We start from the raw sequence: 72,089 nt of genomic DNA on the forward strand, positions 1-72,089 counted from the left end.
AAACTTGACAGGAAAAACTAAAAAGGAATAAAAACCAAGGAAACATGAAAGAACTAATGTGTACACCAGAAATATCAGTAGTGCTGTGAAACACATGCTGGTTCCCAGATGAAGGTAGCGCAGTGCCATCTAAGTCAGTGACTTCCAGTAGGGATCTGGAAGATCCCGCTGCCCTTGTACTGCCACCCTCCGATCTGTTCAGTGGGCTGCCCACAGCCATTCACATCTGATCAGTGGTCTGAAATTGTTCACAGTCATGTAACCAGAAGGCAAATTTCACTGCTTGGACTGACCAGGTATTTCACTGTGTCTCCTTCTGCCTTCCCTTCCCCTCTGTGGGACGTAATTCAGTAGGAAAATCCAATCTTCCTTCCACAGACTCCCTTAAGAGAAGAAAATAAAAATATTTCTAACCTCTGGCTGAGACAGACTTGGAGAGAAGAAGAAATGGGAGATGAAACAAATACTTTGTACACACATGCATGACAAATGACCACAGAAGTTATTTGAGACTCAACCTGATTTTGAGATAGCTTATTGGTAACGTGGGTGGATGAAGGACAACTGTATTATTTCTTTATAATTCATATTGAACCTGCAGAAAGTACACTCTCACATTATGCTTTTCTGAATAAAGCCCATCATTAAGACTGTAGCTAAAAAATAGTATAAGAATGAGAAGGACTCCTCACAAATCAATCCTGAAACTAGTTGCTCCCACACTTGAAATGGCAGATGCTGGTAATGACTAATGCATATCTATATTCTAAGGACACTTATAAACTAGGACAACTGGCCTGTCCTGACATTTAGAAACAGATGCTTAAACAACCCACAATAGAGAGATTTCCAGTGCTCTGTGAATCATTGACTTCCTCAGTAAGGTCTAGACCATAAAGACCATTTAGGATCATTTTCTTCCATTGCCATAAAAGAATGTTATTATGATCCTGAATGGTCTTTCTCATATAGACATTAAGATTAGAGTACTGTGTTCCTAATAAAAGTGTTGTTAGAGATTCAGTACTCCATTCTTAATACTTCACCTACGTCAGGCCACTGTCTCTTGTATGAAGCAGCACAGATAAGGTCCTCTTCCATCTTTTTTCCTTCTGCTATTTGCACTTATTAACCCTCAGACTGTGATACGCCGAATAGCTCACTTTGTAATCATGGAGGGGATGATGTTTCATTGCAGCTATACTCTTAAAAAGCCTAGTATAACCAAAAAATATGACCCACGCTCATCTGCAGTTGTGCCTTATATTGAACAAAATGTTGATACAGTTTTCTGAGGAAGATCTCTTTATATAATGGTCTGTTCCAAAAGCTGGTTTATAGTCACTTCTGTATGTCTACTTTACAAAACAGGAAAATACTGTTCATTTTTAGTTTTGCCTGCCTTAATTTCCTATCCAATGAAGATAATGGGAAAAAAAACATTAATAAAAGAAGCTGGATTTGAAGATACCGTAGCAGATCAGGGCATGGCACAGAGAGCAGCCTTATCCTCATTTCATGAGATACATTATATTGTGAGAGAAAAGTGCCCAAGAGCAAGATAAATTCCATTAAAAACAGTTCATCTCACCAACTGGACAGAGATTTGTTCCCTGATTTACAGGTCTCCAACACTGCAAACTTTTCTGCTTTCAAACTCCCAGAACTTCCAAAACTACTTGAGTTACAGCCTGCCTAAGACCCTTTTGGGTTTCAGTGTCGATGTCAAGGGCTAGGTTAGAGGAAGGAGAAAAACTTCAAGGGCACAGACTGAAAGGAAAATCAAATCCAGAAAAGCCAGAGGGACGTGACAGCAAAGCAGAAGCCACCAATAACACTGAGACTTGGTATAGTTACTGAGGTAAATACCTGCGAATAAGGTTAGCTAGGAATAAACAGACATCACACGTTGTTTCATGTCTCATACTAGACCAATGTGCCAAAGCTTTGAGTGCAGATATTTGCAAAGGATGAATTTCTCATTCTTTATCCAGTAACTTGCTCAAGTCTGACTAGTAATATGCAAATTTGAACCTCCCCTACCTTCAAAACCCACTCCAGTTTGGACCATCTTTGTGAGATAAGTATATGGGGGATGTAAACATGCCAAGATATTAGCTAAACAAAGATAAACTGAAAATTAACTAAATCAAACACAGTAATTGAAAGGCCTTTTTACCCTGCCACATTTCTTTGCCTTACATTGTTGAGCAACCAAAGTACAAGAAAGATGGACAGTATAGTTTCAGACTTTTGTGTAGTCATCCAAAGTAAAACTCTGATTTGAGGAAGAGAGACAAGCTGATATCAGTCTTGGAGCTGAAAACTCCTTATCTGCTTTCACCTATTTACTTTCACGCTTTCAGAGTGTCCATCTGTAGAAATGGAGTTAGTAAGAGAATGTGATCTTTGCAAAGGCATACACTGTTATGGAAACTGGTGTGCTTCTTTTCAGAGATATTCTCATACCGCTGTTACAATGTCCTAGTTGTTCACAGTAAGGTATTTTGCTATATATTTTTTCATTAACATCCCCATGATTCCTGTGAAAGAGTAAGGCAAGGGTTGTAAATACTATTATCCACATTTTACAGAGGGGAAATGAAGACCAAGGGGTAAAATAATTTGTTCCTAGCTGTTTACTGAGTTGGTTCTAAAGCCAAGATTTAGAACTCAGTCTTATAATATACCAAGATCCTTTCTTCAACCCCACTGATTCACTGGACCTCTCCTGAAGGTACAAGAAATGCAACAACAAGAGCGCACACTAAATATTTTCCTCCCTCAGCTCCTTGCAACATGACTATCTCCTAATATGTAAAAATGACATACACTCTTTGAAGACAATATACCTGCCAACTATGAAAGGAATTTGAGTGGTCTAATCACAAAATTTGAAATTATTTGGTTATTTCTCTGAAACCAATGAAGCATGCTTTGATTAATTCTGTTTGAGGGTAGATCAAAAATGGCTAAGAGATTTTTGACAGAATTATCCAATGCAATTATGTCATAGACAGAGGTAAAGCTGAAGCAATGCCGGATACAAAGAGATTTATTTTGAGTTTTACTTAATTGAGAAATTAAGCTTGGAATGAAAAGGCAGAACTATGACGCTACAGTAGGATGCTACATGCTCTTTAATTACTGCCTTTTTAAGGATACTATACAACGATGTAGCATAAAAAATGTACATGTGTTATAATAGTTTTATCACTTGGCAGCCATATAGACTAATGAATTTTAGTGTGTGCTATGTGCCTCTCTATCATATCGGAAACAAGAGTCGTGAAGAAAGAGGGTAGAACATAGTGAGATGGTAGGTGAGTGGAGCTCCTGTGCGTTTCTGTTGCTGTCTGTGGGAATGCTGGAGCACGCAGAAGGCTCCCCAAATTTCAGGTCAACTTCTCCATAGTCACCAACAAACACATCATATAAATGAGACTGCAAAGAAGCAGGCATTGTTTCAGGTGCCCTTTTTCAGTTCAAGTTTCAGTCCTATAATAACTCATTCTAGTCTTTACAATGCTACATGTTAGATCCATAGTGTTTAGTAATGCAATCCCACTGATTGCCTTGTGCTTTTGCCTAAATGATCACTCCTTCTCCTTTATTTAGCATTGACATTCTTTTTCTTTTTTGGTGCAGAAGGAGGAATATGACTATGTATGCAGCTTATCATATCTTCTATGCTGTTCAGGTGCTAGTACTGCTCTCATCAACAGAGTACTTGAACTTCTTCCAGAAGTGCCCCCTGTCCTTCTTCTGAGTCACTCAATAGTCATTAATGTTTAATGGCCAGAGGAATGGGTGAGAGATAAAAGACAGAGAAGCATGCACAGCAGATTTTACTCTGCAGAAAAACCTGGTGACCCTTACTGTGTCTGCTTTTTTTCCCAGTGCAACCAGGAAGCCCGCTAAATCCTACTTAATGCAAGTGATGATGACTTAGGATAAAGCAAAATAAAACCGAGTAACGATACGTAATTCCCTAATGGTATTTGCTCCCAAATGTATCATCGTTTAGGCAATAAAGTTTTCATTAAAGAAGATTAAACTTATTTGAGTTCCTTTTCAACGCAATGATACAGTGCAGCAGTCCAAATTTTAAGCAAATATATTTCATTAGGTTTCCCCCATCATGACCATAATAACATGCCTTCAGGACTTAATACCGACTTTCAGGTTGCCCTTGTCTGCCAGGGAAACCTTTAAAATTTAAAGGGAAAAAAAAAATCATTTGTACATTCTGCTAGCTGAGGAAAGAAATCCTACTCTATGTGATTTGCTATAATGATAAATTTATCAGAGGCTGTTCATTTTATCTCCTGCAGAACTGCTCTTTGATGGCATTAATCTGCAGTAATGATTACAGGAAAGTAATTCAAAGCTGTTCAAAGGGAAAGGTGACACGATGCTTTCCATTTCTTTTCTGAATGCTGCCTCAGATTGTTCAATAAATTGCAGGTGTAGAAAGAGAAAAGATGGGCCATATGCAGCTGAATATTTTAGGAAATTTAGAAACATGGAGCAATAAAAACAAGACTACATTTGCAATAACATATGTGTTGCAGATTCCTCGTACACCTTTTATAGAGATAGGCCCCGAGTCCAAAGTTTTGCTGATGTTCAACATTATATGTTTTTCATTAGCTGTCAGTGAAAATGAACCACGAATTAACGGTAAATTGATGCTTCATAATATTTCAGATTAAGTGGATTCATGGTACCCTTTTGCACGGCCTTTTCAAAATAAGAGGGATTCTACGACTTTTAAGAGACCACTGGAGCTCATCTAGTTGGACCTTTGAACAGGATTTCTAGGCTCTCAAGAGCCCAAGTCACACAAGTTTTGTCTAGCTGCATGTGAAAACACCCATTGATGGAGCATCTATGACTGTCCTAGTGACCTGGCCCAAAGCAGTACTACATGTTTACAAGAATGCTTTCTCTTCTACCCAGATTGTCTTCCAAGCTGCAACCTGTGGTCATTGCCTTTACATTTACTGTTTCTCCTTGTTTTAACCAAATGAATTCTCAAGTTATTAGAAATCAATTCAATATCGCCCCCTGAGTCCCAACATCATCTTCTTGAGGATGACTCCTAAATTGTGCAGGATCATAAGATTACTCAGAAGGTTATCAGATACTCAATATGCCACTATTTTATGGTCTGCTTCAGGTGCAGTATTCTGGAAGGAGACATGATATGACCACTGTGAAATTCACGATTGGAATAAATGTTACACTTATGTAAAGATCCTTTTGCACAGCTTTAGAGTGAGGATGTATGGGGAGTGCCTTACCTAATTACACAGTGATATAGGGGCACACTTTCACAGGCACAAGGCTGCTACTGTCATACATGGAAGCTTAGTAAAAATGATTCTGATTATGTCGCCTTGGACTTATTATTTGCACTGTGTTAGTAGCTTCTTGGTGTTGGGACACGACAGGAGGGTGTGCTAACAGCAATTTTCTTAAATGTCCTTCTAAAATAAGTGTAAGTAGACATGGCACCTTCTGGTACAGGTAAACATGGACCATCCTTGGAAGGGTGATTCCCAAGTGAGCATCATTTGTATTTGGCTATGTGTAAGCAATCTGAGTGTTGTAATATAGCTGTGACTGACATTTGCTTGTATGACACACTAGCTGAAATAACAGTATCTCAATCCTAAAGACATTTGTGGAGTTCAACCGTGCAAGTAAGCGGTACATTTTTCTTTGAGTATGTTGGAGAACCTTTATCCATATAGACACAACAAATGAGAATATAGGATTTGATTATTTCATTACTGTGTGTTTTCCTTTGTTATGTAGTCTGGAAAGAGAAAAAAAATTGCAAGGTAGTGGTACTGAACAAGCACAGTTCAAAATTAATCCAAGGGGAGAAATATTTACCAGTGTTCGTCAATGGTAAAAATGTTCTCTGCTATAAACATCAGAGGAGGCAGACTTAAGTAAATGCCAGATGTTTTTGAAAATCATGTCCTAAAGATTTTCTTTCAGTGCATAAGAATATATATCCTTTCAATAACTACAACACTGCAGATAGGATTGCAAAGCAGAAAAGACCTGAGGGGGAAAAAAAAAAAGAAGGATTTTCCTAATTAAACCACAAAAAAATCAAAAGATAAAATACCCACTTTTATACATGTCATGGTTTAAACCCAACTGTTCTTTCACTCCCCCCCACAGTGGGATTGGGGAGAGAATCAGAATATTAAAAGTGAGAAAACTCATGGGTAAAGATACTTTAATAGGTAAAGCAAAAGCTTCACACAAAAACATTGGAAAACAAGGAATTCCTTCACTGCTTTCCATTAACAGACAGATGTCCATCCTTCTTCAGAAAAGCAGCTCTCCATCATGCTTAGCAGTGACTTAGAAAGACAAACACCATCACTGTAAATGTTCCCTCTTTCCTCTTTCTTCCCCTAACTTTATATGCTGAACATGATGTCATATGGTGTGGGATGTCCATTTGGTCAGCTTGGGTCAGCTATCCCGGCTGTGTTCCCTCTCATCTCCTTGTGCAACCCCAGTCCACTCGCAGCTGGCATGGTGTGAGAAGCAGAAAAGGCCTCGGCTCTGTGTAAGCGCTGCTCAGCAGTAACAAAAACATCCCTATGTTATCAATACTGTCTTCAGCATAAATCCAAAACACAGCTCCATACCAGCTACTATGATGAAAATTAACTCTATCCTGACCAAAACCAGCACAATACAATAGTCACATGAACTGTTTCCAGTAATGACTAGAAGGGAAAATGTGAAGTCTATATTTAGAGGTCAGAATAATTTAGCTAGGAAAATGCTCTTAAAGAGAGTAGCAAAATAAAAATTTAGTCCTTTTTTTCCCCTGATCCATGTTTAGAATTTACACTACTTGAAAAACAGTGTGTTTTGCTACACAGCTTCCTACAAGCATGCCAGAAAACTGTAGAAAGAAGGAAACAGAGGCATTTGGAGGATGTGTGTGTTGACTGGAGCAAGTGTTTAAAATTACACAACAATTACGATCACACCATTACGGTTTGACAGTGCACATTTCTTCACAGAGCTAAAACTAGTAATAATGTCTAGCTCTTCTGTAGTATTTCTCATCATAAGATCTCAAAGTCTCATTGATCACAGCTATTACAGCTCAGCCACAGGTATCCTTGACAGCACATCTCTGACTGTCCGTACTTTCTGGGCCCAGGAGAAGTGCTGAGACACTGTATAGCCCTACATGCAAATGCTACTCGCATCCCTGGCAAATCACACTCCAAAGAATCAGAGAAGGTTCTTTTCTAGAGAAGCACTAGAAAGTTAGAGAGAAGCCAGTACACAAGACTGTCGAGACTTCAGGAATGCAGGACTCTTAGTATCTACTTTGTTAATAATACTTTTAAATATAGACATAATAGTTGATGTTTGTAAATGGTACAAAACTGGAGTTGTACCTGTTCCCTTCTATATTTTCCTCTTACGTCTGTTCTTTATAACACAGGACATAAAATTTCCCCCAGTAGTTCTTCCACTGAGCTCATATGATTTGGATGAACAAAATAAGTGCTTTTTTTGAGAAGATATCCTATCTTGATTTAAGGGTACTGAGGGAATTAGATCCGATTTTTCACTTAACCTTGTCCGTATTAGCCTAAATAGTAGAACTTCTTTAGCATCCAGACACATCTTTCAAAATAGAAAACTGCTTGTAAACACTCTCCTATGTTCTATCTATACATGTTCCTGTTTACTAATTTGTTTTCAAAAATGTATACTCCAGAGGGTACATAGTATACCTCAGACTGCAATGGTGTCATTGCTACAATAATGGTGACTTTTCCACTTTTACTCACAGTTCCCCTTTTGAGCGTCCACAGGCACCTTTTCTGCTCTGAAACACAGTGAATCTGTGTTCAGCTCCAACCCTCTAACACCACCAGGTTCTTCTCTAACTCATCCTTTCCAAAACACTGCATCAAACCCTGTAAATGATTGATTACAAACAGTAGGACTCTATGCTAGCTGCTATGGTTTAGCTATGATATGGTTTATCACTAAAAGTGTCCAGCTTCCTTTGTAGAACTGGCTCGTTATGCTCAAGTTTTCTACTCAAAGCAAGAGTTTTCACTGTCTATCCAAGATAAATCAGGAAAAGCTCTTTTGATAGAGTTAGTTGATATGGAACTAGACCAGGTGAATCAGAATTTAGTATCCTAGAGTCAAGTATCTTGAACCAAGTTGCAACACATATATACATACATTTATTATGAGAAATAATTTTATCTCATTAATTACCATTCTGATATTGTTATTTATATTTGAATAACACTTTTTCCTCCCTGTGCAATAATAGACTTTTTAATCTATATTAATGCCTGCTCTGTGGATGTCTCCACATGACAACAGCTTTTCTTCAATTTACTTTCACACTTAAAATCAGCACCAAACCAGATATCCATGTGTTTTCCCAGGACCTCATTAGTCACCCTGAAATTGAGTAGGAAATAAAAGAAAATGTTTTCCTTGAGTGTTGCCATGTTTTCTTGGCTATTTAAGAGTGGGCCTTTTCAGAGAAAAAAAAATTTAAATAATTATAATGAGATATTTAGAAATGGTGATCTTTGCCAACATGTTATAAATGAAAGAACAATATTGACGTTCTGTTAAAAAGCTATTGACTCTTTGGGAAAATACTGGTTCACTGGAACTTCAGCTTCTTGCGGCTATCAGCCATATTTATCAGTCTAGAAAATAATTAGAAAGAAAAAATCGAACCCACTTTTCCTGAAAAGGTTTGTAGCTGGAGAATCCTGTAAAATTATCATGACAATAAATTAAACTTGTCAAGAAAAAGGACATAGACTGAGAGTAAAAAGAGACTGAATTCCAAAAAGCAATGAGTGGTTTAACAGTCCCACCACATTAATGTCTCATTTCTTTGTTCATTGAGTAACCAAACTAAAAATAAATACTATTCAGGACTATCTTCTTTTCATTCTGCTTTGCAATTTCAGAAAGTAGAGAAAACTGTGAATTTCAAATCTGCACAGAAGGTTAAATGTTAACAAGCACATTTATATTTGCAAGAGAAATACAGGTTTTGTTTCAGATAAAATAAACTTGTATTGCAATAACTGAAAGGATGACCTGTAAAGCACATGCATCACTTAGAGCTGTATACATAATGTATTGTGAAAAGGTTACTGAGATTTCATAATTTGTACCAGTACCAGGGAAAAAAGGAAACCTTTTCTGTTTTAAAGTTTCTAAATTAAAATTGCAGTGAAATTGGAGTAGGTTGCTCAACATTGTAAAATTTTGAAAGGGTGTTTGACTTCAGTTTTCTAAACACTACATTGCAGTAAAGAATTAAAAAATAGAAGGGGCAATAATTTCTAAATGAGGCCTTCTTATAGTTTTGTCCTTTTTTCTTTTTTTAAATTTTTTTAAGATGGTGAATTTATTTTAAATAAAACCAATTTCACAAAGAATTTTGTTTTATTTAGAATCTGTCAGACCTTCAAGTTTCCTAACTTTAAAACTTATCTACCATTTTTTAAAAACATTACAAAGTGGGAAGATCATAAACTTTATTTAATTTTTCCTCTGGGTAACTTTTAAAACTTAAAGGCATTTTACAAAATTATACAGAGGTTGGAGAAAGAGGGATAAACTTGATTACTCCCTTATTTACATTCAGAAACAAAAGAAAATACAAAAAATTTTAAAAAGAGAGACAGGAAAAATATAATTACTTTCAATTTTCTACTTTATTGCAAAAGGAAAAGCTCCTTGTTTTGCAGCCTGAGTGCACCAGGGTATTTTAACAGATTTAAAATTCATCAGCTCTGGTAATTAGCTTTTGCTTTACTTTTCTGTATAATATTACTAGAATTTCATGTGCTTTTATTGACTTCTTATATTATCCTCTAGCTTTTATGCTTCATAAAAATGCTCTTCCAATACAGGCTTAATAATTAAGCTGTATTGTACAGTTCCTGTTGGTCACATTGCAAACTTTCCAACTTGTGGATTTGTGACAAGGACAAGTATCAAAAAAACATGTTCAAAATATAATTACAAGCATGATTTATGTAATTGCATTATCTTTATATATGATGCTGACTAGTAATGGGATGATAAAAGGAGGAGAAAGACTGCTTTGGGGGGCAAAATGGTAGTCAAGAGTGTGATGTGGTATGGGTAGTCAGAGGGACAAAATAAAATGACAATTTGAATGGCAAATGGCATGAAGGTAAGTATGGGAAAGGAAGTACCAAGGAAAAGGGAAAAAGAGAGTAATAGAAAGGAAAACTGCTACAGAGATAATGATGAGAGAGCAAATGTACAGGGTCATGAGATTACGGGGTCAGACTCAAGGAGTTAAGAGCCTAGTTTAGCAGCTGACAAAAGGAACTAAAAGATTAAATGAAATTATTAGCTGAGGAAGCAGAGTCATCAACCATGTCTGTTTAAAAGGAAGGGAATCAGTTACCATCTAAATCAGCTACCTAGAGGAACAGTAAAGGAAGCAGCAGTGAATTGATTCAGTAGATAAGTGGCAGACAGCAGCATATCAGTGAAAGAGTCAGCTGAGCTATTTAATCCATCAGGTATCAATGGGAAGAGAAAGGAGTCAGCAAATGGACAAATAAATAGATCAAACAGTAGATTACCAGTGAGGCATAATGTAATTGGTGAGAATTAGCTGTCAGAAGCCAGGTACCGGAAAGTAGTTTCCCAAACATGTTTGGTAATTGCAGCCAGACAGCCAGAGATGCCAGCAGGGTTGTTGATCCCTTAGCTGAGTGCCTGGCTAGTGCTGCTCGGGAATTGAGTGCAGAAGTGGGATGGGACATTAGCAGTGGGTGTTTGCTTGCTCATACAGGTCTTCTGGTGAGAGAGGGGGAAGAAAGGGGCAGCAAAATTCTCATTAGAGGAATGAATGGTCCCGCATTTTGAGTCTCTTAGCTTGATGCCTAAAGCTTGGTTTAAAGATATGTGATGAGTCAGAGCAACCACACTGTGGTGAAAGGGTGACAAATGGGAAATAGATGAATCTTATTTGCACAGTCTTTTATGCTTACTATGCAAAGAAAGGGCCCCTCATTTTTCGGCTTTGTATCCTCTGATGTTTTATTGAGTAAAATGGAGAGCTATGATTCAAACTTCACTTCCTTTTTACCCACCAATCCTTCCTTCCCATGGCCTTTGCAGAGAGGCTGAGCTCATTGCTGAACTATTTGCGCTAGTGGGTAGATATACAAATAGTGTGAACTAGGATGCCTCTTTGGTGCATGGGGAAGCAGAAAAGAGAAACAAAACTCTTACCCAGCAAAGATGAAATAAATTACGATTTTAACTAATTCCACACACAGCTAACATGTGTATACATACACATGACTTTTGAAATGACATATTGTTAATTTGAATTTTTACATAGGAAGAGGGTGATTATAATTATTGAAGGGCTGTTTTTTAAGGCAGTTGTATAGTTTGACGCACAGGATCACATGTTGTACCCTTGCTTCTTTGCCTTGGGCAAAAGATGGAGGTTTGGAGGACAGGAGAAAGTAAGTTTTTGTTGATATATTGTTATTGTGAAAGCAGATAGACCTGATGAAGGACAGCTGAGATGTGAGGCTATTTCAAACAAAGACAGGGAAACTAGAGCATGTCTTTGGAGAGAATAAAAGGAGATAGTAAGGCCAGTGGTACCCTGGGGTACATTAAAAAGAGCATTGCCAGCAAGTCGAGGGAGGTGATCCTGCCTCTCTATTCAGCACTGGTGAGGTCCCATCTGCAGTGCTGTGTCCAGTTCTGTGCTCCTCAGTACAGGAGAGGCATGAAGCTCATGGAGCAGGTCCAGCAGAGGGCTACAAAGATGATTAAGGGACTGGAGCATCTCTTTCATGAGGAAAGGTTGAGGCAGCTGGGCCTGTTCAGCCTTGAGAAGAGACAACTGAGAGGGGACCTCATTAATGTCTCTAAGTATATGAAGGAAGGGTGTTAAGCAGATGGAGCCAGGCTCTTCGTGGTGGTGCCAAGCAATAGGGCAAGAGGCAATGGGCAGAAAGTGATGCACAGGAAGTGCATGATGAGGAAGAACTTCTTTCCTGTGGGGCGACCGTGCACTGGAACAGATTGCCCAAAGAGATTGTAGAGTCTCCCTCACTGGAGATATTCAAGAACTGTCTGGAGACAATCCTGTGCTATGTGCTCTAGGATGACCCTTCTTGAGCAGGGAGGTTGAACCATATGGCCCACTGAGATCCCTTCTACCCTCACCCATTCTGTGTGCGATTTTGTGTGTTTCTAAGAGATCCATTTTACGTATATATATACAAACACATAAAATGACTCTCCTCTGGTTACATTCCTTTATCCATAAATAAGACTACACCTCCTATTAGAATGAAATATACAACAGATCCAACAGTCCAGTTTCTCTGACATTTTAAACACATTCATTTTAAACACATTCATTTTAAAGCCTTGAAAGTCTTTTCATCATATCTTGGAAAAGGACAAGGCAGAGGGAAGCTTTGCATGTTCCTAGAAATTAGTGTCACACTTCTTACTTATTTTCCATTTGGACAGACTGAATCTTCAAAGCCCTGCCAGGCCAGGCTTCTGAGGACTTGTTAATAGAAATGGTAAATGACAGATGACAGTGCTTGTTTTGAGCATTTGCATGCTTGTATATGTGTGCAAGACCCTCTAGCTTTGCACACACAAATTGGTGCACACTCAGAATTTGCAGGTCTTAGAAAGAAAGCTTTTGCGTTTTGAGTCTCATAAATTCATTTGATCATTGTTTCAATTTTCAAAAGAAACTCAAATGAATGGATAAATAGATGAATCTTTCATTGCTTCTACCTCTGATAATTAATTTATTTTCCTTAGTTTAAAATTTTTTAGGATCAATGCCTTTTTTCTTGGAATATTTTTCTACTCTCCTTTAACTATATGTTTAACTATAGTTCCTCAAATTTTAATAGACAACTTTTAGAGTAAGGCAGCAGTCTTGGTATGGGAAGCCAATACAAATAAGTTCATTATTTTGCAAAAGATAAAGATGAAGTCCACTTCATTTACTAATATCATCTCTCCCTTTTTTTAAAATCTGGAAGGAGATTGGTACTTTTTATTGCTTTGGAAATGACCTATTCTTTTAAATTGCCTCCAGATCTACCATTAACTGTCCAGAGAGGCCATTTGGTGCTGCTAAAGTGATGCATAGACTAATGAAGACATTAAAAATGGGGAATTTTTTTTTAATTCTCAAATTTTGGAATTTTTCTGTTCCATCTGCAGTCAGTAGGTACTTTCTCTTCCTTCACAGAATCAAAAAGGACTGCATGAATAACTATGAAGGGGAGGAGGCTGACATCTCCGTGTCTGTCTGACCATTAACAGGAGTGCCTGATCAAGCAGGAGTAGCGATTGAACTAGATGGTTTTGATGAGCTTGAGCAGTAATTGGCAAATTAAGTACAATAAGATTTAATATAGAGTAACAATAAAATAACCACAACACTGAAAACTACCGCTAAATATAAAAACTAAAGAATTGAGATGTAATTTACAGAACAGAGCAAAATGAAGTAAGACAGTAAAGAATTTTAGTAGAACAATGAGAGAGTAGCAATATTATTCATAAGCATCTCCAGGAGCATGACTCACACAGTCTACAAGAACTACATTGCCATGAATTTCCATAAATTACTAGATTTGTATTGTTTAAAGATGAAAAATAAAGCTTTCCAAAGTTATGTTGGTAAATGTAGACGTATTTCACAACATTACTAGCTATATGTACGATGTTCCCAAAGATTTAAAGAACCCCAAAGTCTAGAAAACAAATAAAGATGGAAAACCTGCTTCTGTAATTTACTGCAGAAATAAACTACAATAGGGCCAGAGTCATTATTCTTCATCACGACTGCAACCACATGAAAACTGTATTCACTTACTAATGCATTTCTTGAATGTAAATTCTTTGTTGTTGCAGCATGGTTACATTTTAGCTTGCTTTCATTTAGCTTCAGAAAAACAAACGAAAATTGGTGGTTTATATTTATGTGCCACATTTCTATGAGGAAAAGTTCTTATCAAAATAAAGGAATTTATATATATTTACATCTGTAATTTTTGAAAAATGCGTCTGTGCATACACGCATACATTAAGTCTGTGAACTTTCCGAATGCCTTCTGTCTTTCGCTGTCTGTGTCCCAGACCGTCGTGTTTCTCCTGTTGCAGTAAGGAAGGATAATCTAAGAGTAACAGAGCCTGGATATCCTGGGAGATCCCAGTTCTATTCCTTCTCCATCTACAGCTCCCCCAAGAATTTGGGCAAGTACAGTGGCCTTTCTTGTTTTGCCTGCTCTGCCTGCTCCCAAGCCTAGACTCACCACCTACCAATGCTCCAGACGTAGACACCTTAGCAGGGTATACTGTCCCTCACATGGTCTGAATGAAAAAGGTCATCTTGAAGATGCCTCTGCCACTCACATTCACTTTTGCTGTCCAAAGAACAATATAAACATTTGAAGCATAAAGAAAAGCCAGATTCCCATGGAGAAAAGGATAGGAAAAGACAGAAAATAATAGCTGTGGATCTACAAGTGTTTACCTGCACTGTAGCCTCCTTTGGCAACTGCAAGGAATCCTTCCTAGAACAGTGTAAGAAATTCAGGCACTTGAGCAGTAATGACCCCATCTGTGTACCTAAGCTGGATAATATCTATGTCCTAACTTTTCAAGCTTACTTGAATATAAAAAGTGTTGCTCCTTTCAGAATTTAGGCGTCAAAGCTATTGTGCATACGCTTAGTTTCAACAGTCATGGAAAAAGCCTCTGAAAACACAAGGGATATTATCAGCCTGACCAAGGACTACAGTTCAATGTGTTTCTAACGGATGAATAACCTTTTTACTCTATGGAGAATATGTTGAAGGTGGTCAGAGGACCAGCCATGGTTTCTGGTAAAGCAGCTATGCCAACTTGCAACTGCCTTTGTTTGTTTCAGGTCCTTCTCTTTTATCTCCTTTATTTTCACTTCTTCTATTTGCCCACTAATCTTTCCCTCAAGGTCTTGACTGTCCCATGAGTTGCATTTCTTTTTCTTCCCACATCTTTTATCTTCATCTGTTGATTTATATAACTGGTTTGTATAACAGATTGCTGCACTTGCTTTTCAGTGATCAAGTGTAATCTCTGAAGCCATGGGAGACCAAAAATCCCAGTAAACTCTGTTCATTTAAAAAAAAAAAAAGCCGCCTTCCTTGCATATACTTACAAGGTGAAAAATAGAATACCATATAGCCCTACAATAGACAAAGCTAAAAGTTGAATAGTATCGCCCTCTCAAAAAGGGCCCATTAATGAAATGAAACCCAAAGACTTGAATACACTGAGGGGCAGTAGAACTACTGAATGTGAATATGAAAAATATGAAATGTTGTAAAAGCAAAGCAGCAGGAGGCCTAGCAGGCAAAATACAAGTGGTAGGATTAATACTAAAATAGGTGTTGGAGTAACTGCAAAAAGACAAGAAGAGCTTAAGGGACACAGGACTAAGTGGTAAATTAATATATACAAATTTCCCTACTTAAGGGAACAAGAAATCCCTTTCCAATACTGGATGAAAATAAGCCATTTTGACTCAGTGTTTTGTAAAGATCTTTTTTACCCTTAGAGAAATGCAAACAGGGAAATTTAAACCTAAAACATTGCTCAGCCTAAGAGAATTGAGTTCTGGGTGAATGGATGGATGGGTACAGATAATGTATTATTCAGAATATTATCAACTTGATTTTTTGCTGAGGAGGAAATAAATACTTTTGGTTGAGCTGGAACGCTGATGTATTTGCCGAGACTGTTTCTGACTTAGAAATAAATCAAGTGAAATAATTTGGCCATGGTAAATATGCTAATAACTGTCTGTACAAATTTGATAAAATTCTTCTATGCTGCCAGTGTTTTCATTTATAACTAATGTGACTATGATGACTGGAAAATGAGTATGTGAACTAGGTAAACAAGAGGTGTAGAAAACATGCTCAAGGAGGTGGCTCTTCAGAGTACTTTCCTCAGGGATACTTCCAGATGCTGCACTACCCTGCTTTTGCCAGGCTGTGTAAGAGTAAATAGCAGATTTAAAAACAAAAATATTCACTGCACTTCTTGATTTCCTTCTAAGGCTTATGATTTTCAGTAATTGTTTCAATGTTACTAAGACACAAACCTAGCACAAAAAACAAGCTTTGTGTTTGATCCAGGGCTTCTGGGACAGGGCAATTCAGGGCATTTCATCTTTGTTCCTGGAGATCAAATTTAGCCCAGAGTGACTTTATGTGAACTGTTGCAGACAAAAGGTATGCCTTGTTTATCTGAACCAACCTTACTCTGGCTAGCCTGACTGCCAAGGGCAAGGTAATAAGTTCAGAAATCCTGCCCGGATCTCACTGTGAACACTTGGGCTGTTGGCCTTTGTTGGCATTGGCTCTGTGACAGTAGCATCATTGGAGCAGTACCTGAGCTAATTTCAGGTTAAATGGACCGCATTTAATATTTTTCACTACACAGTAGTCAAGATATAAATATTCACTAGGAAAAAACTTTCAAGTATTAAAAAAAATCATCTGATATATTTGACTTAACTCCTGTTTAGTGGTGCCAGGTGTAATCCATAATACTATTTTTTTACTGATACACAGAGCAAGAATTATTTATGTAAACTCTTGAAATGTGCAAATAGTTTTAAATCATCAGTGCTTTTTAGAATTCATATATTTGTAGCAAACCATGGGCAGCAGAGAAAAGACTGTCAAAATTCATTTAATACATTACTCATTGAGGATTATTTGACCTTCTGAATATGAATAAAGAAATAAACAGGTTTTCATTAACAACATGAAACAAAACAGGATACACAGATGAACTATTTCTGCTTGCAAGCATATTTCTGTCATAAAATATCACCTCATTTGTAATTAATCTATAATATAATTTCAGTTGGAAGTCTATATCTGTGTACATAGCACAACACACAGATCTATCTTCAATAAACATCACTAAAGTCCTAGTTGCAGTTACACTGCGTGTACAGTTTTGTTCAATGGAAAGCAATAGGGTGCAAAGTCTGGCTGGGACTCAGATGGCAAAGCTTGATTACAGATTTAATTTTCATTTCTTTCCTTCCTTTTTTTTTTTACTCTGTATATTACAAATCTTTGACTGATAGGAATTACAGTGGTAGCCTTACCTTTAGGCTTGGCAGAATATTTAAGCAACAAACACTACAAATGGTATTTTAGCAGGAGATTTTGCGAGACAGGATTTAATAAAGAACTAATGACGTATTTTCTCATTTCGAAAATCATGCCTTTGATCATGGCTGTCCACTACTTCTGATGCATTTTCCCTGGTCTTAGCCTTCAAAATCTGTCTATCTGTTACTCCACCAAGATATCATTAAGGTCTTTGAAAATGGTGTCCTCCCTGCCATTCTTCTTTATCAATTTCCACCTTCTCTCTTTTCTGTCCACGTGTCTCTCATATGCTGAGATTTCTGAATTTACTTTAATAATTTCTTTATGGTGGAAATCATTCACTTCTTGAATCTCTCATATGTATGTGTTTCCATGAATAACTAAATACAGTAATCATAGAATGGTTTGGGTTGGAAGGCACCTTAAAGATCAACAAGTTCCAACTCCCCTGCCATGGGCAGGGACATCTCCCTCTAAACCAGGTTGGTTAAAGGCCTATCCAATGTATAAATTAAAGGGATAAAAAAAAAGATGGCCTGATGAAGTCATATGTATTCTTAAATGATAGTTCAAATAACCCAGGAATACTGAAATTGCAAAGAACAAAATGAATGTATAGATTGGAAGATCGCTAACTATAAGGATAAGGACTGTTAATGAAAGGGTGGCTTGAACCATTGCTAACAAAGAAAATGGCCATGCTAATACAGTTTGTTGTGCTGCCTGTCATGTTTTCATTCATGTAGACTAATGGGCATGCTGTCACAAATTTGCATTGACACTGGAGAACAGATTTGAGAACCATCAGAAGTGGGCAGACAGAGGACTCAGGAAATGGAAATATATGGTTGATTTTCTTGCTCTGAAAATATCATCAAGGTAAACCGTGGTGCCGCTATGCTGCCACTTTTTCTTGTTTGCAGATATAAGATGTAAAGATGATTGTTCTGAATTCACAGAAGGCTGCCTGCATGAGACAGGCTGCAATGTCCTATCAGTTATCACAGAATAATTATGTCTTGTAAAAACAGATAAGTAAAATGTCTACTTTAAAATGCTCTTAAAAAGTCATATAACACCCCTCAATAGTAACTGAGGGATACACACCTAAGAAATGCAATTATATCCAGGAAACTTTACATAAAACATGATCAAAACTAAATAAAACAGATATAACTATGAAAAGCACATTCAATGCATAATTTCATCACCTCACTCTGGAAAATTTCTGAAATGAAAAGTTTTTAAAATCTAATTCACACTTGTCAAATTTCAAGGACCTTCCAAAGCTGTAAGAAAAGCCCCAAAATGAAATTAATGAAACTCCTATGTGAAATTCAACATAAACTAGGATATGAACTTATTTTAGCTTCTAATTAATGTATTTCTCCATTTCTGTTCCTTTCTGATAGCTGAGGCTATTCTCTGACTCCTGTTTCCGTCATTCTTGCTCCATTAAATAACTGTCTTTCAGCATTGTTCATTCACTTAGAGCTGAGGACATAAAGCTGAAAAAACTTTACGTTAAGAAAATAGAATCCATCTTCAGTACTTCTGACTCTTACTTTACAAAGAGTAGGTTCCTTGGCCACGCTTAAAACCTTCCTGAAAGTCTTCGAAGAGCCTTGCAGATGTTATTTTTCAAAATGTAAAAAAACCCAAAAAGTGACATCCTGAAGAGCCAAGCTACAAGCATGTTTACTGTATTATGAGGACCACATCTCAGCTGTGAGGATTTGTCTGAGATTTACTAGGTTGCAGTTCTTGTTTTTTTTCTTTTCTTAGAATATTTCATTGCTACGAGGGCTTGAACAACCGGGGAGCTGCAGCCCCACAGCTTTATTTACATAAAGTGATATAGAGGAGTAAGATCTTGAGTTTGCTTCTCATTTTGGAAAGGAAATTAGGATACTTCGTTCTTTCCTCTCTACCTTCTCAGCATTGCACAACTGTTTGACTGATCACAAGAGGACTAGTTATGCACTGGCTTGTCTCCGTGGTCACAGGAAAAGAGGAAGGAATAAGCAGTCTTCCTCTGCAGCATATGGGTCAGATAGACTCATAACGCAGATGCCTAGGGGAACTCAAGCACTGCACCTAATTGCTCTTCTGGAAAGCCATGGTGGTTGACAAGGGAGGGTTCAGCCAGAGGCGTGATGCAGCAGCCTTTGTAACAAGTTCCCTGTAACTATGCATGCCAAGTATCAGAGTACATCCAATTCATGCCATGAAGACTCTTCCAAATACAAGTCTATGCCTTGGGGGCATGATCTAGCTCTATATATTTATTTCTCTAAAACTATATTATAAACATGAAAGTTTCCTTATCCTGACCAGCCACTCTAATTCAGCCCTGACTGGCACTTGTACTCTGAGTTCTCATGTGAACAGATAACTGGAAAATGCAAACTGTGCTTAGAGAAAGAACCAAAAGAAGGTAAAATGAAACCCTTTTCCAAGAGCCTCCATGAAGTGACTCGAATACAGAGACATTCATCATCTTCCGCAAAGAGAGAGAGAGGGAGTGCTTGCCTAGTGCAGTGCAGCCTCATGTGGATTGCCCCAAGCTAGCCCTAGGCTAACAATATATCTACATAGTACAGAAATACTGTGAACCCAAAATCAGCCTTGTCAGACCGATGCTCAGGCTTATAAGCACAGCCAGTTTGTGAAGCTAGTTTGCTAAGATGCTGTGCTGTGGCTTGACTGCTTCTGGTACTGAGGCTGGCCTGTTCAGAATGGATAAGTGATGAATCTGACTTTATTTCATGGTATAAACTCCCCCTTGTCATTCACACCTAGTTTTGATGAGGACTCATATTCCCTGAACACTATCCATTTATTTCAAATACTACCAAGACCTCTTGATGATGGTGAGAAGGAAATTAATAATCAGTGCATCTCTATGCTTCAGGATTTGGAGGAGGAGAGAAATTAGCAAGCAAGCTGTAAACAGTTTAGCTTAAGTATCAGAAAGAGGCTTGTCAAGCACTGCAGATCACTGCATGGGCTCACTTAGAGGTCAGGTGCTCTGCAGTCTGTAGCACAAAGGCAAACGAGGTTCACGCACATGAGCTACTTGGTCTCCCTCAGCGTGGCTCTGTACTCTCCAGTTGAGGTAATGCCCCAAAGATGAAACTCCTGAGAGCAGGAAGCCACCCAACACTGCCTCTCCACCATGAGAACCACATACACAAATCACAACCTACTCTTAAAATCTCTGCCAGTTTGTTCCCACTGAGGATCCGGGAACGTAACAGAAAATATTGTAGTGGATTAAGGAGGTGGGGATCAAATGGCCATAAACTCACAACATCCTGTTTCATGCCACAGTTAGTGAAGCATTCATTGTTCTTGGTATTTTTCTTGACATGTAGAATATAATCAGTTTTCTATGTTGTGATAGGATAGGAAATACCAGTCTCTGAGAGCAGCAGCATGTAATGGCCCGGTTTTGATCTCATTTTTGATTGTCTTCTTTTTCTATCCTCTCGTACAAACTTGACCTGGAAAAAAATATGTACTCTTCTATAACACAGACACCTGACACCATCATTTGCTTTTTAAAATTTCTGCCTTGAAGAATTTTAATTTCTTTGTAGAGTAAGTGCAGTTTGTCCATGATTTTTACTCTATAGACTATGTATGCATTAGTTTAGGACTAAATCCACAAAGGAGCCTACATCCCAGCTGACTCTCCATTCTGCATGCTATATCGATCCCCTCTTTCCCCTTATGCAAAATCTCGATGTTAGCAAACACATTGAGGTGTGGGTCTTTGTGGCCTCACGTTGCAGTGTTATTTAGCCTGCAGGCTATAGCTTACCCTCAAGCTGCGGTATGAAATGGTGTCTCGCGGTACCTCCTGCTGCATTAGTTCACTTCTCATGACATGGTGAAATTGTGCCAAGGACAGACTCTGAGCTCCACTCTTCACAGACGTAAAAGTCACACAGGAAAATGAAGGCCAGTTCCTTCCTAATCCAGGGGTCACTGGACCTTCAATGAGGGTTTGCCACTCAAGGGACCCTGACACTTAGGGTAGAGCTGGATCAGCTCCAACAAAGAAAAAGTGCAGAGACATACGGGTCTGTACAGAGAGAAAGGGCTTACAGGTACTTCCTTGATGGCTTCCTTCTTCTAGAGATACAGAAAACTCAGCATCAGTCTCATTCCTCCCAGACTATTGCCAGCCTGAGCGTGAGGAAAATCTGTAGAAGTGAGCTTGTGGCTGCCATCACTGCATGATGGTCATGGTCAGTGGCAGCTAATCTTAGCTTGACAAACAGCTGCAATTCTTATAACTTTCATCTGGCTTTCTGAAGAATTGTACAGATTTTTCTGAAAGTAATTAAAATAATAATTATATTATAAAAACACTTTAAAAGATAATCTCCTCTTCAATTTCCTTTAATATTTTCTGGGGAATTACTATGGGTAACATAGAAAATAGGTAATTAAATTTCATTTCTATTACCATTTTGACAGCCTGAACTCTTTCACAGGGTGACAGATTTAATTTCTCACACATGGCTTATATTGTTTTAAAATGGAATAATAAGTGGCATGATACTGTTTCTTGCTGTGGCATCTAAACCATTATTTAGCAATATATCTGAAGTATTTCTTCTGAACTGATAGCCATTAAAATTTTTAAAGCAGAACCTCAGCAGGGATAGATTGATACGGTATCACTGGAATCAGTTGTGCTGTGCTTATTCACACAAGCTCAGGATTTAACCTGTAGTATTGTTATCACCATTTTTTCCTCTTACCAAATTTTAGCATATTTTTCGTATTGATGGTCTTGAACAAGGCATGGAAAAAACCCTGTGAATTCATTATAAATTCAACCCTGCAACCCAGTGGGCTACACAAGGTGTGTCATTGTCAATTTGTGCTGAAGACAATGGTAGCAGAAGGTGCTCTTCCTCTTTCCAGCAGCACTCAGCAACTCACACGATTTAGGTTGCAGGAGCAAGCTTTGTTTACATAGCTGCCAAGGACATACTTACAGCTAATTCCAGAGACACCAATGTTAGAATAAGCCAGAGCAAGGAAAAGGGGGATAGCTCTCATGAATTCCTCTTTCTAACACTAATTTGAAGGCTAATCAGTGTTACATAATACTGCTACTTTCTGTTCAAAATCAAGTAGTTTAATTCACCTCTGAAATAACAGGCCTGTATTAAAATCCTCAACTGTGGATATAAATACTTGCTTTCTGTACAAGCTAATAGCTTTTCTGCATGCAACGGTAGAAGAAGTTTAAGAAGGTCATAATTTCCTACAAGCTGTATTAAGAGAGGGTCACTTGGAGGTGCCGCGCATCCCAAAATGAGTTGCAAAAGTGCATGGGAATCCCTTGATAATGGCATTGCCTTTTGTGCTTCCATGATGCTGAATTTTAGTTCTGTTTCCAGAAAGGAAGTTTCTGTCCCATTTGTTATAAAATAGATATGAAAATACAGGTTAACACAGAGCAGAATATCTGATAGCTAATTTGAAAGGGAGCAACCTGCTACAGCAGAAAACAGGTAAAGTCTAAAATAATTATATAGACTTAATAAATGAGTAAATTCAACCCTTTACACTTGTTTTGCATTCTTTGGAACCATTCTACCAAAAGCTTTTTGCCTCAGTTCCTGAAAAGAATTTTGTGATAACACAATACAGACTTCAGCTTTTTGTTTATGGGACAGACAAGTTTATTTGCATACTAACCCAACCCTGCTAAGGTGAAGTAAAAGAGCTATAATTTCTAACCCCTTAATTATTTCAGACACAGTGCCTGCAGCACTGGGAACTGTATTTCTGTACCCTGCATCCATTCCTCTTGCAACCTTTAAGACACACCTCACAAAGACCATATAGCAATGCTAAGTAAAGCAGAAATGAGGGCCAGATGATGTTCTGCTGAAGCTGTTGCAATCTTTTCTCAACCTGGTAAAGTAAAAGGCAGTAGGTAAAGAGGTTACAGGTAGGGAAGCAGCTGAAAGGATGATATATCAAATGGGAGAATAACACTGTGCGGTTGGTTACAAAATTAAGGTATTTATCTCCTCTATAAAATAGTAATAACATCCATTGTCTGTGCTTAACTGTATCGTTGAGAATTTGCCTTATGCGAGAAACTGCCTGTTCCTTCCTCAATAGAAGGTAAGAAAATTATTTAATATTTGATCAGAATTAGTGCAGCATTTTGGAAAATTTTGCATAGTCAGCGTCGACAAGGTGAGAAACATTTTGGGTGATGCTGGCAGAAATTAAGGAAGCAATTACTACAGAATGTAGAGTGAATGTAGAAATATTCCAGAACATGTAATTGCAACACTGGCCCTCTGGCATTTTAAAGATCCCTGACACACTTGCATAAAATCTACTGGAAGGGAATGAAAATTTGTACAAATTAATAGTTAGCTTCATTTTGGAGATCAAATCAATCTCCAGCAGCATTGGTAGGTTAATCAACGCTATCTTACTAAAACTAAACCAGTTCTTGCCAGCAAGAGCCTCTTCTGCCCACACAGGGGCTCAACCTTGCCTGTGGCAAATTCGACATGGATCTAATCAGGTTTTTTAGCTCATAGTAACATATTTACTTTGGCCACTTTGGCCTGAGGTTGTGCAGATGTCAAGTAAAAACAGCCATTTCCAAAACAGAAGAATTGCAACAGAACTTCTTGACTATCTCAGCTTGTCTCAGACAGCAGTGTTGCCTAGCTGGCTTCAGTTTACCACTGCTGAGTTTTGGTGGATTTGTAGAGGGCTTTTCTTGTAACTGGCAGAGCATGTCACATTTATAATAAGCATCTAGTACTAGAGGAGTTGGTGCTGAATGGCAAAAAAAAATTTTGAAAGAAAAATGGGGATAAAATGCATAAATGATGAAATAGAAATGCAATATCTTTGTCCTTTTATATTTGCTGGGTTTTAAGAATGTATCTAGCCTAAACTATGATGAAGTTCCACTCTGAACTATTATTAAGAAGTCCAGAATACAAAAAAAATGCTAATTATAAGCTAAATTTTATAAAACAAATGTAAAGTAGACATTTACCTTGAAAAGTCTGTAGTCAGAGACCAGAGTACCTACCAGAAGTTCATGACTTCCTTTCTTCAGAGCATTCAAACCCCAGGAACACATCTACAGGAAAGCAGAGTGAAAAATTCAAGCACACAGTGAATCAATAGGAAGTAGGCAAGAAATGGCTGTGAAGTAACTAGGAGATAAGTGGATTAATCTCTCACAAAATTGGCAAGGTTTTCTTCTACTTGAGCTTTACTAGCTGAAATTTGAACTGAACATGGAGTCTCCTGTGGGGTGTTTAACCTTCTGCAATTCCATTTATCTCAGGGCAGAAGAAGAAGAAGAAACATTCAGTTTCTTCTAAAGAAAAATTAGTAGCCCAGAAGATTAGCTACATGCTTCCATGATTCATTAATTGTGGAGGAAGCTATGTCAGTCTGATATTTAACTGATTTTTAAACATTATTATTATTTTTAAATACTGTCAAAGTAAACCTCAAACCAAAAAGGTCATTTGAATAGAGCAAGCAAAACCTAGGAAATATCAGAATGAAACATGGACTTTTAATATGATTTTGTTGTTGTGTTTTGTGATTTTGTTTTATTCCTAAAGGAATAATGTGATAAAATCAAAGCAAAATCACAAAGGGTTACAATATGCATGAATCTATGTTTTGAATGTAAACTTTGACCCCATATTAGAAACCACAGTAGCTGTAACAGTAACTAGTGCACAAAGTTATCACCACAGTTAAGAGCAAGTCTCTCTGACCAGTGTGACCGAGGAAGATCACATACACATTCATACATTGAAGCCTGACACACACTATACCCAGAGTCCTTACTTTGAGGTGCCTATTCACCTCCTCTGGTTAACTGGTTGGAGCATGGATAGCAATCAGACATTGCTCTTTTTTTCATCCCTCACAGATGTCCCAGTCCATTGAGGAGAAAAGTATTATACTCTTCTAAGCAACAAGTGCCTTTTGCTGAACAGAGGGTCTTTTCTTCCTTCCAAGCTCATAGGACAATAAAGCTACAAAGCACAATCTGGATTTTTTTGTGAAAGCAATGCAAGATACAGAGGAAAGAATTTACAGTGATTTTACACTCAGACCTTCTTTGTTTCTTTTTCTTTTTTTTTCTTTAAATTTGATGTGAAGTTCCTAGGAAATTATGTGCTTATGTTAATGTAACATTAAGGTTGATAAATCAAGTTCTCAAATGTCATGAAATGCAGAAGTCAGGCTGTAGGCTCAACCTTTACTCTGGCTCTTTGCCTCTTTCTTAAAATACAGTCTGTCTCTATGTTGTTATAAATTATTACTCAGACTATGTAGGAGTCAGTATAACACAAACTGGAATTTCCTACAAGGCTTTATAAATAGTAAACTCATGACAGAAAATGCTGTGCAGCTGGACTATATAAGGAAAGAAGCATTTACTCACAAATGCTTCCGTATGTTCTGTTTCAGTTTGGCATGATCATCTCTCTGTGTTGATCATCTCTCTGCCATTATTCATGCAAGGAGATTTTGGTTATCACAGGTATTGTGGAGATGCTGTTCCTCACAGTGACACTGATATTCATGTGCAAATGAAAGAATTCATGCGTGAACACAAGTATTCATTTTTTCCTGCCAATGCTGCTGGATACTGAAGATAAGCCTTCCTGGCCTCAAAGGATAGAAGGCGAACACTTTGGAAGTAAAAAATTCTTTAAGACCTCCTGCTTTCTAGATAGTCCTGACTGAACAGCTATCAGCAGTAGCAGGTCAGGAGTCTGTGCAAGCTTGAATTTGTCTAGGATCCCCCTTACAGCCACAGTAAACACCGATTCTGTGATGGCAACCATCAAGTGTGGGCAAGGAAGACAAGACTGATCAATATTCACCTTATGGCCCCTTCTTTAGGCACCAGTCACTTCACATGCATCTGTCTTAGTCCTTCACTGAGTAAAGCCCTTTAAGATCACCAGAGGAGGTATATGTTAAGGCAACTTCCCTGTCCAACCATCCAGGAACCACTATGACAGTCACACTTACAGCACCTGAGCTGGGACAGAAGCCCCTTTGCAGCTACACCATGCTGGGCATCATGGGCTCCTGCTGTGTCTGTAATTGTCCAGCCAGCTGGCTGATGCCACAGGTCCCCGTGCCCTTTTTTATGCAAGAGGTCAGCAGTTCTTGGCCTCTTGCCTGGGGCTCCTACCAAGCAGAGCTCAATCTGGCACTACAGTTTGCACACTGAGCTACCTGGACTGAATGTCTTCCCCAACGTATTTTATAAATAGGGTGTTTCATAGGCACATGTACAGCACTTTCATAAAAGGGTGGCATCTAAGGTTCCACCTTCTGTCAGAACCCCAGCCCAACATCCAAACTGTTTTAACCATAAACAGCATTGGTCCACTGATACAATGCCTCATTGTAGACAGGGTGAGCTATAACCCTTAACTTCTCTCTCCCACCAGGAGCTCCCTGTGTCCAAGAAGCCCCATTCCTGCCCTGCACCCAGGTCAATCCATTCACAGCAACGTTACGCCTTGGTGGAAAATTTCCCTTATGTCTGAAACACAGACAGAAAGAAGAAAGAGAGGATGATTGCTTGTAGCAATCAGGTCTGTTTTGAACATAAACTGTCGGAAGATAAAGAGAATTTGAGAAGGCTGTGCTTTTATCTCTCAGCATGTGAAAGAATATAGTATGAACGCTATCCTGGATATACCACATCTAAATATGAATGCACCATGTTAGAAAGAAGTCGACTGGTCAAGGTTGTTACCCTGGATAACATCTAATGAGATTTATCAGACTTCCAACAGCAATTTTCATCACACAGCTAAGCATGGTATTATTATATCTGTGATTGAGAACTCTAGAAATTTTGATAGCTTTCAGTCAGATACTTATCTCTGGACACAAAGAGAAATTTTACAATTGTACCACTGCAAAGTTGTCCAGTTTTAAATAAATTATTTCAGCTTTAGTCAAAGATGTGTTTTGTACTGCTTTAAAACAAGTACTTGCTTCGTGCACATTTCTGACTGGTCTCAGATTACTCTTTGGGAATTATTCTTACATACTGTGCATGAAGATGTGTACTTCCCTTGAGGATGTATTCAAGGTAAAATCTTACTCTAAGTGACATGTTTGCATTTGTATTGGAAAGTAGGAGAGGTAAAGACACCTTCAGGTGTTTGGTGGAGGTCACAAAGGCTGTTCCAGAATGGAAGCAGGGTATCACTCTGGACCAGCCAGGGTGAGACAAAGTGAAGAACTGGTCACCATCACACACTGGTGAAAGGAATGAAAGCCTAATCACTGTGAGAGGAAAGGATGCTTCACTACAGAATTTAAGTGTCACAAATTACTTTGTGCTCTACTGTGTGCAGTGAGGACAAGCTCTCCACCAAGACTCAATGTTTTGGCTACCTTTCACCATAGTCTTCATTTTGAGCATTACCCATGGCATGATTTAATCTAGTGTGAACAATTTTTGGCAAATCAATTTTTTTACATATAATTTTTTGATATATAATAATGTTATGTTTAAGTTCCTTCCATTAAATGCTATTCTTTGCACCTTAAATTATTTCAGATAGTTTCCTTTAACGTTAACTGGAATTAAAATTTACATTGTAATATATTGCAAATTACATCTGTTGGACCAACTTTTCCCTCCAAGAATTATACTTCCTACAAGTCATATAACCTCATAATTTTGTGAAATTATTATACAATGTTGTTCCCAAGCAAAATAAATGTATTCAGTTTTCCTACAGGCAGTGGCATTAAATAACAGTTACACAGCTCAGTCCTCTCCTGCTAAATTCAATGGTTAAACTCCTACTGACTTCGTGGGAGCAGGATTTTATTTACTGTAACATTCACAGAAATTAAGGGTTAGCTTCTAAAAGTAGGGAAAGTTTGGCCACATAAGCCTCCAAACACCTAGATATTTAAAATATATCTCTTGCTGCTACTTATACATCCATACACTTTCAGTATCCCTTTCACATGCTTTTATTTATTGCACAGAAATGTTTGTGAATACAGTCAAAACAACTGGAATAATTAATGCTTATTTTTAGGGGCAATTGCTAATTCCTTCCAATAGAAAGTAGAAATTTACCTATTTCCCTTTCTCCAGACAAGAAAAACAATCTTTTGAAGGTTAGCTGCCAAAATAAAATCTAGAGAGGGGCTTTTGCACATTTAACCACACCTACACACAAACTTATAGCTCCCTTATCCAGCACCCTCCCTAGATCCACAGGTGTCTAAATTCCCTAATATCTTAAGCAATATTCTATGTTCTTGTGCCAAAAAAAAATGTTTCCAGACATATGATATCTAGTGTGCCTTTTTTTTCCTGAGATTATTGCCCGTTCCAGCCATGCCCCCAGCTTTCCCTGGTCAGGTCTGCCATTCCTCACTCCAAGGAATGAGCACTTCGAGAAGTAGCTTTACACAGAGGAGCACCTCACTAAGGAAATACTTAAGTCCTGACCCATGCTGAGAGGTTGAGGAAATTCTCACTCTCTAAATTACTTTAAACCCTTTTCAAGAAAGAGACTTCCATCAAAAGAGTGCCTCCAGGCTAATCCTTCCAGGTGTCCAGAGGACAGAGATACTGAACATAGGCAGAACATTTCAGGAGACTCTAACCTTTCAGACTGCATAAACTACTCATTTCTACAGAAATCCCAAGAGACAACACACCTCCACAGCATGACGCACTCCCTATTTTTTCAGGCTTTGAGGAAAGGGATGGTCATTTATTGCAGGCTCAAATGAACAGTAAATATCAATATTTCCTGCCTGACTCAGCTGCCCTATTTAGTGTATTGATCTGCCTATCTTCCAATTCCTATTCCTGCACACCAAGGGAGGAAAAATAAGCAGTTATTTATGGCAGTTCACCCCAACCCTCGTCCCAGGGGCACAACTAGAATTCTTTTTCTTCCGCTTTCTTTGCAGGGGTACAAAATGCAAGTCACATTGTCACTTGCTACAGTCTGCTCAATGTTTAATAAAATATGAATGTAGAAATCTGGAAATGTTACTGAAAAAGGCACATGTAACTGAAAAAGTTACCTGCAGTCCTCCATGTCCCAGTACTTCTACCTATACTGCCAGATGAGGAAGACCACACAACTCTCCTTCATCACAGCTGTAGCCTGCCCTGGTTGGTAGCAGTTACAAAAGAAGTGCAATCTCTTATCCCACCATGATTATCATTTACAGGAATGATGTCAGGAAAAGCCTAAAAATCAACCAACCAACTGAAGAAAAAAAACCAAAAACCCAAAAGATAATTCCTTTTTTTAGATTAAGATTAGATAATAATATTACTTTACTCTCTTAGAATCTGAATTCTTTGTTACAACTGAGTAAACTGTAATACATGTTTTTAAATGTCTGAAATTCCTTCTGCATCCAAACCAATATAAAATAATGCTAATAATTTTTTTGTAATACTAGAAGAAGTACCCAAGGCAATAAAATGCTATGAAAGGATGCTTTCCTTATCAAATTTCATAAAAACTTGAAGGCTTAGTAGATTCCAGTTCTTTTTTCAATAGATATTTAGATAAAATGAGGAAAAGAGTAATTTTTCGTACTTTTGGGTACAGCTTTTTCTTAGAATGCTTGGAATCTTTCATAGTACACCAGATAAGAATTCTTGCCCTAAAAAAAATGCAGTAGCTTTGTAACTAAATAATGTTACCCCTCTGGTCAGAAAAATTCACTGCAGAAATTGTACTCAGTCATGAAAAGAAAAATTAGAGAGAAAAATTATCCCCTTTAACAATATTTTATACTAGTTCTGTTCCAAAATTTTTAGCCAACACAAGGGAAGAAGCATAAAACAGACATGAAACAATAACAAAACCCTATGCATTATAATTAAAATAATAGAATCATGGAATGGAAAGAGTTGGAAGACAGAGGTGAGGCTGACAGGTCAATAGTTCCCAGAGTCCTCCTTTCTACCCTTTTTGAAGGGTATAATATTTCCCCTTCTCCACTTACCTTGGACTTAACCTCAGGGCCATGACTTTTCAAAGATTACAGAGAGAGGCTTGGCAACTACATCAACCAATTCATTCAGGACTCTGGGATGCATCTCATCGGATCCCATAGACTTCTGTACATTCAGGTTCCTCAGGTGGTCATGAACCTGATCTTCACTTACAGTGACTTTGCTCTCCTAGTCCCCATCCTGCTGTCCATCCACTTAAGAGGTGTGGGAAGAGAGGTTGCCATTGAAGACTGAGGCAAAAAGTTGTTGAGTACCTCAGCCCTCTCCTCATCCATTGTTTATGAAGGAGGGAGCATACATCTTCTTTGACCTTCCTTTTCTGATTAACATAGCTGCAGAGGCCATTCCTGTTATTCTTTGCATCCCTTGCCAGCTTCAGTTCCAGCTTCGCCTTGGCCTTCCTCATCTCATCCCAACACTGTCGGGATACAGAAATTGTGTGAACAATTTCTATTGCATTTCTGCGACCTTTGCCTTGGCATGGCTGGGTGCAGAGAGTAAAGGGTGCTGCACCACTAATATGGCTGCAGGCCTTGTGCCAAGGTGAAGGAGGAGTTCTTTTGGCAGGTAAACAAGTTTTATGGACACCTGCTGTGATCCAATTAGTACTGTACAACGCAGTATGCTTTCCTTATGTATCCAATGTGACCTGGAGAAGAATCACGTCTGTGTGTCATAAGTAGTATATAAGCTGTCTTTTCTCTAATAAAGCCGACATTTTGCCGACCATAGTGGCCTATGAGCATTTGTCCATGCCCCTCCACCGATACAACACAGTCATACTTCATCTTCCCAGGTCAGCTGTCCTGGTTTCAACTGTCTATGCATTTGTTCCTTTCCCTTTTGTTTGACCAGTAGGTTCCTACGTATATCATAACAACTCAAAATGCAGACACAAAAATAAAGTGAAGTCCTTCAGCAGGAGAAAAAAAAAAAAAGAAGAAAAAAACAGAACAACTCAAAACACTTAAAGAGAATATATTTTGTTTTCTTTGATTTTTATAGTAAAAAATCTATCTCCCTTTTGTTTAGTCTTCCATAATATCCTAATAATGGTAAAATATACCAGGACACTTAGAACAGTAATTGGCTGTACTATGAGAAGATCATTTGGGTTTTGCAAAAGGCCAATTACTCATGATATCAGTGTGACTAGAACTGCTTTTAGACATCACTTTGGATTTACCTTTGTGATCTTCTTAATTTTAAATAACGAGAAAAACTTTGTGTCTTAAAAATGCCAGCTACTACTACAGGTTTACAGACTTATCATAAATGAAAATACAATAACTAAGAGGGGGGGGGGCAGATTTAATGGTGGTAATAAAGCAGATGCTTCAAAGTACGTTGTTTTCCTTCAATTCAGGATGCAGAAATTCATGGACAAAGAAGAGCTGAAGAACCTATATTCCCCACTTTTCTCAATTATTGAAGCATCTTGAAAGTCAGGGAAGCTGGATTTAAATTGTTGAGTCTTTAGCATTACTTTTTCTTCTCTTTTTTGTAACGATGAAAACAACACTTCTTGGTTAATTGAATGTAAAAAGATTCTTTACTCTTTCTGAGTCAGAAAATAACCTGAAACAGAGATCCAAAAGAACTTTTCACTTAGTCTCAACCTGCAGTACCTGTACAATCCACATTTCAACAGCATTTATTGGATTTCAGTTAGTTTCTATGAGTGACAACCAGTTATTCATTCATTTACTTTATCTTCTACATTCACCATAAAAAAATAGAAATCAACACCTCCATATTTACAGTGGGACCTGGTAATTGATATCTCACACTGTGGTAGCTCTGCCTTTACTTAGAACTATTTTGTCCAAATAACAACTCTTCTATAAAATTTGTGTACTTGGTATACCACCTTCAACTAATTAAAAAAAAGAGGAATGCAGCATTGATCCTAGCTTCCCTACTTTCAGGAAACTTCTCCTACAAATTTACTCAGAACCTACAGTAAGATATTTCCCTGGAAGGCCACAGATTTTGGGAGCTGCAAACAGTCTGTGGGAAGCTGATCCACACAGGATCTTACGCAGGACAATGTCACTGTTTCTGTACTTAAAATGGTTTCGGGCCCTTCCCTCCAGTCTGCATTCATTCAGATGAAAAAAAACAGAATGAGGTTTGACCAAGCAGGAGGAGTCCCAAAGCCTGCATCAATCAGCTAAGCTCTATTGAAGTCAATGAGCCAGTTTATCCTGGCTGAAGTACGGGCCTCTAATCTCTATAAAAGAATTCATCTACACATTTGGTACAATAAAACCCAACAAAGCTGTGAAATTTCCGTTTCCAAGTTGGATACGTCTGTGGAGGTTGGTCATGGATTGAAGCAGCCCTGATTTCAGTGCCAGCAGGGGAAGGAGGGATCCCCTGTGGTGCTGGGCATTATCACATGAAAGGCAGAATGCCATGCCCTGGAAAGTATAAATCTAGAGTGCAGTGCCTCTTTTTTCCTCTGCTAGAGCCAGGCCTGGATGTGTATAAACAAACAAGCCAGCACAGTGCCAGGTGTCAGCTAAGCCTTTCACCAAATAAAAGCTTTCACATATTTATTTACGCAGTGTCTGCAGTGCATTTAAAGGTTGGTATGGATTACCTTGACTTGATATCACCTGGAAAGTTCTATTAACCACAAGTGCTTAACCTGGAAGTCATTCCTTCAGCTAATGAAAAACGTTAACTTGCATAAAGGTGCCTCTCAACTCACTTTCCTGCATCCTCTGTTTATAGGTATGTCTTGGGAGTTCTTGTATTTCCCATTCCTAATATAAATTTTACAAGTGTGAACGAACATCTGATGAAAGTCCTTTTGTTTTGCTGACTCTAAAAAAGATACCATCGATTACAGGCCTATTTGCCTATTGCTAGTTCTGCTCACAGAGGTGACAAAGGAACAAAAAAAAAAAACCAGACAAAAAAAGCTACATTTATTCTCCATTTATCTGTGTTCTCATTTACACCAGGCTAATTTCAAACCATATGTGTATTTCACATTGTGCCAGCATAAATGACTACACAGCTGCAGAGTAACACAAAGTCTGCCCTAAAACTGAGGATGTTCAGATAATCCGTGAGCACTGTTACCCAGGAGACCAGTTTATGCAGTAAGGTTAGAGGAGATGACTGGAAGGGAAGTCTCACCTTGAGTTAATGATGCATCATACAACAGATTTTAAAAAGTGAAGATTGCAGAGCAATAAGTGACTATACAAGAGTCCCATTGTGCAGGCAACCAAACAGACAGAAGTGTATATAAATGGGCGTACTACTTCAAACATTAGGATCGTACAAGTGGGAATAACCTCAGATAATCTACCTCCTCTAGGACAGACTGCTAAAGGTTTTTTTTTTTAATTTATTTTCCAATAAAGCTACCCTTGTATAGCTTGTTACATCAGCACAATCTCATTGAATGGACTAGAGTGTGACATAAACAGCTGGATCACGGGAGTTGCAAGGACTGAAAGCATGTTGGAAAGGGAAAGGAAGGAGTAATAAGTGGTATAATCCACTAAATGCTTTAAAATCCAAAGGGAAAGGGCCACTGGGAGTGAAAGGTGGAAAGGTGCCTGCATTTGCTTGTGCCTGAGAGATGCTATGGAGGTGGTGAGCTGAGAAAAAGTGGTTTCTTGGGAGGAGGTGGGCAGTGATAGCTGAGCTAGGTCCTTCCATGGGGGTAGCACTGGGTTCAGGGGTGTTTAATGTGGATGACCCCACCAACATCCATCTCTGCATCAGACAGGAACATCAGAGGGATGGTGGACAGTGGGTCATGGTCAGACACCAGTCTGGCTGCTGGGGGTTGCTGATCTAGGCAAACCACAACCTGTCTGGGACCACACAAGCAAGTGGCATCTTGCTCCTTCACCAGTTTGACCTGTTTCGCTCATATAATTTAACACTTTACCCCTAAATCCAAGTATGGACCAGTGAACAAGTCCTTCCTCTTCATGTTCCAGTTGAGAGGGTCTGTATTTTCTCGCCTCTTTTACAGTGAATATCTATTCTCAGAGACCATCTAGAAATTCTCTAAAAAAAATCACATTCTCTTTCTCGAATGCTTTCCCTTTGACTTATTTTGCTGTTCTTTGCTTTTATGACTACTGCCTTCTTTCTCTTTATTTACACTGCATATCATATCAATATTTCAGCTCATTTTCTTGTACTTTCTTTTTATTTTCTTTTGCCCATTCCCTCAGTAAATGTCATTTCCAAGAACTGTGATTTTGAGGTCCTGAGTCTCCTATCTTTTCCTTCAGTGTTCAGAGTTGCAATAGTTTTTATTTCTTTTTTCCAACTCTCTTTGCTTTTTGTTAATTAGACTGTTCTTTTTCTCTTATGCTTTTATTGCCCTAACAATTCCTTAACATGCCTCTCCTTTGCTCCACAGACTTTATTTTTTGTATTTGTGCTGAACTAAATCAGGGGATAAATTCAAAGTTGCCTTTCACCACTTCAAGTCCTTCTTGACATGCTTTACTTTTGACCCCTTTTCATCTAATTATGCAATCCTACCCTACATTTCTTACTGAATCTAATAACTCTTTTTTTCACAAACTTTGCTTTACCCTCTTTCACCTCCATTCTCTCATTTCTTCAAAAGATATTGCCTTCATGTACCAGTTATCAAAGCCACAAGTTCTAAAACCAGTATCACCTCTTAAAATATTTTAATCAAGCAGTTGTGATGGGAAAAACCTTTTAATTTCTATTTAAAAATAAATTGAATTCAAGTAACAGCATCTTGTGAATTAAATTCTAACATGTGTATTAATTCAATATAAGAAAAAATAGTATTTTGATATATCCTTTTATTTTGTTATAAAAAAAGTGCTTCGGTCATTCAGGTTCACAGGATTGTGAATTGACAATTGGCACCGAGGAGAAGCATGTTTGTTCTACTTTGGGTTTTTTTAAGCAAAGCTCTAAAGATTCCCCTGGGATTGTTGGACCTGAGATTGAATGAGAAGTTAGAATTTATTTTACTTGTCCCTAAGACCCAGAAGACAAACACTCTTCATATCTGTCACTGTTTTCCAGAGGAACCTTTGTCTTGAGCCTGGCAGAACAAGTGGTCATTTCCCTTGCCCAGACAGTGCACTGTGACCTGAGACTGAGATTCCAAGTCTGGCAATGACTCCTGAAGAACAGGCTCTTTTCACTGCAGCCCAAGCAGCAGTTACACACTTTAAACACAGCTAACAACTTCAAAGGGGTAGCCTCACCATCAAATATCCCAAAGCCTAGTTTTTTGGAAAATCTATGATAAATCAGGTGGGATCTTCTGAACATCAACCTAGGCAGCTATTCCCTGGGGTATTTGATAAAGCAGAAATGCTTGAATTTCATCTAGCTCCATCCATCCTGCCCCATTTATCTTCCCTCATGCTGGGTTAAATCCCGTGGGCAAGCCAGTAGCAGAGCAGTGTGGCATTAGATATGGGCTTTGGAACCCCGGTCAGGGTGGGCTTGCCCACCAAACCTCTGGGCCAGGGCCTTCAAGTGTTTATGGAGTTGCACATGGGCTGAAAAGGGTCTGGTGGTGCTTAAGGGTTGTCTTCAGGAACCTAAGTTGGCATGTAGGTACAGACAGCCTGTATGTAGAATATTTCACAAAAATGGCCTGTTTTTCAGGATGATAAAGGGTACTTGACAAAGTACAACTTAAGTACCTGCAACTTTGGATGATATCCTCAACAAGACTCTCAAAGTAAAACATTTCTGGTCATCAGCACTTTTAAGTAGGGCTCGTAACAATTAATATTTTACCATGTTTCCAGAAGACAAACTGTTTGCTTTCTGTTGAACGAGTGCCAATTCTATACTGCTGACAGTTTTTTTCCAAGAAGTTATGAACACCCACCTAAAATCTGAGGATGTTGTTGTTTTCAGAAAGCAATGTTTCTGAGGGAAATGAGATTTGTTTTCTTCTGCTGATCTACCTTACTCAAAAGAAAATAAGTGTTGTAAGTGTTTTAGTGCCATAAGTAAAGTTCTGGAAAATTAATATTGATACTGAACATTTCCATCCCTTGAAAGTTTAGATTTTCAACCACAAGGAAAAAAACTTGTTTTCAGGATAACAATGCAGGCTGAGAAATTTTTTTACTGTAGATTCTCTGAGATAATTTCTCCTGAAAATAAGACACACATTGGAAAAGAGGACAGACAGATTAATTTTTCAGTATTTACCAAGTAATTGAGTGTATTCTCAGTGTTTTGAAAAGTCAAGTAGTTTATGGTTGGATTTTGCTATTCATTGACTTTGGGATTAACTGATCTCTCACATGCAGTATTTCTCAGATTCTTATGACTTTTATATAGTTTGTATTGATTTACTGTATATGTAATCAAAATTTCTCATGTCACATACTTTTGCTGTCTGATAGTTTCAGCAAGAAGTAGACTCATTGTTAACCTCTCTTCTTAAAATGCAGCCCTCCCTTCCACTGGCAATAGTAATGTTATAAAATAACAGTGATTAGTCTCTGTCACTGTAAAGCACTTAACCCATTTTTGCCAATCCAGTCTTGGTTTCCATGGAAACAGAAGACAGTAACACAGAAGACAGTAACACAGAAGACAGAACTTTTTTTTTTCCTTTTTTTTGGATGTCAGTTGCCTTCATTCACAAAGCCATCCTTCCTCCATATTTTTTCCTTAAACCTATAGATTTTAGGATTCAGGAAGATTCAATTATCTGGGGTTATTATTTTACTGCGGATGGCTTTAAAAAAAATTTGTGGCCAGCAAAATTTGATGGGATGATAGACTTGGACATTGGAGTCCTGGGTTAATTCACAAAGTTGTCTGAAGTCAGTTTCTCAGAGATAAAATGAAGACTTAGTGGAGCCTATTGGTGCCGCAATTTTTCAGGAGTAAGACAGACAAAAGCTATTATCTAGATTACCACTTTTATCATATTAAGATACAAGTGTAGAGATGATTAGAAGGATAAAACAGTCAAATTAGATTTGTGTAACTATGTCCTTAGAAGAAGGTTTTTGGCCTTTCTGAGAAAACAGAGGTACTTCTTTAAAGCCATTTGAAATACATGAATATCTCACCCTACTGCATTAAGGACTCTTGAAAGGATATCTTATCAATTAGATTGTATTGACCTTCGGTGAAATCTAGAAGGCAAGTGTTAAAATTTTAAAAATTAAATATATCGAATCAAATTAGTTGTCTGTCTGTTTAGAAAAACATTTTCAAAGGTCACAAGGGTGAACCGTATACAAAGCATTATTTAGCACACAGTAATGCTAAAGACTAATACTATATTCCAAGAACAAAGAAGCTGAGTTTCTTTTCTATGTAAAACTTGTTTATAAATAAAAATATGAGTTTTTCATCAATTTTTTTGTTACCAGTAATTTTATCACAAAAGCTATATGGGATAAATGTTACCCAAAGTAACAGATTCACAACATTTTCTGTTCAAAGGATGACTGATCATGTAAATCACTAATAGAATAGGTTGCCATGCTACACAAACAATGAGACAGGTCTCTCTAAAACAGAGGAGACTGACTGTGTCATGTGTTTTTTATTCTTTTCTAATTTGGAAATATATGAGATAGAACATCAGCACAGGTGCATAGGGAAGGTCAGAAAATCCACTTTAAAACTTTCTTTTTCCTTCTCCATATTTTTAAAAAGCATTGTTGCCTGTGGAAGCCAAGAAGATGTGTAACTTTTTTTCTTACCTCTCTTATTATCTGCATTGTGTACTATATGGGAATACTCACTATGAACTAGTGTTTCTCCGTGACAGGTATAGCTGTTCCTGCCTAGAAAAGCTGATGACTTTGATTTCAGTGAACATCACCTCAGTGCTCAGATGCTGTGTTTCATCTGTTATTGTTGTACAATTGCATGTTTTCATCCCTGACAGGGGAAAATAAAGCAACATAGTCAATATATACATGCATTTTTTTACATCTCCCAACAATAACTTATTTTCATATTCATGTGTGTTCCTCCATACACAGCACATTGTGACACTTTGTTTCAACACTCCTAAACTAAAAAATCATGTTAAAAGTCTGCTCAGGTTCCCAATGCTTACTGGAGGCAGCTGCTCTAGGCACAGCAGCACAGGCAGCCCAGCACTGCAACGGTGCCAAAAATGCTATCTGTGCTTGAAGGACCTCAAGCAGTGGTGACCTTCCTGCAAGACTGGCATAACCTCTCTAACGCAACAAGTGGCAGTTTTAAAATACCTCAAAATTTTCCCTTATTGTCATAGGGGAGGCTTATGGAAAGCACAGCTCTAGACTTTCTTTCCCATTCCTTCCAGCGCAGTACCTTCTTCTGCCTCCCTCTGAGTCCCCTTCAGCCACCCACGCACTCATCTCTGCAGTTCCGTTTGAGTGATGGTGCTGCCTCAGGTGCCACCACCAGCAGTGGAGCAGGAATCTCATCACCTCGCGAACAACTCCTGTCTCAGATCAGTCAGACCTCTCTGGTACCAGCAGCGATACCCCAAACCTCAGGGGTAACCAAAAGCACAACTCTGAGAACTGCAGCACTGACCATTTCTCAGACATCCGAGAAGCTCCCCGGCCCCCCACAACAGGTGTCACCACAGTGCAAGCAGCTGTTGATGGGTATTTACATCATTAGCAGCATCCTTTGTTAGCACAGTTATTCTCATTGCTGATGGGATGCTGCTTCTTTTGTCCCTAACTGCTTTAGTCACCCTTCAACTATGCATCAGAAGTGAAATAATCAGATTTTCTAATAATCAGATTTTTCTGATGAACAAAATAAAATTCATCCCCCAGATTTATGTTTATAGAGAACAATTATCTGACAAGATAACCAATTTTTTTTTTTAATACCATGACATTCCCTTGTACTTTTTATTGGGACCACTAATTAACTTCACAGAGACAAATGAGCAACAAAAATACAATTTTTTGCTGCTGTCACCATGGGAGCCATTTCAGTTAATGAGGTAACAGTGAAACCTTCCAGGTATTTTTCCCAATTCTCTCAGCTGTCTAGACCCACAAACTTGATTATTACCAGAGTAAAGACTTCATCAAATATATTTATTTTCTTCCACAACAGCTAAGCATAACAGTTGGCTCAGCTGAAATGAGCCCAGAGTTTCACATTGGTGCTATCATAAAGGGAACCATCCCTGGTCCTTTTCTTTCTTTCCACAGTTCTTGATTTACAAGAAGAACGCCTTTAGAAAGTAATACTCTGGGATCTTTACAACAGGTGTTGTGCAGTGGTATCACAGAGTACAATTTTTGAAACAGATTCTTATGGTTTCTCCCCCAAGTAACACAAAAGCACTTTACAGAAATAAAAGTCTAAAGAGGATCTGAGAGATTACTTCATCCATTTTTGCATCAAGGCAAAGTTGGATGGTATGGAGATACTTGGTGACAGGTAGTAAATATGGCAGAATGATGTCCATGACAAAAATTGCTAAGGGGAAGCGAGTATCACATTACCATGCATTTTTAAGAGTTTCAATTAGTTTGATCTTAATAGTAGCAAAGACTTGATACGTTAAAATTTGTACTATTTGGTGTAGGTTGTATTTTTATTTAGCTAAATCTTAATGCCAGAGAAATATAGCTAAAGGACTTAGTAACAAATAATATGCAGAATGGAAATTTAAAAGAAAGACTGCAGTAATGACTGAAGATGTATTATATGCATTCTCTTTTAAATATATTTTGTCTGGTGCTAATTAGATTTGAAAGAGAAATTAGTAAAGTAACTTAAAATCAACATTAATGCTAAAATTTAAGTTTTACTGTCACCATAATATTTAGAATATAATAAATTAAAAATTTCTGATAAATCTGTACAAATGTATTATATTGATATTGATGGTTTCTTTTTTTTAAAGACATGTTATTTTACCTGATAAGAACTCCGTACTCTGATTCTCTTTCTTCATTATTTTTATTTAAAGTTCTTACAATGTGAATGGTTATAAATCTCTGATTGCTCAAAACTTTTAATGGTACGGAGTGTTATGAGAACAGCCTGCTGAAAACTCATGTCAAGTTATAAACAATCCTTCCCAGAGGATATCAACTTTCCATCACAATTCCCTTGTGATTTTCTGAAGTCAGTACTTCTAAATTTTGGCTCTGTGAATGACTTTTTTTCTCCATTCTGGCTTGTGGGATCTATTTTCTTACTTTCCTAACCTTCTTGGGTAAACTGTGTGAAAGATAATTTAGGCCGACAGCTCTCTTTTACTCCACCCAATACATTTCTCCAGAACCCATGCTCTGTCCTTGCTCATACTCTGCCTGAAAATTAAGCTTGCTTCCATGATTTGAATTTAGAAAGGAGTCAATGGGTTTCAGAAACTAGGATATCTACCTGCACAGAGATGGCTGAAACACTAGTGCTCTCCAAGGATGCTTAATTGCTACAAGCAATCCTAATTAGTGGAAGGAAACAGGGGAAAAAAAGACATCAGGATGGACATCTGGTGCAGTTTGCCAATTTCTGCCTCTTCAAGATGTAATTTGCAGGCAAAAACTGTAAACTGAGTAGCAAACCTCCTGTGTCCTAGTGGATCATGACTGTGAAGAAACACACTCCTTTGATGATTTCCCTCTATGTACAAACAAACTCCATCCTCTGTTCCTGTTTATGCTTAAAATGAAAAGGTACATAGCAGTTCATAAGCCAGAAAACTTGCCCATTAGTTATTAGTTCCCTTATTGCTACAGTAATGCTGTCTTATGTACTATGAAATTACTTCTACAGCAGTCAAACTACCAAAAAAAAAAAAATCTGTTTGCCATAATGGCAGCAAGCAATTATCAGAAGAGGAGGAGGAAGTTTGAAGAATTTTTGCCTTCTGAGTGCAGCATCAGCCAGCTTGGAGGAAGCAAGTGTCTGAAGTGTTGCCATATCACAGGGCATTAATTTCTATCTGAAGCAAGGCGATTCCGATTTGAGTTGTTCTGTCTCCAAGTTCCCTTCACTGAAGGTTATTATGTCTTTATTTTCTGTATTGTATGTCATGCTATTTTACTTCTCTCTCCACTTAGAATTTAGAGATCTGTGACCAAATCATCGTCTTAGACCAAGCTAGAATATTTTCTGACTAATTGGGCACGCTTAATCATCCCCAACTTGTCCTACTTTCTATGACAGAGCAGCAGTAGAAGACCCACAGCACCTGAACATGCCCTCCCATCTCAGGGAAAGTCTGATGAAGAATATGAAACAGATCATAAATGAGAATTACTGTGCCATGCTCCCTTCAGTTTTCAGTTTTTATGCATACCAGGAAAAAAACATAATACAAAACACAAAGTATTCCCCTTAGGAAAAAATTCATAAACAATTATAATAAAAAAAATTACTGAGGAAAATATTGGCAGATTTTAGAAGCTGTATTTTTAAATATTTTGGTAGTACTCTTGGAGTTTTCTTCAATTATTCTTCTTTTCCTTTTTTAGGCCTGCTAGTCTGCAATTTATTAATGGCCCACAATAAAGTCAGAGATGATCCAGCAAGAAAAAAACAAAACCGAAAAAAACAAAACCAATAAAAGGCAAAGAAAGAAACAAACAAAAACTCAAAACAACAACAATAAAAAACCCAAATCGCAATCAACCCCAACAATTAAAACTGGAACGAAGTTTTGCTTCTAACTCATGATAAGAGCATCCTCCAATTTCAGGTTAAATTACATGTTTACAACTAATAATAATTTCTATTAGTGAGCCCAAAATTATTCAATAATCATCAACTACCTACACACTGACACATATTTTTTCCTGATTAATTTAATTATCATGATTTATTAAAATTGTGCAACTATATATGTCAAGGTGAAATATGCGTCACAAAACATATGTCAAAGGTGAATCCTTCAGGGAGCACGTCCTTCATGCTCCATTTACATTTTGTTGGGACCAAAACTCATGGCTACATTTACCTATTGCCTCTATTTCCACCACTGTTTCCTTTTTTCCCCCTCTTTATTGTCTTTTTAATGTATTGTAGTTCTATTCCTATATATATCATCCGGGAAACAACCTTTGGGCTATTTTTCTACAAATGTTTTATTTATAGTAAGCTTGAATGATTTGATGTGGTTCCTTTAAGTAAATGATTCCAGAATTATGACATATAAAAATTTAAGAAAATATGGATAGTTAACTAACCTTCTGACAAGAAAAAAGGAAGAAAGACAAAGACCATAACCTCTTTATGTTGTTATTATTATTGCCATTTTACCTCCAGGAAGAAACTCTTTTTCTTTTTGCTTATAGAATATTAGATTTTTAGGAACAAATTTTAGTATGTACTCAATATTTATACTTTTTGTGTAGGCAAAGCCCAATATCTGTACATTGGCTTCCTTTTCAGGAAACACCCTTCTTGCCATGAGAACATATGTAATACCAAGCATGCATTTGAAACTCCCCAAACAAGAGGCTCATTAATAGACTTTAAAAATTTATTAATTGGTTCCTGTAACTGGGCCATCTGTCACAAGAAGATGAAAAGCTATGTGAAAAGAGTCATTCATTTGTGAATTGGGAAATACTTTTTAGTCTTTTTAGTGTTTATGTCCTTATTATTTCCAAAGATAATAATTTTTTCCTCAGGTGCCCGCCACTTCCACTCAGAAGGAGACATGTACCAGAAAGGCAGATGCTGTTAGAGAAATAATACGGCACGTTCTCATCTCACATTGATTCTTGAAACAAAAATCCTCATTCTGAAGACTGTTTATATCACCAACTCCAACTGTAAATGCCCATAAGCAGCCAATTCACAAAGAAATCAGTGACATTCAGGTGCTCAAATACTAATTAGAGATATTGACCATGAGTCTATCGTCCCAAATATTGAGGGAAAAAAGACAAATATTTTAATGCTTGTGCATTATAGATAAAGTGTAAAAAAAGGATCCTGTGGTAATTTTGTTTCCTAGCTGTTTGGGTTTAGATACCATATTAAAGTTGGTTTTGTTGCAAACACACAAGGGTTTCCTTAGTCCAAGTCTGTAGATATCAGAGGGATGACAGATTTGCTGTTCTTCTGGCGAAAACCTGCTTAAATGGGAAAATATCTCATACTATTTTAGCAAAGAGAGAAGTGTTTCAGAGCACAACCGGTGGCTGTGGTGCATTGTTTTTAGGGATGTCAGAGCTATGACCAACACGTTCCTGTGCTGGAGGAAGTTTTAATGTTCAGGGGGGTCAGTAGGAAAAACCCTAGTGGAAAAGATTCTCTGGAAATTTTCAGTCATCTCTGAAATCATTGCTGTTCCCAAATTTTCCACTTAATTTTTTGTCTTGGACTAAAGCTGTCAAGTTCTCTGCCCAGGTTGAATTTACATGTTTCTGCAGTTTACACCTTGTAAAAATCATTGAGGGTATAACTATCAACTTGAGGGAAATAAAACATGGAGTATGGCAACTAATCAGACATAAACCAGAATATTTCAAAAAATAATTCATGTAAACTTAGTATTGAAAGAGCTGAGTGAAAAGTTTATGTATTTATGACTCCTGCTCAGCAGAGTTTAATCCTGGTGCTGTTTTCTGGAGTTCCTTGTACCTGGGCAGTATCAGCGTATAACACCCTAAAGACAGTGTAACAGACCATACTCAGTCCACAAGAAGGATTTGAACTTAGGATTTTAAATGCTAAGAGCACCAACTTCCACAGTCTGAGTAAAAGAAATGAGTGTCTTGGTCAGTCACAGTTTTGCAGAACTGTCATGTAAAGCTACAAGATGGAACCTGGTATATCTACAGTCATGTCCATTAGTTCTACAACACTCAAGTATCATGCATTAGTACTTCTGTTTATGTAGATCATCCACATAGGACTGCTGACACTTTTATTAGTTGGAAAGTCCAAAAATTTATACTTCTGAGTCAATGCTGATAGGCGTTTTGATAAGAAGAATCAAGTGACAGTTTTCATATTTTTCACAGTGGATGCCCCAATCCCAAACCAGTAGAAACTTATTTAAAACCAGTACATTCTCTGTAACAGGAGGTCACCAGAAAAATGCTTCTTGAAAGTAATTTTCTTTTTTCTATTAGCAAAACATTATGATAAAACATATGATTTCTATAAGCAAAACATATGATGATCTCTAGAGCTGTCTGGAACTCTTAAAAATTTAGAGTTTTAAAGGTGGAAGCTGGTCCTGAAATAAGGTAAAAATGTGTCTATCTGTTCACAAGCTAAGCAAATGTCTCTCCACAGTACTTTGGAAGAACAAAATCAAGATTATGTAGCTTCATTGCACATTGCAAAGTATTTCAAGCAGATCAGGGAGCTGACTGGAAGAGGAGATTGGAACTTGGCAAGCACTGTACTATGTGGCTATCTGGAGCCAGGATCATTTATCATGATCACATAATTTGAGGTCTAAAAATTATCCAATGCAAATGGAAAATTAAATTACAAATCAATCCCTAAAAAACCAGTTCCTCGAATTTTGAGAACTGCAGATTTATTGTTGTCCTAGTTTTTATTACCATTACTTATAACAAATAAAATCTTCAATCATTAGGAAAGAAAAAATGGGATTTCACTAGAGTTTTTTTGTATTCATTTCAGATACCATACCTATTTTCTAGAAGGGTGTAAAAAATTTCTGGAGGAAAAGGTCTCATAGTAGCTATCTAAAAACTGAGGCACACATATGAACCAGCCATAAGTAAAGAACTTGACTTCTTGTAGCAGCCATAGTTCTGTGTCAGTTTGCCATACTTCACCTTCTGTAACTGACAGCTTAAGGGCGAATCTGCACATTCAATTAACAAGAGGTGCTGGAGCAACAAGGAATGACATTACCTTAATCTCAGTTATCCCTGTCTCTTTTCCACATTATGTACTGTTGGAAAAAGGTTAGTTCAGCAAATGGTTCTTATACTATTGTCAGCTTCCTAGATTTGATTTAGATTTAAAATTAATAAATTTTCCAGCTCTGACTGATTACAAAGAAAAACTGGGACACAGAATCCTGGCAGCTTACATACACACACACAAGCACACAAGAGGCAGAAAAAAAGAATTAAAAACTTCTTTTCAGTTGCATCTATTTCTTTCTAAATCAAACTTTATGGTATATCAGGTCTTGGTTAAGTTGTATTTTGAGCCCTTGAAAAGCTTAGCGTTTAAGACAAGATTGCTGCTGCTTCCCAAAAGAGGTTACTTAGGAAGAGGCATCTGTAAAGCCTGGGTGCCCCATGAGGGTGCATGAGGAGAGTCTTGAAGCATGGAACAGCAAGGAGCAGAAAGTACCACAGTTTGTAGTGAACCACAGAGGTTCTTACTGACTCTGAAAGGGGAGAAGTTATGTAGGTTTGAAAGTTATGAATAAATGATGGAGAAAAGAAAATGGTTTCAAACCATGATACCTGCAGATAAAAACCTGAAGTCATTGCTTTGTGAATAAATCTACTGCTGTTCACTCAGCGTTTCCTCTTCTTGTATGCTTACTCTGATACGGTCCCTGCTCAGAGTTTACATCCTTTCTTTTCCTTCTTCTCCTGGAGATAAAAATCTAATGGCATTAATGAGACCATATAAGGCATTTATTATGCCATAAAACACTGAAAGCAGCTTTGAACATTTGAAATTTCTTTCTATTTACAGATATTTTATCAGAACATTAGCAATGGGCCCAGTAGTTTCAATGTCTCAGTTATTTGCCCCTGTTTGGTCTGTGATGAGTTTTTTGTCTCTTTGGGTTTGGATAGTTTTTTTGGTTGCTTTTTTTCTTTCTCCAGATGACCTAGAGGGATAAGGAGAAGAGGCTTCTGATGCAAGATGGATATCTTTGGAGCTATGACAGAATGAAATTTTGGAAAAAAATAGAACCCAGAACTAAGAACTTAACTCTATGTAGCTATCCTAATCACTCCCTATGTTTCCTGAATTTGGTACTGAGGCTGAACTCAGCTGAACGTGAATTTTTTTATATTCTTTGCCTCATGAATGTTTCCTAACCACCAATTTCTACAAAAGAAATTGATTTATCCTCCTTCTCATCATGTAGTCAGCTAGTCATTTAAGCACATGCTTTTGTATCTTTAATCACATTGTTTTGATGGATTTGGTTACAATATTCGAGAAGCTTCTAAAAATATTCAAGTACTTGAGTGCTTTGTTGAATGAGGTTATAAAAGTCATAAATACAGGCTACAAATACGCCTATGCTACTTAAACTGAAAAATTGCCCAGAAAGAGTTAACCATCATCCTTACTCCTATATGTCTAGCACCACTGGCAGTACAAGACTTGAAATGTTGGGATTTATCACAATCATAAGCCAGCCCTGAATGTTTCAGCGGAACTTGAGTTTTCTGAGAGCATACTGTCCATCTCCAATAGACCAACAACAAATACACCTTAGGCCTACTAATATTCCAGGGTGGACTTATATGGCCAATGTTTCAGAATAATAATAAAATTCTTTTTTTTCTTAGTAATATTTTACTTCAGTCCAGAATACATGATGTTACAAAATAATCTAATGATTACACAGTTTTTAATTTCTTTCAAATATTGCTTCCACTTTAGCAAATCTAAACTATGCCTCTCCCCAAAGCATCATGAATTTCCCACTTGAAGTCAGATAGAGAAAACACTTCATAGGATAGCATGAAATTACTTAATTTGGTTTTATTACACAATTTATGTTTAAATCCTGAAAACATAAAGCGACACTCAAAATTTTATTTCCTTTAAGTCTGTTCATTTTAAGAGAGATATCTATTTTTATCTGTTCTGTGCATACTTCTACAAATAGATAAATTAGCTATGCATATCCACAGAATGAACTTAAGGGTTTGTCTTCGCCTGTGCATTTGCTTGAGAAAAGGAAAGCACAGTTTTGCAAAGAGAGGGGTTTTTGACTCTTTTAAAACTATTTTTTTCATATTCTTGAAATGACAATGTGCTATTGAGTCTTCTAAGCTCAAGTGACATACATCGATAGCATCCTAGGAAGTGATGGCAAAGGCAGACAGTCATCCTGCCTCTTGCTGCCATAATCTAAACACATGCCTTACAGAAGGCCCCACTTCAAGACAAAAATCACTGCATCCAGGACAACAGAAGAGCATTTGCAAGTCTGGTTCTGGGAATGTGAGTCATACAGCATAAACATCTTGAGTGTAATAAATAACAGCTCAGTAAAATCCACGGTGATATAACTGCGCTTTCTAGACGTTACGACAGGACTATCAAGGAGGCGCTAAACATTTCAATGTTGTGAGCACTGAGCCTTGCTGTACTGGTAAACCACTGCAATGAAAAGGATGCAGGTTGCACATTTAGAATATTTGTCTGTTTCCCAAGCTTTGGGAAACACTACATCACAACACAACACTTTTTGCTTTTGCATTTAGTTAGAGGACAATGATGATTTTCATAGTGATGGCTGCTAGAAACAGTGCACCCAGTAGATCAGCTATGTAAAATGTGTGTGAAGTTTTGAGTCTATACAAGCAGATTTTATGGAATCTAAATTTTAGTACAGATAAATGAAAACTGCCATATCATTCAGATTTACAATCACAAATTTTCTCTGTGTAATTAGAACATAATTTTTTAATTACAAGAATAGAAGATTCAGCATATGAGCTTTTTTCCAAATATATTAACAGTACAGTAACAATTTTGGTACATACTGACAGGCAGAATTTGATTACTGGAATCACACATTTTACCCAAGTCTGCCTCCCTGGAACTTTATTTCAGGAACTGAAGCATCATTTCACAAGTGCTACAATTTTATGGTGCAATAAATATTGAAATTGTAAACAAGATTTCTGGAAAAAGCTTTTTTAATGTTGCTTGAAACATTTACTTTTTTTATACTTAATGACTTTTTTCTTTTAAATTACATTTAAAAGAAAAGTCAGTAAATTTAGCCCCATGCATGCTTATGTCATTTCATTTTCCCTATGAGTAATAATCAGGAATAAAGAAGTAAAAAATAACAGTGTAATGTGGGAATATTAAGGCCTGACATTTACATATTTCAAGACCTACGAAAATTTCAAGTTTATCAGAATTATTGTCTGTATTAATTTAGAATAGATTCTACCAGTTCCTATAATCTGGATCTTCAGTCAAACTGTGTCTTAATAGTGCCAATATTCCACTGAGAATATCAATCACTGCTCAGTAAATGATGACTGCTTAAATATCTTACTCTTACTGGCCACTTTGCTTTTGATATGCTTAGTTAACTTACTCCTGCAGGGTCAGAATATGCTCAAATCAGGATACGCTCACAGGTACTTGCTTTCAAACTTTGTAACATAACAGAGCTGTAATTCTCAATAAGACTCTGGATGATATTATAAAATAAATACCAGAAGAGAAATTACTGTAAAATTTGAGTAGTTTTAAGAACTTAACATTTCCTTGCTGGTTGTTTGAATTAGAAACTGCTTAGGTCTAGTTGAAGAGCTTACTTTTGCTTCCATGCTTCCACTGGCTTTCCTTTACATCTTTTTAAGGACTTACGGAGAGAAAAAGTGTCTCAGAAATCAACATCAGTGTTTCAGTCAATGCCTCAAAACTAGCCACCTGTAGCTAGGAATTAGAAATGTGGCCAAGATAGAGAAATTGAACAGCTTTTGACAAACAGGGCGTATAGTAAGATGGGTAGGTATCCCCAGAAATGCCAAGGCAGTGGAAAGAGTTCAAAAGTTTGTTTAGAAGACCAGAACATGAGAAACTTACAAATACCTCACAGTGACACTGAAGCACCAGGCCCCAGGAGGAAAAGGCAAGTTCCCACCCTCTCCAGATACTTTAGTATCCTCTCTGTTTCTTCTATGCCTTCCCAAGGCCTCTGTACATGTCTGCTAGGGTTATCTCTATCTGGCATAGCAAAGAGAGAGATAACACAGCTCTCTCTGAAACCCCCTCTTGACTGAAGAAGGGGAAAAAAACCCCTAATCTTATTGAGAAGGCACTTTGCAGGCTTCCTAAGTGTTACAAATTCTTCTGAAATCGCAACTCTTCCTACACAGGGTCACAACCCCTACACACCCTCTGTACAGCTTAAGCTTCACCAGTATGCAAAACTTTGAGCTGCCTAACCCAGCTACTTATAACCTCTTCAACTGGCTCAGCAGTGGAGCAAGTGGAGGGCAGTGGTCATGCAGAGGAGATGTGAAAGTTTTGTCTTTCTCCACTGTGACCCAGACTTGGTGCCATGAGATCTCACTCTTCCGCCTGTTCCATGAACTCATCAACTATCCCCCACCCCCACTTCCTCCAGCACCTTATTCCATGGTCATTTCTGGAAACATGATGGCAGCTCTTTTACCAAGATTTTAAAAGTGTCAGATCAGTTCATTAGGTGTCAAGGACTTCTGAAACCTATATGCTTCGTGAAGTTTTACACAGTAAATGTGACATCTTCAATGATTCTCTGCTCAGACAAGGCAGAAAGCACCTGGACTTACAGTGGAGAAGTGCCATGATCCACTTTTCTTCCTTAAAGTTTACAGGGGAAAAAAATAAAGTGACATGGGAAGTGTCTAATGCCTCAAATACTTGGAATACACTACAAAAAATGTTACACTAGGCTGGTCCCAGCTACACAGAAACATATTTGTTCTAGATTCCACTAAAATGAATAGAAGCTCCCAAGGGCAGGCAGGTAAGAGAGGTGCAACCAAAAGCCTGACCATCTTAGAAAATAAAAATATTCTAAAGTCTTCACAAAGCAAATTATGTGTGGAGTTGTTAAATGCAAACATGATGGACATTCAGGGAGAATGTACATGTACTTTATGCTAACCAGCAAGATGAATTATGCTGACTGAACACTCTCAGGTACTTACATCACCTGCATACCTGCTGATTTCTTCTTTTTTCCTGCCACTACTGAACTGTGATTGAAAATCAACCTGCCTTTGCAGTGTCAGAGACATTCAAGACAACTTTGTGACTTCAAGCTCTTTTACAATTATAGCCATCAGCCCCTACATTCAGAGATACATGAAAAACTGCTGAAATAGACAAGGTGTGCCTATCAATTCTGCAGAGGACGGATGGTCAAATCATAATGATGCACTTCACAGTAATTCCAGTGCTCCGATGGCTACTCCGTAGAAAGCGCAACAAAAGAGATTGCAAGATTAGAGAGAGGAGGCAAAGACAAATTTTGAAGTCTTTCAATGTGTTCCAGCTAGTGCGTGTTGCAGTTTAAATTGACGGTGTTCAGCTCTGTGGTACTCAGCTGACTGTGACCAGTCATGGTGCTATGCTGATACCACAAACTTCACTGAGGCTCATTCAGCCAACAGTAAAGGCTTAATCTTGGTTTTTGCTGTATGTCTGCTCAGACTTACCATTGTGCTGTAACTGCAGACACAGACATCTTCATTATGCCATCAACCAAATCAGAAATCTCAGCTACAAATCTTGCACTCCAGGCTCTGAGCTAAACATCCACATCCAAATCCAGTGCACTGCAGTGGTTTTAATTTGGGTTTGGGATTGGATTTTGTTACAGCAGAAGAATAAAAATGCAAAATACTTCTCAGAAGAAGATCCAGGGAAATATTCTGACTCTGTCCTAATTTTATGGACATAAAAGTTGAGCCCTTTCAAAGCCAGCAATATCTATCACAAAACAGGGTGACAACAATTTCTGACTTGCACAAGCTTCCTGAAGGGAACAGTTGGTGCTGTAAAGTCAACATCCCCTGCCCCAATAGAATGTCCAGCCCTATGATTTGTACCCAGACTCCCCAGGGAGCTTGTGGAGAGCAATGGTGCCTTGCTCCAGCTAGCTAGCTGACTGGGAAGCCACCAAAGCCCACCAGATTCATAGCGGATCTTGGCCTCCTGCACCCAAAGCAACATCCCAGCCATCCAGCTCTCAGTTCTCCAATAGGTGTCTTGCTGGATTTCTCCTGGTTTAAATTCCTCTGTGATGGAAATTCTTCCATGGACACATGAAACATGGTCCTCCTTCTTTCATCACCAGTGCCCTACTACCTTGGTAGGAGACTCAAATTTTTCTTTCCCCTTCCCTGTTCCTTTCTGCAGAATGGCATAGATTGAAAGGGAAATAGTCACCTTCCCCTTCCTGCCCTGGTGTTGGATTATTACCCCCAGGACAGTACTCTCTCTTGTGTTTTGTCGGATCTGTTTTAAGTCTTTGTTCTAAACGAGAGCTCTAACATGAGTCATCACAAGAGCCATCAGTGCAATGCAGCTGTGCCATCCTCAGCACTACATATAATGTTCTTATCCCCTGTGCCACACAGCTACTCTTTCAGAGGGCCACCTCAGTCCTGCAGCTAAAGGGACACATAGTGTAAGCCTCTCACAAAGCTTTAAATATTAGCTAACAATGGTGATATCAGGGCTTTGGCACAGCTACCAGAAAAATGACCTCACAGATTCAGGTAGCTGCTAAGAGAAGGGTTTTGAGATCCTCTGTAGTGCCTAAATACGATGCTGAAAGTAGCAATTAGGTGTCCATTTGTGGACTGAGTTCTCAGAGCACTGATTCAATTAAAGCACTTATTCTTGCAGTTTAGGTTTACACTAATTCAGCACGGTGCCCACTCCTCTCAAGCCAACCAGATTCATCACATGCTCAAATTTGGGTACACGTTGCAGAATCAGGATCAAGAGAAATAGCTGGTGCTGATAAAAATGTTCAGAAGCAAGTACAATGCCATTTTTAACATTGAAAAGGGAAAACCTACATAAAGAACAAAAAAGCACCCACCCTCAGGGCGTGTTAAAGATAGTGACTGGACAACAGTTTGGACAATAAATACAGAACGTTCACTTCTTTTAGTGATTAGTGGTGCAGATTGATGTCCATTTGCTGGTTTTGCTCAAGCCCAATTTTTCAGCTCAATCACCACTAAATATAAAGTGTTATAAGAATCCCAGGGGAAAACAATATTTTTCTCATTTTGCAACATTTCTGCCTTCTGTAACACATAAGGTATTCCAGTTACTGGTAAATCCACTTTCTTTATTTCTGTTTTGAACTAATTATAGGTTATTAGTTGACTAGGTACACAATATATTTGGTTTTATTTTTTCCCCTGCAAATACTAGTTTTTTTCTGAAAAATCCCTACCCACAGGAAAAGTAAATCCCTAAAGCAGTAAATACTGGACAGTGAGAAAACATATTTTCAGGAAGTTTTGGGTAAGAAAAGTCAGACCAGATCCAGAGCTGACTTATCATCATCCAAACCTTCTTGCAGCCTTTTATCAGTGTTTTAAGCCTGCACCAGGCAGTGGATGTTTGATAGCTGATTATAAAAGTTCTTACTTTTCCAGAGTAGCTGTAAAACAGTTTTAATGTATTCCCTCTGTTTGCTCATACAGCCAGTTTTATTATTGCCACTGCAGAAGCAAACTAGTTTATCTGTGAGTACAGATGTAGTCATTTGCAGGGATGGCAAACCAGAAAATAATTGCTTACTAATGTGCTTTCTTTTGTTTGCCCTCTTTCAGAGAATTTCTTTTGGATTTATAGATGTGATTATGAGTTACTGTTAGGACTGTATTACAGAAATCCACTAGTGCCTCTCCGCTATAACTAAAGTAACTCCCAACTGATCACTGCGTAACTTATGGATTGTTGAGTTTTTTTTTTAAAACCTACTCTTTACTCTTACTTGCTCACAAAACCTGACCTTACTTCTCTAGCAAATCTAGTGATGCATGCTAGCTTATCATTTCTTATCTGCTTTATAGCTTTTTTTTTCTTCTTACCTGCTAGAACAGGGACAACTATTGCAATACAATTAAGACTCCAACTAATCAGTTTGTTCATCCAAGCTCTCTGCTAACATCATATACAGAAAGGATAAACAGGCAATTACCATGGAGAACATTTGCTAAACAAAGCTATAATTAATAATAAATGAAACTGAGTTCCCAACTACTCAAATACACTAGTTATTAATTATCATGTGGCCCCAAGCTATTTGTGTACAATACATAATTTACAGTTCTGCATGATCTCTGCTGTACTCCCTGAAGCCTCCAGAGCTATCTTTTGCATAACTTTAAACTCCAATATGTTGGTTTTGAAAGTTTCATCTGGCTTCTGCCTCAACTCTCTGCATTATAAGGCCAAGATATGCAATCTTGTATTTGTGTGGAAGAAATTACAACTTTTAAACAGCAGTATGTAGCAAAAGCCAGAATATAGCATGCAACTGAATTAGATCTAGCTGGCAGACATGGTTTTGTCACCTGTCATAAACAATAAGCCTCTAGCTGTCCAATAAGGAATTTGGCGGTAGCCAGTGCTGTCCTACATATTGTTCACCTAAAAATTCATTATCAGATCTGTTTTCATCACCAGACAGCTTTACCAGCCAGTTTCCAAAATCCTGTGTAATTTAAACTCTTATTACACACAGTATAATTTCTTCAGAAAATTAGATATTCTATATAATGTAAAACCAGATATCTTTCCTACTAGAGGTCACAGCCTCATCATAGATCCATGCGCCATGCAATGCCTTTAAGGTTTATGTACTCACCCTGAGAGGGGGACCACGAAATACTAGACTGCTGGCAATACTACTCACACTACATTTTTACAATGGCACAATCTGGAGCTCCAAGATTGTCACTTGCTTCCACACCTTGATTTCTCACGATATTTCTTTCAAATGGTTCCAAGTCATAAGCATTCTCCTGGAGGCTTACCAAATTTAGAAGTCAGACTACTGACAGGGTTGTGTGTTTTCAGTGACAAAGACCAGACATTTTCAGAACAGGTCTGTTCATGTTTGCCTGGTGACATAAGACACTGTAAAACCCTGATGGAGAAGGGAAAACCACAACATCCACCCAGGCCAGCCCCATTGACATTACTCACTTCTTTCTGCAAGCATATCCAAGATCTCTCCCCGTTTCTTTCACTTCCCTGTGCTGCAGACCTTCCACTGTGCTTCCCAGCACCTTAAGTTCTGTTTTTAGACTGCAGTTATTTTCATTCTACATCTTCTGTCTGTCTTGTCTGCTGCTTCTTGAGAGAAAACACCCATTCTACCTCCAACTAACTCTATTTCTCTGTCCTTAGCAATTCAGTCATATCAACCAAACTTGCCTCCTATTTCACATCAGTCCCACTTCTCTGTCCCATTGAAGACATTGAATATCAGTATTGACTCAGTTAAAAGATGGTCAGTGAAAAAAATGAATTACTGATTTTTTTTTTTAACTCACATTCTCCACAAATGCATAATTAAGTCATTTAAAAAGGTATTGCCTCTGTAACATGCAGCATCACTGTTTTATCCTGGTACACCATAATGTTCACCATGTAATTTTCTTTTAACAAGATTAGTTTATGAAGATCAGTCAAGTTGCCCAGAAGCATGGTAATTGCCATAAGCCATATAATGGCTTCTCTCCGTGGCAGACTCCTGCCACTGACCTTGCCAATTGTACCTGAGAATTAAAGTAAAACTTCAGCCCAGTGTGGAAATGAATGTACTTAACTACAAGTTGTAACAGGATCTTCAGCCTCTGTGGCACACCACAAATGGCAAAATTGAAATTATCTGTGTGTAATGATGGCAACAATGTCCAGGTGCTTGTTGCAAGCATGGTCTGAGCCTGTAACTGGACAAAGCTAATTGTCAGGGGGTATGTTGTGTGCTTTATTTTGTGGAGGCTTTGTCAGTTTAAGCTATGTGCTGAGAGGGACTTTCCCAAGTAATAATAAACAAACAAACAAATGAAGACAAAAAATGAGGAAATTATTAAACTGTGATATTTTTGCATATTTGTAATAACTTTGATCTTTTTCCAAAACTGTAATCCCAAATGCCATGCAAAGGAGCCAGGTGAAGGGATTGCAAATTCCAAAACTGCCAATAAATGATTGCAAAATTTCTAGAATGATCTCCTATTACATCTGGAAAACTCTCATTGGCAAAGTATTCCTTGCTCAGGTGACTCATCTTCCAAACCACAGAAGTCTTGTGTGGAAAAGACTAAAACTGGGGTCTCTGCTCCCCACAGTTACCTTGGATGTCTGGTTCTTTGTCCACACCTTCTGCCCTGTGAGAATCATAGATAGTACCAAGATGGCTGGTTTAAGTTACCATCCCATGTTTTCAGGAAGCCAATAATTGCACCAGGGAATGCCATTAGGCGGGAGTGGCAACCACAACATTAATGGAAACAGGCGAGGCGAGACGAGGAGAGGCAGCAGGTGCTTTCCCAAAAGGAGCTCCACGTAGCAATGAGAAAATATTCTGACAGTTCAAATACAAAGACTGGACAATAGCTCAGGCAGCCCAGTATAGTCCAAAATCATAGGAAAATGGAGAATTTGGGAAACATGGAATTATGCAGATGGAAAATACATTTTGTTGTGATCAGGTGCCCACCAACATGTTTCACCTGTGACCATGGGTGCAAACAATATAATACAGCATTAGCAGATTTCCTTATGCTGCACATAAAAATAATTGAAATTTATATTTTGGTATGTTATTACCTGCTTGGAAGTCCCCAGTGAGAAATTCTGCCAAAATTTCTGGCTCTAGACTTGTAAGTCAACTAAAGCAGGTGGCTGCTGGGAGTCTGCTAGTGGTAGTATTCAAGTTAGTCAAAGATAGTACATGCTAACATGCAGAGTTAGAGATCTTTTCCTTGGTAATGGAGGAGAAAAGTGGCTTGGACGTTAAGTATGTAGAGTGCAATCAAACCACGCAGGAGCTGCCATGTTGAATAAGGGACACACTCCCTCTTGATGAATGGCCTGAAAATCCAGCATGCTGAAGCTTTACTATCCAGCACATGGAATTAATGCTTTTTGTTTTTCTGCGAACACCAGACAGCAGCCCTGTCCAAAAAAGCTATTTCTACCTTTGTGTCCATCTTTGAGAAAAACTCTAAAGGGGCAGCCTTTGTATCTAACCTCTCTTTTATGTCTTTTGAGTAGCCTTTAGGTCAGAAACATTGATCTTTGAATTGGAGAGGATGTACAATAAACTCTGCTTGTAGCCAACTGTGTTTATCAGCAGCACATTTTTTTCTGTAGGTATGTGTAAAAAGAATACTTCATTTGTCTTCTAAAACAAACTTACAAATAGAAGGCCTTTCTTTACCTCTTGCAATATGTCTTAATTCTAAACTTAAATACTTCTGTAAATATTATTTGTGAGTAAGAAATGTCTCTTTTGTATGAAAAGCTTTCTGGTCATATAATTCTTATACATATTTTCCAAGGAGCTGAAACTCTTAAAACAGCCACTTCAACATTCTCAGGGCAAAGGTACTCAGTAGTTAGTTATATCAGCTGTATTATATTTATCTTGTACAGGTTTCTGAAAATACCTCTGTGATAGAAATGTTTTTACAATTTTACATCCTCAAAATTTCTGTTTATTTCCTCTGTCTGTACTTTTAAGTCTTCTTCCACTTAACTAGAAACTTTAACAATGTGGTAGGAAAAATGTTTTTCCTCTGTCTGTCCAAGGCTGAAAACAGGTCATGTGTCTTTGTGTAGCTAAAAATTGCAAAGAAATACCCAAAGAAACCTTATGATACAATTCTTTTCTCATAACCAGTATTTTAGAATACTTCTTTTTAATTCTTTTTTAAATTTAGGAAAAAATATTAACATTTCTAGAGTTTGCCCAAAATTAGTCTTCTATTTCTTTGAAAGATTTGTAAGGGGGAAACCCTGATCCCACTAAAATCAACGGAAGTTTTCTGTGTGACAGCAATGGTGGTAGCATTTTGCTCAGAGATCTTAGCCACTGCTGGATCAATGTTCCCTGAATATTAGATCCAAATATCAGACGTGAAGGACAATATATTACTTTATTACTTCACAAAAAATAGTAAGTTTTGTACCTATTGCAATTGCCTTATGTTAATAGTTTTGTTGATATTTTCCCATAAATAAAGAAAAAATAATATGTATTTTAAAATCGTCTATGCTGTTAACTAATCTCTGTTATGACAAAGTAAAAACAGGAAGCATGAAAATTGCAGGCAGTTTAAATATTACTCTGGAATGACCTCAAAGGAGTCATGAGCATGTCACTATTTTGAAATGGAAGTTTTCGTAGTTTGAAACACTTTTGTTAAGTTCTAAGCTTGAAATTTACAGTTTCTGACACTGAGCCATCAGATCTCACCTTCTCTCAAGATATATTTTGGGGATGAATGGGCAGTCACATTCCTTTATTCATCTGTCATCTCATAAAAACAAAGTGCTGTGCCAATGCCACTGTTCTATTTCCAGAACGTGTTGTCTCAGCAGGAGACTACCTGTGAGATATGATCTCAAAATACATTGGTCATTCAATTTTTCTAAATATTATTTCCTTCACATCAGTAACACAGACAGGTTTTTCTCTGTCACAGGCAATGGCAGCAGTCCCAGATGCTCTCAACAGCACAGACTGAAAAAGGGCAAGTAGTTCAGTCCTCAACAGATTTCTTTTCTTTTATTCCACCTGTAAATCAAACATTTATCTTTATGAATTGCAAGTCACAACATTTTCTAGTCCAGCAGTCAGTCCTCATGTTGGTCTAAAGATCTTGTTCCATTTGAAAAATCAGAAAGAAAAGTTTAAAAAGTTTGTTAATCACATTGAAGGAGCATGATGCTTATGTCCATAAACCATTGTATATTGATTTGGTAACTTGACAGTATCATTGGGCTCAATAATAGAAGAAATTAGTAAAAGTTCAATGTTGCTAAACCTTTTCAATATGTTCCTTTGTTGCTCAGCTTTTTTTAATGAGACCACTGTGACAGTCAAACATTTTTGTCTAAAAACTCTCCGAAGACAGACAGAGGATTTGGTTTTGTATAACTTTCTGTATTGATCACCAGATAATCCCTAGTAAGACTTCAGAAAAACATTAGTAAACCAGAACTATAGGGAAGTGAATTGCATACTTGTAGTTATTTCTAAAAATTAAGTTAACAAATTAAATTCCAGTAAATTCCATGTAGTGCACTGACCTTGCCCTAAGCAATGATAAATACCATATAGGGCTATCATTCCTGTGGTATTCTGAGATATAAGAATTTTACTTCTTTATTAGGGTGCTTGTGCTGGTTTAAAAGTTAACCAGCAGGGGAAATGAACTCAATTCAAAAGAGAGATTTAGAAGTCAGAATAACAATTTATTAAAATAATACAATAAGTACAATTATACAGACAGAGAATTGGTTTTAACCCGCAAAACCCAAATATATAACCCAGCACCCTGGGGTATGAACAAAAGTGGTGTACCTTGCCCCCCCCCAAGTCCAAAGAAAAGGGAGAGGGGAAAAACCTGCTGGTGGGAGAGCTGTTGCAGTCTGGTCAAAAGTGGTGATTGCAGTCCAGTTGAGGGTGGTGGTCTCAGTCTGGTTGAGAGCGATGGTCTGCAGTCTTCCTCTGGATCCCACGAGTGGTGCAAAGGTTCCGAAACTCCCAGTTTATATGTTCTCCAGTTCAGGCGGGAGTGCTCAGTCCCTCCCTCAGAGCAGGGAATTCCATAAAAGGGCATGAAGATGCTCAGTCCCTCCCTCAGAGGGGGGAATTCCATAAAAGGGTATCAGAGCAGGGAATTCCATAAAAGGGTATGAGGACAAGAACATCTTCTCACCTCACAGGCCTCTACTGACAACAGTAGAAGGCTTGACAAAGGAACCGTGGATCAACAGCCTAAAGAGGAAAGACACTTGCCCTGAGCTCAGCTAGTGATATATTAAGAAATACACCCTTTCAGGGAGTAATTAACTATATCAATTAAGTTCCCAAAATGAATCATGATCTATTCAAGAATAAGTCTCCACTGAATATAGCATAAACCTCAGGGCATTTCACTCTTGTTGATTGAGGTGCTGAATATGGGTACTAATAAGAGGTAGAATAAATGCCCCTTCTTCTTACATAAATAAAAAACAGACGTTATTTGGTGGAAGCGACTAAGAGATGGTTTTAGTTCAGGCAATCGTAAAAACCAAGTTTTGAACAGATTTTTTGTACTGGGACATGAAGAAACTGAAACAGCTCTCACAGTCTAGTAGCGTCAGAGTTGTCTGAAGACAGGTCACTCTTGTGAAATTTTCCCCTAAACTAAATCCAATTCACTCAGCTTTGTACAGAGAAGGCATAAAACGTCACCTTTACTGATGTCACATATAGGTTTGTGGTCTGAGCCCTCTTTGTTCCAAACATTTCAACTGTGGTTTCTGAACCAATTTTTATTAATGATCTGAGTTTACACAGAAGTAGGATATAGTTCTGTAACTTTCAAATAACTTATTCTAATTGTTCAGTTGCAGCTAAACCCTCTCCAACATAGGGATGCACAGTACCTTAGAAACTATGACACATATATGACATAAATATGAAACCTACTAACACCTTCTTAAGCAAACATGGACTAGAGTTTAAAAAGAATTATGCGGATTTTGGCATCAACAAATGATTTTCATAGAAATATGCAATTGAGGTCTCAAACCCAATCTTGGGCTCCACAGTACAAGAGAAATATGGAACTTTTGGAGCAGGTCCAGTGGAGAGCTACTAAGTTGGTCAAGGGTCTGGAGAATCTCTCTTATGAGGAAAGGCTGAGGGAGCTGGGCCCATTCAGCCTTGGGAAGAGGTGACCGAGGGGAGAACCTCATTAGTGTGTATAAATACCTAAAGGATGTGTCAAGAGGATGGAGCCAGGCTCTTCTCAGTGGTACCAAACAATAGGACAAGAGGCAATGGGCAGAAGTTGATGCACAGAAAGTTCCACCTGAACATGAGGAAGAACTTCTTCACTATCCAAATGATCACACACTGGAACAGATTGTCCAGAGAAGTTGTGAAGTTTCCCTTACTGGAGATATTCAAGAACTGTTTGGATGCAATCCTGTGCCATGTGCTCTAGAATGACCTTGCTTGAGTAGGGTTGTTGGACCAGATGACCCATTGTGGTCCCTTCCAACCTGACCAATTCTGTGATTCTGTCAAGGTGAATGTCCATTAATTTCAATAGTGTAAAGTAGTATTAACTTGGCAAGATTTTTTAGTATCTTGCAGGTGCCTTTTATCTCATCTGTTTTTCCAAGACAACAGACATTTTAAACCTAACATTATCACATAAAGACTTAAACACATAATACTCATATCTTCTTCCCAAAATACACACCAGTCTCTCTCACATTGATGCACTTAAAAACAAACTAGAAACACACACTATATAGATCACACAAGCAGTCTGACTCAGTTCACATGGGAACTGTTTTCCTACTGAACTTGCTCTGCATTGGGTAAATAACCAAGCAAATAACTAGCCCACCGTAAGAGCAGAGTGTGGAAGCTGGCACTGTGCATACTGGTGGTATGCCTTAACCACTAAACTGGGGACCTGCTCAGCCTCTCCCTGGCCTCATAAATTGTTATTCCATGCTGCTGGAAAGAGCTTCAAAAGCAAGGATTTAGAGAAACCTACACTGCAGCAGCTTTCCAAGCAGGCATGGTGCCGAGACATGAGTTCAGCCCCCTTAGGTAAGAGAGGGCCCTGAACTGGTGTGTCCTGAATTGCGGGGGCCAGTTGGGTCTCTTAGTATTTGGGTCAGTCCAAGGCATTTCACCCTTTCAGAAATACAAGGGGGAGGCCTGTACTATTTGCAAGGCACCCGCATAAACAGACAGACCATCTAAAAAGAACAAGTGCTTAAAACACTCTGTTGGCTTTGAAAGATTAGGATTGTACTTCATACTGGGAAGAGGCAAAAACCTAATCTTTCATAAGCAAATAGAAAAAAAAATAACTGTAAAGCAAATGAAGGTCAGAAGTCAGATAAATTCCATAATGACACAGCTGTTTTTAAAGACAGTAACAAATATCTTTTTTAGTTGTCCCAACCATTATACCAGAATCAGAAGTCCTGCATACCCTTGGAAATGGCTCATAATGTCAAATCCAGCTTCTACAGTGTTGTTACAGATATGTAGGTATTAACTACTCGAAAAAAAACTCCACTGAAAAGGGGGAAAAGATAAGGTAAGAAGCTTTCATGTACACGTAAAAATTTTTACTAACTTGATGGGTTTTTCACAATGTAACTTGTACCAGTAGACATGATCATTACTGAAGTACAGATAAATTAAATTTGCTGCATTATGCTGTTACCCACAATTGAGTAACACTGCAATTGTCAAGGGGATCCTAGTACTATAATAAAAAAAAAAAAAGTGGGTTTAGCATTAAAATTTTCTTGTCTTTACATTTACCTGGAACTCTAAACTTCTTGACTGAAGTGCTTTGGCTGCTAAACAATTACATGACACAACAATGCATATCGCCATAGTTTGATAACTTTAATGCTCTACCTAGAAAACAAAGAAGGGACTTGTTGCACATTCACACATATATATAGACATACATATATATAAAATTATGATAACATTTATATGAAACGAATGAGAAAAAAAAATCACAACACTGTATGATATCACTCTGGCCTCATTTTCTGTTCCAAACACACAATAAAGACAACTACAGCTATGAATACAAGTACTTAAAGCAAACTTCTTTAGTTGTAGACCAAAGGAAAACTAGGTACATGATGGAGATTACAAAAGGTGCTCAGCATTACAGAGATTTCACAATGTGTGTTATTAGTATGATGCAAAGTGCAATAACAACAAAGTAGCATGAAGTGGGTTAGGAATGGCCTGGTAGATCCAGCAAATCAGAAATGGCTGGGGATCCCTCTACAGTTGTTAACATAGAAAGTGTAGGAACTGATTGGGCATCTATAATGGCCAGTCTTCGTGAACGAAGATTTGGGGAAAGGTCTTTTTACCTTTCCAGCCTGCGCAATGGATTTTTTAGGTGAGACACAGCCTGCGCTGAACTGAGCCCACCCTTTAATCCTAAGGTTCATCTGCCGGGGCCAAGCAAGCTTGGACAATGGCAGTGAGGTCCTCAGGACGTAGGTTTGTTTAGAGTGACCTTCTCATAGATGGATGGCCTCACAGGGCTAACGGGCTCCATCTGCCCGGGGGACTGGCTGGGATTCAAACCTGGGTCGCAGAGGTGAGAGTCCTGCATGCTAACCACTAGGCCACCAGGGCATCTAAGACAATTGGATTTTCCTGGTAAAATAATCACTGATGATATAATTAATAATTATGATATTCAGATGTTTGTCTTTATATCTCAAGCTTAATAACCCAGTAAAATGAAATGGATAGCACTGTTTATGGCTTTCAGAGTTACTGTTTCAGGTTTTCTGTAGGCTCATTAAGACCATACTGCATTGCATGTGCTTAGTTCACACTTTCAAGGTCAGCTTCTACGAAAAGGACTAAAGAGCATATCTGTGAAACCTCCTTGTATTATTCCCTCTTCCAAACTGCACTGGCTAGGATAACCTGCCATTGCACCTGCTGCTTCTCACTAAATTGTTGTTTTCACAAATAAATACAATGCACATGCTTTAAAGAAATCGTTCTTTTTATTTTCTTTATGCTAAAATACGTCTAGTGAAAAAAAAGTCCATGCTACAGCTAAGAACGTGTAATTGACAATCTTTTAATTTCTAATTCAAACTTTAATTAATGTAATAGAATTATGCAGCCCCACAGCATACGGATTGACAATATTCTCTTGTGTATACATTTTACAGATGTACAGTGGTCTTGGAAAGAGAAGATGGGGGATGAGACATTATACAGTGCAGCAACACAGAACCCTGTAACACTGTGAAATTATTGCTGTTACTTTGCAGCATGTTGGAGGAGTTGGTGCTAGTGCTTATTTCTTGTCCTTTTGGCCAAAATGTCACCAGCCACAATTGCTCCTGACAAAATTAATCCTATTGGGCCATATGTTTCCTAATGATCCACAGATGACAGTTTAATAGCAGCTGTTGTAGACCAACAGTATGAAAAATAAACAAAGAATGCATCATCATTAAAAAGCTGAAAGGTTCCTGTAATTACAGATCTCTATCAGAGTACAAAGCCTGGAGTATATTGAAAGCAAGATCTTTCCAATGTATGGGGAAAAATGATTTGTTGTGACATTTAAAGAAGGCATGCACACGTCAGTAACTCTGTAGTAGCTGTTTTAGGTGTGAAAATATCCGTTACATACATTCCTTTGTCCTAGCACTGTGTAAGAAAATATCCCTCTATACAGACAGAAATGACTGGTGAAATTACAATATTACTCAGCATTAAATTTGTACCTTATCAGCCTGACTCTGAACACCCTACACAAAGTTCCCACTGTTGTAGCATTTTTGATTTCTGACAAGGTTCTCATGAATTGTGCAAATTAGTCATGTGTAACTCAAGCTATCAATTTGCCATGAAACACACATTAATTTAATTGCTGATAATTGTATATTAAAGAGAAAATTTTCCCATTAGAAACATTTTCTTAAACCTTGTTTTCAACTTTGATAGTCATAGTCATCTTATGTTTTGAAATCTATTCAAGCACAAGATGAATTATAAAAAATGCACTCATTTTAGAATAAAGAAGCAGAAAAAAACATTTCTCTTTCTGCTAAGAAAAGGAACAAATAAAATTATATAAGATATGAAAAGGCATTGTAAGAAAAATTTTTTCAGTGTTTTGGAACTACATGATCTTTAAGGTGTCTTCCAACCCAAACAATTCTAAACTTAAATTGCAGAACATGGTATATGAGTTAATAGACCTTGTTCAATAAAGGCTGAACTTTGATAGTGAAAATTTAAGTTTTACTAGGTTGGAAAACCAGCTGAAGACATTTAGAGAAAATATCATTATCAAATATAACACAAAGTTCTAAATATTATAATATCTTCTACTTAGCATTTCTGCACACTCTTTTCCTTTTCTTTCGCTCTGAACTCACATCTACTAGGTATGATGATGATTTGTCAAAAAATATTAAAAATATCTCATGTTCTTTTTTGTCATGATGAATGTCTTTTTTGAGTTTATGCTACTTTGTCACTGTGAAGAGAGGATTTATAACTTTTCATTGCACTGAGCAATTTTTTTCCTTATTAGAGGCACCTGAGAGAAATGCAGGGCCAAACTTCCATCATGCCCTCAGCAAGGACTGTATTTTTGCATCTGCAATTTTTGAGGCACAGCTGAAATTATTTAAACACCTAACCATTTGATTTACAGATGTAATCAGGTACATCTATATACAAGTGATTGTAACTGCAGGTGTTAGATTGGGGACTGTCTTTTGAAATTCTTCCTCAAAATGTGCAAAATAATTATCTTCAAATTATTTATGCGGGTTCATTAAACAAGTGAGCTTCGATCCTTGTATTCTCCCTGTGTGTGAAGCTGTTTAAATCCTTAGGTAGCCTTCCTGTGATCTCTGCTCTCATTGCCTTCCCTGCTCCACTTTTTCTTATATCAAGTATGAATACATCATCTTTTCCTCTCGCACAAGTGCAACATTTATTCTGTGTAGGCTGTGCACTCGTTTCAGTTGCAGACTTCCATGGGCTGGTCCCTTTGTTTTATATACAGAACCCAGGAACAAAATTAGACACTCATGTAAAGATTTTGTAAGCCGCTCACTCACTCCCTTCCTCTGATCCAGACTTCAGCTGCATCAGTAAAGCAATTCTCACCAACACTGAAGGCTTAGCTACTGAGCATGATGGCCACAATCTGGCTCCACATTTTATTATTGCATCTAACAGTATGTTTTTCCCTTCTGCCCTTTTAGCTGTTCTTTACCTGCACTTGTAGGAAGATAATCAACACAGATGAAACAAAAAGGTAATGGAAAACCTTGTTTTTCAAATGTTTTGCAGGAGACAAAATGGCATTACTGGGTCACACAACACAGCACACAGACAGCTAATGTCACCTTACCCATATCTGTAAATTTATGTACTAACAATTTATAAATTAATAAAAAACAACAGGCAGATCATGTGTAACAATCTGTACTCTGCACTCTTACAGTAATTATAGAAATCTTCACCTGCTGTCCCTCAGCCCTCTCCTAATATTTCTGTGTTGTCCAGATTGCAGAAGGGCTGTTACAGTGACACATTGTCCCAGTAAGAACTATATCAATGGCCACTGCAGGCACTGTTCCTGCCCAAGCCTGAGTGTTTCACTGTGCGTGTGGAAAACTCTCTGACCTGTAGAGTAAAAAAACCTACAACACTGAAGACTGCGTTTTTTATGGACTCCACCAAATGCTGTACATTTTGATTATATAAACTATTCCAAAAACTGAAGCATAACAAAGAAGATTTTAGAATTCCATTTAATTATCTTTGGTAATAATTTTTTTCTTTCCCTTTTACATGAATTTTATCTCCCTCCATTAAGATAATAGAAAATATAACCCTCTTCTGCAAAAATGGTGTCTAGTTCATTCAATTTAGCCTGGCAGTTTTCCAGATCGTTAAAGATATTTTTTGGTATTAAATATTGGCAATGACACAGTCATCTCTTTACTATGTCTAGATGAAAGTTAGGAGTATATGTCATATGTTTTTCTTTCATTACTCCCTTACAGGATGCATGTTGGTAACATTAATTAAAAGGAATTAAAATGCTATTCTTACTTGCCTGGATTCCTGTGAGGGCGAAGAAAAGTTTGGCCCAAGCAATACTGAAAAACTAGCAGAAAATAATAATAATAATAACTAAAAAAAAGAAAACCACCAAAAAAACCCAAACAAAATCCCACAGAAAACAAACAAACAAAAAAACCCACAAAACAAAAACCCAAAGAAACAAAAAAAACCCACATTACATTCAACCAAGCAAAAATGCAAACTAATTAGTCAGGTTAGCTGGAGCAGGGTAGCAAGAATTAAAATCCTCCAGAAAAGGAACATCTTGATGTTACCAATGCCAGGAGAGCTTAAGCAGTGCGTATTAGTGAGGAGCTAGGCACTAAAAGTTGAATCTATTCAGGGCTTCAGAGCATCTGCTAATCTCCATTGAGAAAGGAGTGTCTTATTCTGCGAGGAGAAATGGCAGCTCTAGATGGGGCAAAGCTCTGGACACACAAAGTATATGAAGTAACATTTATTACCCATCGGGTTTTAACATGTCCTGCTGCTGATTCCTGAATCATACCACAGGTCAGAAACAGGATAATTAGAAAGATTTCTACTGACATCAGCAGGCCTTGGGCCAGGCTCCAAGCCAAGTCTTAGTGTATAACTGATTATGGCAAACAGACAAGGACTTCACATCAAGCTACAGATGTTATCTGGAAGGTAAATGTAGTCTGTTTATTATGATTCCACACAGAAATCTGCAAACATATTTGTGCTTCTTAATATCACAAGATAAGCATAATTACAAAGGAAATTAGTGTAGAATGACAAATGTTGCTCGGGGGTTAGTTTTCATTAACGTGTAGAGATTTTCTAGGTTATTGCTGTGGGAGAGAATGATGCCAAATGAGACATTAAAAGGGTGCAAATGCCAAAATTGTCTAACACCGTTTTTCTTAATAATATAAAGAATAATTACCTGCAAAAAACACCTGAAGATAAACTTTATGGTGGAAAATTAATGTTTTTAGGAATCAGGAATTCCTTACTGGAAACCTCTAGCTACCCTTTATTTCAGCTATTAAAATTATCTTGGAGAAAATTTGATGTTCTCTGTGGCTATAGAAAATTCTGGAATGAAACAAAAAAAAACAGATGAGAACCCCCAGAAATTAATTAGTGCCTTTCATCCTTCTCCACATGGCATGCTGTATTGAAAGGAATCGTGATCCCAATGCCACCAACCACTCATATGTGGACAGCAATGTGATTTTCTGTGGATTCAATCTTTCCAGTGTGTACAGTTCTTGGTACTTCCTATTGTGAAATGGAGGTGTTTTTAAGTCTCTAAAACTCCACACAATTAACTTTTATAATTTGGTAAGAAATAGAATAGGTCTTTTCCAAAGGTCTCATTGTCAGTCATCATGACTTTCAGAAATTTTATCCCTCACTAAGATTTATAGAGCAAGATAAAGCACGTCAGGGATAAATTAGTACTACAGAAACTTCCTTCTCTTAGATTAACATGTAAAGTTTTTTTTTATATTACCAACACCTTTGGTTGCCAACCCTTAAACAAGTCAACATGCCATCCTTCCCTCCTGCAGGCTGTTCCTCTCCCTTTCGCTTCCAAAGAAACAGAACTCCTAGCAGAGCTGTAAAAAGACAACATAAGTCTCTCTTCATCATCTGCAGCATGAAAGAAACAAGCCCTTGATTATTTCTGGCTTTTGGAAACACAGGAGGTACACATCAGCCTATGAAATGGCTGCAACATGCAGCAAGGGTAAAAAACTCTTTAGAGCTGTTGTGTCTTAGCAGGCTGCAACACAGCCTTGGCATGTGCCAAGGGAGGAGACAGAGGGAGCTGCCTGGGACACATGTAATGTTTACCTTCCTGACACATAAAAATTTTTCCTGGGCCTGTCATCATATCTGTTGAATACTTGCCTGGAGGAAACCAACTGGTTTGCACTGCTTCTGTAAGAACAGTAACACCAGTTTCCCTGTCAGCATCACTGGGACAAAACAGTCCTACTCTCCATACATGGAACTGGGTCTCAACCTGCTAAATAAGCTTTAGACCGAAATAGAGTGGATAGTGCTGCATCCATGTAGGAGACAGTAGATGGAGTTAGGGAGAAGAAGGAAGAAGTAGAATGAGACATTTGCATGAAAAAATCTTCCTGGAAGAAGGTGTCTTCATAAAGAAGCCTAGGAAGTAACGACTCCTTTGTGGATATCAGAAAGCACAGGGAGGATGCTTCAAATGTCTGAATTGCCATGCAAAATGCATATGGCTACACTCCCCCTCAAACAGTCCTAGTCAGGACAAACAGACAGTATGATGCTTACAAGCATGCAACTACACTCCACCACGTTTGACAGTATTATAGGAACTCATGCACATATTTAATGACTGACACAGTACAGTGTTGCCAGCACTGACCACATTTTCCATTCCTAAGGGAAAGGTGTTGTGGCTAAGCACCAGGGTTCTTGTGAGACCAAGCAGCACATCTGTCCTACTGTTAAAAGTACTGGTGAAAATATAATTCCTTTCTTTCAGTGTGTCTGAGGAAACTGTTTATTTGGTTATATGACAGACACAGTTACATCTTTCTCCGCCAGCATTTCAAATCAGATCTAAAGAACCACTTCAAAAAATAAAATGAAGATTAAAAAGGACCTGGTTCTCCGGAAACAACCAGGTATCTAGATGCTTTTCTTTTGTTCATAGTGGAAGAGAGTCAAAGAAGTGTTTTGCTGAGCATTCAGGCAAAAAGGGAAAGAAGGTAGGATTTTCTGATGGACAAATGTATGTGTTTCAGCTTGGAGTGGCCGCAGGGAGAATTCCTCTCTGCTTTTCAGTGAATGACTGATCTGTCTGTGACAGGAAAGTTAGATGTAAGAGGCAAATATTTGTGACATAGTGCAAAAGAATTGTTTGGATTCCTTTTCCCTTACAAAACTTTCAACTAGGAATGCACCCTTTGAGTTACAGTGCAGGATAAGAACTAGCCACCTTGAAGAGCTGCCAGAGAAGTAGTTCTTCAGTGTGAGAAGAAATGTGTGGATCTTTTATTTCAAATTGAATTTAGAGATCAATCTTTTTTAGACCAAATACCTGGTTGTCAATGAAACTCACATATGGCTCCAGAGGAGATTTTCTTTTTTCAATGTATTTCTTTTTTCACCTAGATCTGACAGTTTTGATGACACCTAATCAAGTAAAAAGGAAATTTGAAAAAATAGAGGGTAGAGAAAATGGTAAAGGCAGTTACTGTTTGGTGGACGTACAGAGAGATATAACCATTTGCTACCAAAAGAAAATGGTTCAGCAAAGTTAAAAAGCACTGGAAGCAACACTGATGGCAATGTCATTGCTGAAAATGAAAATGGTTATGATTTTTATTGGCCTGAAGAAGAATTGCATGGTAATAGTACTGCAGCTGGTGAATCTCAAAAGGCAGCTAAGGAAAAAAAGCATGAGATGGTGCCAAATGACCTTCCTGGCTGCCATGGTATAGTTGGTTACAGTGGGGATGCACTTACCAAGAGACTTCCCTATGGGATGCTTTGCTTGGCCCTTCAGACTTACGGCTCTGGAAAAGGACACAAATCCATTCAATTTAGTTTTTAACAGTGTAAACATTATTTTTTCTCCCTTTTCCCCTCCATTTCCCTTAGATGTTTATGGTCCCTGATTGCAGTGGGATCATAGCACAGACAGAAATACAAGCTGAGGATGCCACTGGCAATGGGCAGCTGCATGGTGGTCTGGTTGACAGTGCTCCATCTCTTACCAGATGTCAGCTCTGGTAAGATCTGCTGGGAGCAAACCTCTTCTTTCCTAAGTGCCTGCCGTCCTTGCTGCCATTTGCTTGCTGGTGCATGGAGACAGATCACTTGTGCAGGCAGGGCCTGTCTTCCTCTCCATCTGTTTGCACACTGAGAAACAGGAGGAGAGCTTGATTTCAGTCTAATCTGACTTTACAGCACTCCGTCACTTTAGATAACCCACTGGAAGTGTCTTTTCCATTGCAACTGGCATGCACCAATAAAGCGTGGAATTCCGTAGATTTTTGCTCATCGTGATGTAAGCTTGGACACAAAGGGATAGCAAAACAGAGACAATATTGAATATTTCCATGTTTTATTTCTCTATTTTACCTCAATTGGAAATAAAAGACTTCTGCATTTTAAAGCTGTTTGTTCATTGCAAAAATCATGGAAAGGGCTGATGGAAACAATTGTTAGAGAAAGATTTTCTGTTGGGAAAATAGAGGCAATGTAAATCAATGTATCTTCAGAGAAAGATCAATTTTTATGGAATTTTCCCATCATGATAATCTAAATTAAATACTTTATGTTTACGTTAATTTCTGCATCCAGTTCCACCAGCATTGTGCATGATAGCACTTGCAGCCAGAAAATACTCTTCTTTATTCTCCCCAATGTGCGAAGCTTTTTGTTTGATCTGCATCTCCCTCATGCACCAAAGTTTCCCTTTGATGATGACTTGATCTGATGAATCCCTGGAATTTCAACTGAACTCAGAAATGGGAATGGGAGAGAGGAAACCAAGAACCACATTGCAAATAGGCATTGAAGAAACCCAGGCATAGTGATATCAAGGTCAAGCTGAGCTGGATGCACTGCTGTTGCCAGTTCCCTTTGATTTTAAGTAATTGAATTCTGAAAAAGCTCTTAAATTTTTGATTACTTGTTCTGAATTTGGTTTGGATTTAGGTATAGTCATATTTTGCTTAGATGTATTTTCCCACTGAGAGGACTCAACAAAATAACTGAGACGGAGAATAAGGTCTGTAAATGGAATGGCGAGAAGGGCAGGAAACTCAGCATGGCAAAGCCCTGATCAAGCACAGAAGGTCATAGAAAGAAAAAGAAAACATGAAAGTACAGAACTTGGTTGGTTTCAGTAGAAACTTAATTGCAATTGTCTTTCAAAATGTGTCACACTTTGAAGGGGTTTATGTAGATTCAGCCTACCAGCACCATTGTCCCTCCTGGGGGAAAGCTTCTCACACCAATGTTTGTGACACCAGCTCAGTGGTGTCAGATTAGACACAGCTACTGAAATCCTCTATCAACTGATCCTAGGGTGGGTCTCCTTAAGGGTTCATCATGGATGAGGAAGGAGACCTTGGGTGTAAAAGCATCATCACTTTCAGGAGCTATGCAGACAACTTTTCTGGCAAAAGAGGTGGGACAAACCATGTCTGAAAAGGTGCAATCCTCATGGTGTGTCATGACCATCTAATTACCTCCGTGGTTCTACACCATCTAAATGAGCTAGTACCTGCTTGGAGGCTGAGGCTGCCAGAGTGAAATACAGGCTGCCAGTGATTTTCAGGCAAGGAGATTGCTTCTACATAGGGAAAATCTGTACTTCTTTTCCTCTGTCATAATATAATCTCTCTGCCATAAATAATCTCTCTGCCATAATTATGAATAATTCCTAATTTATTCTCTCTTATACTACATATCTCTCTAATACATTGCTTATTTAAACTCTAGTTTTATGATGTGTTTTTCCTCTGTTGTAATTAGAATGCGACAAAGCTATGCAACAAAGTGAAGAAACAGGCCTTAACTGAAGAAAACTTGCAAAGGCTGCTTTATGATAAAGACAGTTTGAGAAGCGATAAAATAATAATGCAAGTTCTTTCTTTTTCAACAGGCCAGATTTACCAGTACACCCCAGACATATCGCTCCTCGCCAGCCACAGAAAACAGCTGTAAACCTGGATTAACCAGGCTGTTAAATTGAGTTTACAGCTGCTTTGCATCACTAGAATGGCTCAAAGCAGGCAGCACGTACCAGTGAATATGGGCATAATTGTACACTAATGAACGATGAAGTAGTTTAGGATGCAGTATTCACTTTGGCAGAATGAAAAAGAAATCTTTATAGAGAGCAGATATGTTAGAATTTATCCTGGCTTTGCTCAAGGGGAAAAATTCATCCTCTTTTATTCTGAATAGATTATAATTAAGAAAAGCATCAGAGACAAATTATTCAAGGTTAGAAATTTAAAAGAGCTTTAAGAATACATCCACTCTTTCCAGATCTGTTAGTGCCTGCTCAGGCTGGAGTTACAACAAGAGAAACTCATAGTTTAATTATAAAATAATGGTCAAAAACCTGCTTAAATAAGCATGTGTTTCCATTAGGGAAGAAAAATCACTA

The 72,089-nt window shown here is 37.9% G+C and overlaps 2 long non-coding RNA genes across 2 annotated transcripts; one reads left to right on the forward strand and one right to left on the reverse strand.

The window, feature by feature from the left end:
• The first annotated feature begins 18,065 nt into the window (after positions 1–18,065).
• Positions 18,066–25,352, forward strand: LOC113966713. Its single transcript, XR_003533935.1, has 2 exons — positions 18,066–18,152; positions 25,234–25,352. It is a non-coding gene; the product is annotated as an uncharacterized LOC113966713 (long non-coding RNA).
• Positions 25,353–66,966: 41,614 nt separating this feature from the next.
• On the reverse strand, positions 66,967–69,695 carry LOC113966694. The gene is made up of 3 exons (XR_003533923.1): positions 69,682–69,695; positions 69,431–69,480; positions 66,967–67,003 (listed from the first exon to the last, which is right to left on the reverse strand). It is a non-coding gene; the product is annotated as an uncharacterized LOC113966694 (long non-coding RNA).
• Positions 69,696–72,089: the final 2,394 nt, after the last annotated feature.

Source organism: Neopelma chrysocephalum, unplaced genomic scaffold (assembly GCF_003984885.1).
Source record: "Neopelma chrysocephalum unplaced genomic scaffold, ASM398488v2 Primary Assembly neopelma1_61, whole genome shotgun sequence".
Classification (NCBI taxonomy): Eukaryota; Metazoa; Chordata; class Aves; order Passeriformes; family Pipridae; genus Neopelma; species Neopelma chrysocephalum.